The sequence below is a fragment of the Sciurus vulgaris genome (genome assembly GCF_902686455.1).
Source record: "Sciurus vulgaris genome assembly, chromosome: 7".
Classification (NCBI taxonomy): Eukaryota; Metazoa; Chordata; class Mammalia; order Rodentia; family Sciuridae; genus Sciurus; species Sciurus vulgaris.
In genome coordinates, this window is record NC_136467.1 from 28,203,552 (window position 1) to 28,275,640 (window position 72,089).

Below are 72,089 nucleotides of genomic sequence, written 5' to 3' on the forward strand. Positions count from 1 at the left end.
CTGTAAGTGAAAGTTTATAATAGCTTTATTATCAATCTTCAAAAACTGGAAAAAATCTGAATGACCATCCAATAGTAAAGAGATGTATATATTGGTGTACATCCATAAAATGGAATTCTATCCAGAATAAAAAAGAACAAATTCCTGATACATGAAACATAATGAATCTTGAAGACCCTACATTAAGGGAAAGAAGCCAGATACAAAAGGCTCCATACTACATGACTCCATTTATATGACATTCAGGACAAGGTTAAACTCTATGGGTAGGAAAATAGATCAGAGCTCTCCAGGGGCTGGTGAAGGGTGGACGGCATCACTACACAGGGAAGGGGGAGAGCTTTTGGCAATGGAAGAAAACATACCAAAACATACTGCATGTTGGTTGTGGCGGTGACTCCGTGACTGGATATATTGTCAAAGTCATAAAAACACACACCAAAAAGTCACAAATTTTGCTTCATGTAAACAATAATTTGGTAAACCTGAACTTAGAAAGTTCAATGAGGACAAGAACTTTGTTTTACTTGCTGTTTTATCTAGTAGCTAAATCAGCAAGTGGCACATAATATGTATTTTTTTTCTTTGATAGAAAGGATAATAGGGGGGGGGGAGAGAGGAAGAGAGAAGGAAGGAAGGAAAGGAGGGAGGGAGGCAAGTAGGGAGAGAAGCCAAGACAGAAGAAAATAGAGAAAGAAGAGAGGGAAGGAAAGAAAAGGAGAGAGGGGAGGAAGATCTAATTCTGGATTTTAGTATGAACATTGTTTAGAGTCTCAAATACATGAATTCTGAAATAAGCATATACCCTAGCCTTCACAGTAGTTTCAGAATTTATTTATTAAACATTTGACTTCAAATTTATGAAATGTTTTATTTCAGGTTTTTTAATAGTCCGGAATAGAGGGTAAAGGTTTATGATTTAGATTTTGTGGACCATAGAGCCTTCTTTCCAATTTATAAAATGCAAATAAGGATTATCAAGACCATATACATCTTTGGTTGAAATAATACATATAACAATTTTATAACAAAAGAGGAAAATACATCATATACAACATCTTTTTAATTGATTGGGAGTCCATATTAACACAGGACAGGTTTACCTTTTCATACATCAGTAGAACTATCTGAATTGCTTAAGCTAGGAGTTTCAAAACCAGTCATTCAAAGATCAATTTAATCAAATTAAACATTAGTGAGTTCTAGCAGAAAGAATTATAATCTTAAATTGAATCTCTTTTAAATAGCCAGCATGTTATATGTCAAATTTCTTCCATATTAAGTTGAAGTGCCAAAGCAGGCTCTGTATAATCCCAAGGCATAGCATTTGGAGGATCCTCAACTAGTAGCAAATGTAGAAAAACAGCCCAAATTACTTTGACAAATAATTTTATATCTAGAGGCCTACTTTGTAAATAATCAGGAGTATAGGTAAATATTTTTGTATTAAAATGTCAACCACTGCATTACTTGTTTGACAAAAATAATTTGTAAAATCACAAATATAATCTTTTAAAATATTTACGAAGAAACTCTAATGAAAAAGAAAATGTTAAAATATAACATTAAGGCAAAATAAGACAATTCAAAATTAAATACTCAGTGCATCTTAGCTATGTAAATTTTAAAGATGACTCATATAAAAAGGATTGGAAAGAAATAGCCCAAAACATTAATAGTTCTCTATAGATGATGAGATTATGCTTATTAGCTTTCTGGTTTTTTGTTTTGTTTCATTTTTCATGGTTTTTTTGTCTTGTTTTTACATTTCTCTGTGCCTCATAAGCTCTCTACATGAGAAAGAATTGAAAACATCAAAAAACAGGTTTAAAAATTATTGATAGTGGATCTAGACACAAAATAATATACACAGTATGACTCCATTTAATAAGTTACAAAAACAAGAAAAACCCATCTCTGTCAGAAGTAAAGACAAGGGGGTGCTGCTTGCAGTGGTAGACTGCTTGCCTAGCATGTGTGAGGCACTGGGTTTGATTCTCAGCACTGCATGTAAAAAATAAATAAAGGTCCATTGAAAACTAAAAAAATATATATAAATTTTTAAAAAAAAAGAAGTGAAGACAAGGTTTCCCCTTGTGCTGGAGGGTAGAGACTCACAGGAAGCATGAGGGAGATTTGGGGGTGCTGGTCACTTAGGTGTGTTTACTTTTCAAAACTGAATAATTATATTCACTTACTACATGTACACTTTTATGTATTTTGTGAAAGTTGTAATTAGATGAAAGTTATTTTAAGATTTTTTTGTACTGAGAATCAAACCTAAGGGCTTCTTGCACATGCTAGGCAAGTGTTCCACCACTGAGCTATATCCTTAGCCCTTAAAAGGTATTTTAAGGAAAAATATTATAATATTCTTTCCAGAAAAAAAATGAAAGCAAAACTGCACATTTAAAAGATCCTAGACATCTACATTAAACTATGCCCAAACATAACATCACCCAATTAATCTATTTTCTTGGTAGAAAACTTAATTTATTGCACTATTGCAAGCAGCCAGGTATTTTTTTTAAATTGAGAACAGTACTGACTAGTTCTCCAGAATCTCATAGATAAAACTATATACCATAAAAGTATGATAAGACTGGCAATAAAACATTTAAAGATCACAACTATTCCAGAAAAGAACATGCTATAATCATGACTCATACAGGTGCTTCTCCAGGGGAGAGGCATGGCCATGACCGATTGAGGTAGGCAAATTTCCTAACTGCCTCTTGCCAATGGGGGGGAGGGAAGGAATGGGGGGGGAGGGAAGGAATGGGGGGGGACGAGAACACTCACAGGAGAGGCAGAGTGATGAACCCCAGAAGGGTTTGAGTAATGCAGGGCCACTCCTGAATGTCAGTAGGAATGGATTCTTAAAAAAACACATTCGGAAACTTAAGGACCAGCTTCCCATGCAGAGGTCATGAAAAGAGCAAACTGCTATTTTGGCATATAAAATAATGATTAATATTATTTTTAATTTTTAAAAATTATTTAATTTATTTGATTGACAGTATTTGTACATATGTATGAGGTACAATGTGATGTTTTGATTCATCCATATATTGGGTAGTGACCAATTTTGGGTAGCTACCTTAGCCATCTTTAACAAAAAGTTGTTAAAATTCATAAGAAATGTAGGCTAGGGATGTGACTCCATAGGAAAGCACTTTGCTAGCAAGTGAGGCCCTAGTTCCATCCCCAAGACTGCAAGCAACAAGTAAACAACATACACATTCAGAGAGAAAAGAGAGAAAAGGAAAAAAGAAAAAATTGGCAAGAAATGTAGCAAATGGAAAATGTAACAGGAAGAATGTGCACCAAAAGGGAGAAGGGAAAATTAAAATGGGGTACATTTTCCTCTCTTCTTCCACTTATTTGTTTTTACCAACAAGAAACACCCATCCTTCTCTTGAAAAGTCCCCTAGATACAAATTTTGGCTTCCTCAATCTTGAAGTGACTCATCTATTTAGCACAGCTGTGCATTTTCCTCTTCCCACAATACAAAATGCCATTGGTAGAAAATAGACTGGCAACCTTAAAAGACAAGCTTTCTATTGGGAATTAGAGCCAAGGGGATTTTCCTGAGGAATGACATTAGCAGGAAGTGTGCAAGAGTCCTGAACACATCTGACAAAGAGTTGAGCCTTTGGAACAAGCTGGCCACATCCTCTAGACTCCATCCCATTTGGGACTTTGGGGCAGTCAGTGACCCTCTGTAACCACATTTACAAAATGATAACCTACAGTTCATCATTGTGAGAATTCATTAATATCATAGCTATTTACAAGGGCCACCTAAACTGTCAGGCATACCATGATAAGTTCCTGTGACTATTATTATATTAAAGTCAGTATTGAGAGATGGTCCATGTGCTCAGGCCAGTTGCAACATGAAAGAGTGTAAGAAGTATTAGATGCAGTTCCTACTCCAGAAACCTAAGCTTGATGCCTCCAGTTTTGAATCAGAATGTGACAGTTGTCATTCTCTACATGTGGCTGAAACTGACTCATGAGTAAAAATAAAAACCATACATGCTATTTTTTCTGTGTCCATGCATATGTATGGATACATGTATGTGTATGCATGTGCATGGACACAAAAATAAAAATAATGAAATGACTTTTTTCCCCAGTTGCCCATGATACTCTATAGACTCTGCTTACTTTATCAAGGCCCAGTTTTTGAGCCCTGAGATAACCACTGGCCTGCCAACATATTCTATATATTGGACTAAGACAATACATAATTTGAAAGTCCCATAGCAATGCAAAGGAAGGTCAGAGAACTCAGAAGCTAACACATGACCATGTAGAACCATTGTCAATGTTAAGTACAGTATACAGGCAGAACAAGTCCATATCCATCCTCTTAAGAGTCTAGGTCAGAGAATTAGATATGATACGATTAAATTGACAAAAGATACATTAGCAGAAGAAAAGCACACACATTTACTTAGAAGTTTTACATGGCACAGGAGACTTTCATGAGGAAATGAAGACCCAAAATAGTCAGTTACTGCTATACTGAATTGAACAAAGAATAGTCGTAAAGAAGCACACAAATAGTGTAGGGAACCTTGAAAGATAAGAGTTATTTTAATAAGGTCTGTACAGAATTCTCAAAGTTTGACTTCTTGTCCTTGAGAATAAGGGTGTCAAGTCTTTCCAGTATAGAGAGGAGATTCACAGGGGCATTTATCTTCTGCTTTTAAGAAACAGCATGAAAGGCAAAGTGATCTTTTTGTACGGGTTGATTTTCAAGTGTCTTTAACCTAAATAATCAAGATGCCAGAATAGCATATTTTAACCCCTTTGAGAGTAATGGCACACTGATGGAGGAAGATACGGCCTCTGGAAACAGATGACAGAGTCGAGACAGGAATGCACATAGTGTGCACTCTATGGCAGGCTGCTGCAGTGACCAAGCAGAAGAGACCAAGATCAACTGATATGTAGAGGAAAAGGGCAGAAAAAGGACATCGTTTTATGATACATCAGATTTTAGTGCAAGCTGCATATGTAATTTTATATTTTCAATTAACCATATTAAATAAGTATAAAGAAGGTATAAAAAAGCAGGTGAATGGTGCTAACAGAGGCTGGGGAGAGTCGTGGGGGCAGAGACAGGCCAGGGTTGACCAATGGGTTCTAAGTTCTGTTACATAGGAGGAATATATTGTACAGTATATTGCACAGTAGGGTGACTATAGATAATAAAAGTATACTGTATATTTCAAAAAACTAGAAGAAAGGATTTTTTTCTTTCTCATTTCCTGACCTATTGACTGACCTGAATTTACAGATTTTCAAATCCAAATATTTTTCTTTTAAAAATAAGTTATGATACACCAATAAAAATATGAAAAAAAAATTAAAAGTAAAAAGAAACAAAATGAATCGATTAATTAATGTGTCCATTTTTTTGGTTTCAAAATCTTCCACTTGAAGAGTCTGTTCCCATAAATTTGAACTAAAGCAATGTTTACACTAATTGTTCTGGCTAAAGACTACAACTATGGCTGACTAGAGTTCCTAATTCCTCTTCATTGCTGACACATTGACACACACATCTCAAAACACAGAGTTGAAAAAACAAGTCTTTGGAAGTTATAAAAGGAAACATGGCTATAACTGCTTAAACTTGTAGACTAATTCAAAACCTCCCCCAACTTTTCTGGACAGAGAAAATGGAAACAGTTTCTAACATTCAAAAGTTGTTATTTCTATAATTTTATTCTCTTTTCTTTGAATAAATATTTAAAAAATACATTTAATACAATTATTATTACAATGACCATTTTAAAATAAGTAACTGATAATTTTAAGACAATGTCAAGAACCAAACACAGAATCTGTTTCCCATGAGGTTGAGCACAGCCAACAATGGCTTTGGGACTGGGGTCTTGGTCTTCTTGCTCACCCAGTCAGGCTCAGTGCCCACGTTCTGTAAGACAAAATTCACTTCCCTTCCTCTCCTTCAACAACTCACCTGTTTCAGATGTTCAATATTTTTAAAGCACCATGTCTAGAATAAATGTGAAAACTGTAACACACACCAATTTTCTTCTTCCTAAAGCAGATTCTAACTAAACTGCCTTCCTCAGCACATTTTGCCTGACAAGTTGAGACAAGTTCAACAGCGTGTCCAGGTAGTCTGGCCTTCTCTTGGGCTACAGAGCAGGAGTCTGGGAACTTGGCTGTGTGCCAGCTCACACTTCCTTCCTCAACTCACTCAGAGATTAGCCCCCAAACTGCAATAGGAAGATTCAGCAGAAGGAATTTGGCTCCCAGGTGGGCCTATAGACTTGAACCACAACACCCATTCTTTCCTGGGTCTCCAGCCTACTGGTTAACCCTGAAGATTTTGGACTTCCCAGCTACCTTAGTCATGAGAGCCAGGTTCCTTAACATAAATAACTATATCTCTCCCTCTCCCCCAACACTACTATTGTATACATATCCCATTAGTTCTGTTTCATTGAATGAACCCTGAGTTGTACAGTCATGCTTACTCTGTCACAAGTTTAGTTAATGAACTACACTACTAGTTATTTCTGATCCCCTGTGAACACTTGGGTTGTCTCTTGTTACATCCCATCCCAGTCTTTCCACACTGGATAGCCCTCATGGGGTTCAGGTAAAGCAGATCTCATCCTTCACATTAAATGAACTGTCACAGGACAGTGGGGAGCTGAAGCACCACGCCCTGTTTCTTGTGTTCAGATGAAAGAAAATTTAAAGTCAGACACCAAAAACCATGCAAGAGAACTTTATTAGAAGTGAAAATGAAGTAAGGATCAGGCAAAGAGCACTCTCAAAGACAGAATGGGTGGTCTCCCAGCAAAGAACAACAAAGGGAACAGTGCTATCTCCATATTTATTCCTGCCTGGAGAAGTGGGTTCCACCTTCTGCATTCTTTGCCAATTAGATGTTCCACTCCTCCTTCACATCAGGCGGTGGAGTTTTGGACCCTTGAAAGAATGAGGCGACACCAACTGTCCATCCACCTGAGAAGTTCCACTTTATTCAGAGAATGTGCACACTTGTATAGAGTGGAGAGAAGTCTCATAGGCCAGGGTATGGGATGCGGCGGTAGGTAATTGGGCAAGCTTTGTCACTAGGGAATTGAGACAGGGCGGTGGAGAGTGATTGGGTGAGGGGCCGCGCAGGCGGGAAACAGACACTCCGGAAGAGAAGCAGGATATGTGCCATATTGCCGAGGTGTGGTTCCAAGAAGGGGGGGGGGGGGTTGCAGCTACTTGTGGAGGGTTAGGCCTCATAACCCTAATTAGTCCTTTCCAGAATTGTCATGGTGGCCATCCTATTCAGGGGGTTTCTTCTACAAGTCAATCCTATGTTAATGTAGATACAGGTGGGGAGACAGGTGGGTCAGAGGTCAGTCAGAAGTTTTCATAGTGTACCTGCATTACTAAAGAATCCTCCCTTCTACGATATGTGGAGGCACCAATGGCCATAATCCCTAATTCTACCCTGACCTCAGTGGACCCTATCAAGAGTTAGTCCCATTAATCCTTGTGTCTTGATACATTTCCCCATTAGCTCCCCCATTAGCTCCTTTTGTTCCTATTTGTTTATTCCCAAGGTCTGTGTACTGACATTTTTCCATAGGTTATCTGCTACAAGTTATTACTCATCTGCCTTGGCAGTAATTTGAAGAAAACTTTAAGAGTAACTTAAAGCAAATTCATAACCTTGCTACGCATCCTACTGCCTATTACAAACTAATACCTAACAGATGGTAATTCAGGTAGAAGTCATTATTTCCCCCTATTTCCTGTCCACAGAAACTGGTCAAAGAATCTTTTTTAAATTTGTAGAAAATGCTCTCTCTTTCCAACTCATTGGGAAGGAGGAGTCTCATGGTTCTATTGCTTCGGCAGTCAACCTTATGACCATGGGGGAAGTCAGACTTAAGAAGAGGAAGAAACAAAAAAAGCACAGAAAAGTGGAATTATATGACCCAGGTCTAAAGCTAACCCTATTTGTCACGTCTATTAATGTGAACCAGTGAATATCCTGACTCCTTAGACCAGATTGCGAGGGGAAGACTCATCTTATGTTTCTCTAAATCCCATTCCTGCTGGTCAGTGGGTCTGAATATAGACTCAATGCCCCCAAAGTGCTTGGCCTCTGTTTTACCTCACTCTAGCATTGCTGTTTACTGAGTCTCAGCTTTTAAAGAATTCTCTGTGGGGAGTGTGCCTAGACCTTCGAAATTTAGTCTTCTCAATTTCATTTGCATTTTCATTTCTCACTAGAAATGGAGCACTACCCAACATACCAGCCATGTTTCAGGGGGTCTGAATGCCTATGCGCACTCAGTCTCTCTGTCTCTCTCTCTAATCTGAATTCCTGAACAACCACATCAAGCAAGATAGCAGAATCCTTCCACTCACTGCCTCCAGCCCATGCCTTGTTTCAGTCCTCTACCTGGTAGTACATCAGACAGAGACCTCTAGAATAGAAATGCTGCTTGGTCAGAGACTGTTTTTCCACCTTCTGAAAAATTTCTTATCTGGCCAACTTTAGAACCCAATTCTCCTGAGCCCCATCCTCCTTAACGTTTTGACTTTTCCAGTGGATGAGCACTTTCCATTAGCTCATCTTTTCGGTTGGTAGGTTGCTGGAATGTAGGGAGCCATACGCAGCTATCTTTCTTGGGGAGAAAGTGAGGCTGACCTGTGTGGAAGGGGAAGGATGCAATGGGGATTTGGTGGTCTTGACCACTATCCTGTGCCAACAAAATGGCAGCTCCCTTTCAACTGAAGTCTTGCACTTTTGTAGTTGAACAAATGTAGTCACTTGTCAGTACCCAGGATAGAAGGGATTCTAGGGAATATAATTTTTGTTTTAATTCTACCTTAAGCAGGTAAAACTTAAGGAACCACCACATCATAAGGAATCATCAAAATGTGTGGGAAAGAGATTGCTAGACCATGAATGATACATGCCTGTTTTAGTCAGCTTTTTGCTGCTTTGACTAAATGATCTGACCAGCACAATTATAGAGGAGGAAAGGCTTATTGAGGATTTATGGTTTCAGAGTCTGAGTCCATAGAAGGCCAGCTCCATTCCTTGGGGCTCCAGGTGAGGCAGAACATCATGGCAAAGAGCATGGCAGAGAGAAGCGGCTTGCATCATCAGGAAGCAGAGAGAGAGAGGGAGACTCCACTCTCCAGATACAAAATATATACCCCAAAGCCACACCCCAATTCCAGTCTCCTCCAGCCACACCCCACCCCTTTAGTTAATCCCATCTGGGATTAATTCACTGATTGGGTTAAGACTCTTACAACCCAATCATTCCTCCCCTGAACCTTCCTTCCTGCGTTGTCTCACATGTGAGCTTCCTGGGAACACCTCACATCCAAACCATAACAATGGCACTTACATCTGTCCTCTAAGTGCACAGATACTTGGGATGGGAATGGAGGTGGGTCATTTTAAGTCAAGCTTACACTTTACCAGAACCAACCACAATCACAGTTTGGCCTTTCTTCCCAGCATGGGTCACCCTGCCAGATTTTGCAGTCAAGGTAACTTTCTGTCAGAAGACAACTGCTCCTCTGTGCCATTCCTCATGTCAGTTTCTGTGTCTCAAGTCCCAACTGCAAAAAGGGTTCAAATTCATTTTGGAAGGTGCCCAGTCCCATTTTAATCAGGAGTTATGGCTCAAAATCTGTTTAAGCCTCCTATTTCATGATAGATAGGAAGCCCCCTAATATTCATGACAATCCCCAAGCTTACTTGTTCTGTGCATCTGGAAGGGCCCCAGCAGATGGTTTTGCTGAATACCACTAGTCAGAGTCTCAGCTTCAAAGGTATCAAAGAACCAAAGTTAAAGTCAGGCATACCAAAATGGAGTGGGCTTGTATGTGAAACGTGCTGGGACTGAGGGCCAGAGGAAAGAGCATGGAACTATGACCAGATAATGCTGAGCAAAGAGAAACACTAGCCATGATTTATCTGGCACTTTCTCTGTCCCAGGCCCTACCTAAGTCTTACATGCATTCATTGAGTTCTCACATCTACTCTGTTGAGATGAGTAACTGTGATCTCCACTTTTCAGATGAGGTGCTTCAGGCACAGAGAGGTACAATTTTGTTATCCAAGGTTACAAAGCTACTAAATGAAGCTTGGATTTGAACCTAGGCTGTCTGCTTTCCTACACTCGAAATTAACCCCTGTATTCTCAGGCAAAGAGACTAGATATGTGCATCATCAGCAAAGGATGCCTTTTTTCTTGGACTCTGCTGGGGACACACTGACCAATGTTGTTCTCCATATTTTCACCATGTTTTCATTCTATTTCTCTTCTTTTGATGTAATTGTTTTAGGTTTTGTTTGTTCTTTTTTTTTTCAATGCTTATGTTCTCACTTAGGTCCCAGTTAAATTATTCCTCCCTTTTTGAGCAGGATTGTTGTCTATCTTTCTTTCTTTCTTTTTTTTTTTTTTTTTTTCTTGGGGGGGGCAATGTTTTACTATGTCGCCCAGTGCCCAGGCTAGCCCTGATCTTCTGGGCTCAAACCATCCTTCTGCCTCAGTCTTCCAATTAACTGGTACCACAGGTATGCACCTCCGCATCCAGCTCAATATATGTGAATTTAATAAGCAAGCACTTTTTAGAGTCTTCTACCAGACTGTGGAGGTACTTTATGTGTAAAATATGACTAAGGAATGGGGTGGAAAGTGCAGGAGCTGCAACCACAAAATCAGGGAAGCACAAGCTGACAATGCTTTCCATTTGCAACAATTAAAATGTAAAGCAGTAAGCATGCTTTCCAAAAATATGGTCATTCTCTTTAGTCTATAGGAAATGTATAGTGTTACTATCAATATTTTCTCTTTTATCTTCCCTACTATTATATGGTGGTTACTAGGAGCCCAGGGTGAGAGTAAAAACTTGTTTCAAGATTAAGGGCAAAGGTTCCTTCCTATTGCAAAGAATTTCCTGATCACTCCCCAACCCTTTGAGTAGAACTGGTATGTCCTTGCTGTGTTCTCACCAGAGCTTCTGTGAACTTCTACTGCAAGACAAATAAAGCTATAATGCTATTTTTAATTTACAACAGGTAGGAATTCTGCCACAGAATTAACATATTCTTCTAGATGATCAGTTTTCCTGTGGATAGTTATCTCAACATAATTTGGAGTAGCTAAGAAATTACCTTTTCATTTTTATCTGATTTTTAATCCACAAAGTCATATTCTAAATTTTTTTTCACACAGAGTTAGTGTGTTTTAATTCTTTTAAAGGTCTGGTTGTTAACACATATGCATCCTTTGATCAAAATATTGATAATAACTTGGAGGTACAAGAAGAGACAAAATATGTTATTTCTCATTCATTGGTAGGTTCATGGTTGAAGCACTATAACAAACACAGCTTAAAAAGAGGAAAACATACAGAATTACTTAATACAAGTGTTACATGACATGGGAGCCTTCATAAAGAAAAGAAGTAGAGAGAGAGAGAGACTCCATTCACTAGATACAAACATATACCCCAAAGCCAGGCCCCAATGCCCCACCTCCTCCAGCCACACCCCACCTGCTTTCAGTTATCACTCAATTAATCCCAGGAGGTGATTAATTCACATATTGGTTTAAGACTCCTGTAATCCAATCATTTCTTCTCTGCCTTTCTTGCATTGTCTCACTGTGAGCTTTTGGAGGACACCTCACATCCAAACCATAACAATGATCTGATAGTAAAAAACTGGGAGGAACTTAGCAAGTCCTTTGTTCAGGTTCTACTCTATGTCCCTGTGTCTTCAGAAAAAGGATATTCCTTTCCTCCAAGTAGAGAGAAGGTACTTCTCAAATAAGTCTTATTGTTACTGGCAGGGCCAGGGGGAGGGCGGGTCAAGGAGATCCTACGGAGGGGGACCTCAACTCAGGACAACAGGATCCTTGATAAATATTGCAGAAAGGAATTTCAAGTCATATCATGTAGAGGCACCAATAGAAAGTTATTCAGAAAAGCAGGGAGTACACATTCAAAGGAGTATGTAGGCTTTCTTGAAAGTGAGACGTGATTTTGGGATCTTAGGTTCTTAAAGGAAAACTTGTGAGTGGCGGGCATGGGAAGTTTTGTGGGGATGACACAGTCTGGCCATCACGAAGTTTTTTGCCATGGCTTGGCAGTTGTCAGAATTGTTAGGTTGTTGATTTCTCCATTATCTGACCAATAGATAACACTGGGAAAACACCCTATATAATAGGTTTCATATCTCTCTTTGCTCAACCTATTCTAAAAATGTATGCATTAGTGGGCATGTATCACGTGCACTAGGAAATTTTCATAAGTAAGTGAATTTCTAGAAACTCGAAGATATGAGTGAAGATTTGTAGAATTCTCAGAAATTTAAGAGTAAAGGGTCTGAGGAAAAAATGACATTAGACGTGAAGGTATGCAGAATTTTAGCACAAGACTTTTAGATTGAAATTGTAGTCTCCTTTTCCTGTCTTTTATCTCCTTTCTACTGTCTTTATCCCTTCTATTGTACCTTATGACTTGCTTCAGAAGAAGTTCATTCCTTCATGGTCTACTTCCGAAGAAAAGGAGAAGAGGTCAACTAGTCCTTTCTGTTTCTGCTGTTTCCTCAAATGCTAAAGTGCCATATTTTGGAGTGGAGTGTCCTGGACCCCTTCAGAGGCAATCAGAACCAAGAAGGCCACATAAGTCAAGCAGTGCATGAGATGACTGATATGGTGAGCCCATAGTTCAGCCAATATAGGGAAGGTATTCTATTTCTGCACAATTAACTGTTTTTGAACAAATTTCACTTAGACTTGGGATCCGAGTTGAAAAGCCAAGCCTGGAATTAATTGAAGAGTGATTAGCTAATGAGAATTCCAGAGAGATTTACCTCCCCCAAAGTATGTGTGTTTTCATCTCAGGGAGGAGTGCACCCCCAGGACTATGAGGACATCTCCAGGAGGTAAAGCTAGAGGTGTGGTCTTATCTTTCCTGTGGAGAAAGATAAGCAGGGTAAACATCCAGATCCTTTTTCATATTCCCAAGGAGAAACTGTTTACATTAGGGATCAAAATACTTCTCTTCATATCTCAGAGGGGGCAGGTCTACACACATACACACACACACACACCTTCAGATTTTTATTTTATTTTCCTTTTTTTTTTTTTTTTTTTCATTACTGGGGATTACCATGGTACTCTACTTGCAAACTACATCCTCACCCTTTTTTAATTTTTTCTTTACAGACAGGTCTAAGTTGCCCAGGCTAGCCTTGAACTTGTGATCCTCCTGCCTCAGCTTCCAGAGAAGCTAGGAGTATAGGCATGCATCACTGCTCTGGGTCCCAGATGGAGGGTTTCTCTGCCTGCAGTAGACACCAAAATGTGCAGGATGACATCTGGTTCTAATTGCATGGCCTCTGGGGTAAGAATTGGGACAAAAGGGAGCAGACATGAATATTTTCTGTAAATAAATAATATTCTCTGCTCTAGACACCTCATATTGACATTCAAGATAACAACAATAAATATACTAAAAATTTAACAAAAATGCATGACCTTGTCTAGCACAAAGGAAAATAAAATTTTCTCTGTTAACCAAACAAAACATATCTGCTGGTTGACTTCAGTCATCAAGCTGCTAGTTTTCACTCACTAATGTAAGATAGGCTTTGCCTTTTGAAAAGTGAGCTGTCAAGTCGTGATTTGTAAGGTGCCCAAAAGATCCTGTTGCCCAAGGCAAAATATGTTATCCTCTACTTTTCTGTCAAGACCTCCAACATCACTATTAGAGATTCATTGTTTTGCTAGTTAAGAACTGTTACGAGGCCAAAACATTTATTTGGTAGTGCTAACCCCCAAATGGTTATTCAATATTGATATTAATAAATTAATTTGTTCAACCATCATTATCCAGAGCCACCTAAGAACATCTGCCTACACAATATAGAATCATTTACCTACGTGTTGATAAAAGATCAAGGTGGAGAGAAGAACTAAGGTCTTACGAATGAGGGCAGCACTAGGTATTCTCACAGTAAGGGGGGCTCTGGGTGTCACCGAGCAGAGAGAGGGCATTGGACACTGAAGTGGCAAGTTCCCTTTCTAGCACTGAGAGGAAGACATACTGAAAGAGGAAGTAGCAAAGCACCAAGGACAAAATGCATGCTTCTTTAGGTTTCTTGGTTCTTTTTAGCATCAGTTTTTTTTTTTTTTTTTCCTTTCAGGCTAGTGTTTGTGTGATGTTGAGAAAGTGTTCTCATGAACATGGCAGCTATCCTTTCCTGAATCTAAGCACACGTGGCTAGAATAGTGTTTGTCAGGCTCTTTTCATTGCAAGGAATAGAGATACTCCAATTGCCTGTTGCCAGGAATTTTGTCACTCTGTGTGGGGAAAGTCAGAAGAGGAGTCACCAGTGAGTCCCCAGGGACCACAAAGGGGACACTCCTCAGAGTTCAGGCAGTTCCACCAAACATCTAGCACAGCTGCAGCTGTAAGCCAGACCTCGGTGAGATCTTGTTCTTGTTCCTCCCACCACAGGAATCTTTTTTGCTTACTATTCTAGTTCTTCACCTCTGTTTCCTGAGGTTGTGGACTCTTCTTTTCTCTTTTCCTCCTCTGCTGGAACTATCCTCGTCTCCATTGTGGTTTCCACTCCAATTCTCTGAAAGAGAATGAATTTAGTATGGCATGACACTAAGTGACAGCACCATTAACAGAAAATCAAACTGACAGTGGCTTAAATCAGCAGGGGTTTCTTTTTTCTCTCATTACAAGAATCCAGATGTAGGTGGTCACAGACATTGGTTCAGCTGCTCATTGATGAGTAGATAACTCAGGTTTTCAATCTTCATATTCTCCCATTTTTAGCCACTGACTTTTTCTTTTTTACATTTTTAATTGACAAGTAAGAATTGTACAGTTATGGTGTAAAACACTGTTTTGATATACATTACATTATGGAATGGCTAAATCAAGCTATTTAACATATGCATTACCTCATATACTTAGCATTTTGTGTGTGCAATGAGACCCTTAAAATCTACTTTCAGTAGTTTTTAAATATACATCATTATTAACTATACCCAAAATAAATCTCTTCAATGGATTCAGTTAGAATTGTCTAACTGAAATTTTATGTCTTTGACCAACAACTTCCTAATCCCCCTACCTCCTACTTCTGTTTCTATGAGTTCAATAGTTTTTAGATTCCACATATGAAATGATAAATTATTTGTCTTTCTGTACCTGGCTTATTTCATTTAACATAAGGCCCTCCAGGTTATCCAATTGTCATAAATGACAGAATTTCATTCTTTTTAAAAGCTGAAGAGTGTTCCTGTGCGTGTGTGTGTTTATGTGTGTAATATAATTTCTTTTTCCATTCATCCATTGATTAACCATTGATTTTCATCCTCAATCTTATTACCCTGTGGTTGCAAGATGACCACTGCAGAGCTAGTCATCATTGTGTCTACCAACATTCAAAGCAGGCAGACTGGGAACGGATCAATGTCAGTGAGCTCTCCTGTTGCATCTGTCCCTTCTTATTTATTTATTTATTTATTAATGTACTGGGGATTGAATGCAGAGCCTCATGCATGCCAGGCAAGCACTGTACCACTAAGCTGCATCCTTATCTTTTTTCATTTTATTTTGAAACAGTTTTGCTAAGTTGTCCAGTTGTCCTCCAACTTGTAATTCTCCTGCCTCAGTCTCCCATGTAACTGGGATTTACAAATGTGTATCTCCATGCCCATTGTCTCTTCTATGAAATGAAAAGTTTCTGTCAGAATGCTCTACGTAGACACACACTTTTGCTTGTCACACTGACCAAAACTATGTCATACAGCTACTCTTAGCTGCCACAAAGGTTGGGAAGATGAGTATATTGAGCTGTTATTGCCTCTACAGGGGGAAGGTAGCAAGGCAGAAAGAAATTGAGAAACGCTATTAACAGTCAGCTAATGAACTATGTCTGCCATTGTGCCATGCAACATGGGGAATGTATCCTAGGCAGTCCTCTAAGACAAGTCATCTACTAGATGACTTTGCCATCTATGGATAACTATCGAGCTAGGCATTGGTCCAACATGATCAGATGTCAGTATAAAAGCTGAGAAGGATGTGCAGAACAAGAATGGATAGTGCACTGTTTAGTACCAGCATAATATTCAAACATCTCAAAATTTTCATCTGTGACCCAATTATAGCTTAATCAACTATAAATTTATACCTGCTTCAATTGTACATCTATTTATAAGCTTATTTGTTCATTCATCTATTTATTCAGTATATATTAATGGAATGATAGGCACTTGTCTAGGTGAAAGGAATACAGTAGTGAAGAAAATAAGAAGTTTATTTGCTGGAAGAGAAATACAACTGAAAAAATTTTTGCACATATGCATGTATTTTATACATATACATGTATTTATGTGAGTACCTGGACACCTGAATTTCTTAAGTCTCAGATTAAATCCCTTTTTATGTTCCTATGATCCTGTTGTCCTCATTAATGATCATCCCAATTTCAGTAATTATTTGTGGAAAATATATACATATATGTGTGTTTGTGTATATATGTATGTATGTGTTTAATTTCCAGTAATATCTCCACATGCTAATAAATGCTACAACAAAAAAAAAAAAGAATTTAAGGGGCAGTGTGAATGCAGAGGCATGGCTACATGTGGAACAGCAAGAACATTGGCTATAATTTATAGAATATATAATTTATAGAATATATAATTTATAGAATTTGTAAAATAATTCTGAACTATGTGCTTCAGCCACAAACTTTCAAGCTTTCTCCTTTAAAGGGAAGCAGGCAAACACTTAAGCCCTGGAGAAAAGGGAAGGAAAACACAGTGCCAGAACTGTGTAGCACTCAATAATATTTAGTGAATTAATAAGCATCTTTAGCCTCCAAATAACTAGCACAGATCCTTGGAAGAATGTTCCCAGTGGGTGCTGCGATTGTGAAGCTTTGCTGAAATCTTCCTTGGGAAATAGAAGAATTAGTCCCATCTCCTCCCTGCCGCTGGAAGTGCTGGTAAGTAGACACCCTCAGCTATCAGCGGCCTTCAGGGTAAAGATCCAGTAAAGGGTACAATTTGCATTCAATGACTGATTAGTGTTGGGACTTATGGCCCAGCCCCTCCCACCAGTTCAGGACCCCTCTACAGGGCCACCCAAACTTCAGAGCTTCCTGCAAGGTTTGAAGCCTGTGTTGGGGTGGCATCACAGATCAACCTCTTCCTCTGCTTTGCTTTCTCCAGCTCTCATTCACATGGGTTTATCCCAAAGCACTTCCTAACTAATGCCTTGCACCTTAATCTCCACACTCAGTGTCTATTTCCTGGGTTACCCAGCCTGTGATGGGTACTACCAAAATACTGACAAACTGAATAGTATAATCTATCTTACTCCATAAACGCCCAAACAGCAAAGATCAGTTAATTATCCTTATGCCCTTACGACGACTAGGAGGTGCCTTTTATAGTGGACATCATAATAAACACAAAAAGGGTAACATTTCCCCTAATTTAGTCTAGATTAAGCTGAAGTCTTTCTATTCAAAACGTGGTCCTAGCACGGAGGGCATTGGCATTCCGCATGTACACAATCAGAAAACACAGAACTTCAAGCCCCAACCTGTGCGGACCCACTGAATCTGAACATGCATTTTCACAAGATCACATAAAGTTTCAGAAATACAGAGTTGAGGGGTTTATTAATATAAATAAAATGATCTAGCTGATTAATTCTTCTCTAGTTTGTACAGCGTCTTTGTAAGTTTTTTTCTCTCGAAATTTCTGCTTAAAGCTAAATACGTAGTGCGACACGTAGGGCATTCTTTCATTCAGCCAATACTAATTGAATGTCAAGCAAAGATTTCAACTGTACGGAACTTACATTCTAGAAGGGAGAGAAAATAAATGTGGAAAAGTATCATGAAAAAATAGAGCGGGGTAAAGAGGGTGAGAGAGTGGGCTGCAATATGTTTGCAAAAGATCATGGTAAGTGTAGAACTGAAGCAGTAGGTAATCATATACTTATGCGAGCTCAAGCCTTAAGTGGGGCTGCAACAAGGGCCAAGTGGCTGGAGTGGAATAAGGGATGTAAACTAATAAATGTGATCAGAGACAAGAAGGCAGATCTCTTGATGACAGACTGCTTATTAAATCACTACTTGACATTTCAAAGCTAAAAAGGTATGCAAGTTGTTTTTACTCCAAGAATAAAGTAGTTCTTGGTTAAGCCCACTCAAGTTGGCTTGTGGGAGCTTGCACAAACCACATCATTAGCGAAGCCACAGATACCTCAAACGAAACTGCCGGGATTGGAAAAAGTCTCTAAGGGATCTTTCTGTTCTAACTTCTCAGGCGCCAAGAGGCCTAGATGGCGAGGGCTAACGGGGTTAAATAATCATAGTCACGCTGTGGGCAAAGGCAAAGTTCTGCAACCCCAGGACGCTACGCAAACAGGAAGAAGGATTGCGGAAGATGGGAGTCAAGCTGAAAGAAGATAACCTTTGGCCCCAAGTTCCTCACGTATCCCTGGGCTTAGATCTGACTCCGCGCCCAGGACATGGGGCTTCGCGTGCGCCCGCCCCTCGGGGATCTAGTCCCGCCTCCAGCCCACACCCAGCCATCCGGTCCCCGTCCCGCCTGGAGTGCTGGCCCCGCCTCCCGCCGGCCCGCCCACGCGGGTTCTCCAGGTCGCGCCTGGCAATGGAGTCAAGGTCCAGGCCCCGCCCCGCCATGGCCCCACTTCCTCCCCCACGCCCCGCCTCTCTCGGCCTACCCGGCGGGTCTCCTAGTCCAAGCAAGGCCTCCGCGTCAGGGTTTGGATCCCGCTCCCTCCTCAGCCCCGCCCCCTCCCGCCCCATTCCGCATCCGCGCCCCGCCTCTTCTTCCTGGCCCCGCCTCCTGCGAGTACTTGACAGCGGAAGTGACGAGAGGCAGAGGCCGGAGGGGCAGCTCGGCGAGCCGCGGTCAGTTGGTGCTGGCTGGACCCCGAGGCCGGCATTGGCAGCATGACTTTCCTCGTCCTCCTGGTCCTTATGGTGCAGGCCGGGAGCAGGGCTGAGATGAGCACCGCGGATCCAGAGCAGTTCTCGGGTACTGTCGCTGCGGCTGAGCCGCTGCCGGGTGGAGCTGGCGGGGACGTGGGAGGGCAGGAGCCGCCCCGGCGGGGAAGCTCCGCCTGGTCGGGCCGCCACCAGTTCTTCGCTGCAGCGCTTGCCTGCTACCCCGAACCGGGGTCTCGGGGTCCCCGGACCACCTGGCCATCCGGCCCTGGGGTGGCAGCAGCAGGGTGGCAACGCGGGGGTCCCTGCGGTTTACACGTTTCATTTTAGCCTCTTCCATCCTTGCCAATACAACAAAACACGCCTCCCTTTTTCTCGGATTCTTTTAGCCTGTTTTTCAACAAGTGATTTTCCGGTCCGGCAGTTGACATTGTGCCCACCGCTCGTGGCTTATGTAACTTTGTTCTCAGTGTGTGCCACAACTCCTTATCACCGGCTTAGATTTATTATTGGTTGCAACTTGTCGATTTTCTAAGTGTGAAAGTAATGGAGCCGTGCACTTATTAGCGGGTTTGTCAGGCACCCGGTCTCTTCGCATAGCTCAGGTCCTCGGAGCATTTTCTTTCTGCCTGCTTATCGACATTTCCCAGGAAACAGGCAGAAAATAGATTTCCTGAAGCTCACAGTAATTGTAATTAAGAGCTCCCACTGAAATCAGTAAACTTTTTTTTTCAATCAGCACTCAGCCACCAGTCTTGAGCGTCTCTGCATCTTCCAGTTAGTATCTGCCTGGAAGGCAAAAGGAGGGCCAACCTCCTCACCCTTGTAACTCTGGGCCTGAGCCTTTGTATTATGACTTCTTCCTTGAGTTTCTGTTAGGTGTGTGCCATTCATATCTATCCCTTCTTTGGCTTGCTCTTCAGAAGTCAAACAAATAAATACTCAGATGTTCCTTAAGACAGACATGGTTCCAAGTTCTGGGAAGACAAGTCTTGGTTACACAGTTTGTCTTTTCAAGGATCATGTTCACCATAGCTAGCAGTTATTAAAGGGTGGGCACTCTTGTAAGCACCTAACACATCTCATTTTTGCAGCAACCTTATAAAGTAGGTGCTCTTTGTATCCCCTTTTATGGGTGAGTAATTAAAGCACAGAGATCTGCCCAGCTGGCATAGAGGTTGTCTTTATTTGCTTGGCTCCAGAGTCCACGTTCTTAACCAACCTGCCAAATATCATTACTAGGGCAAGTTAGTCATCCTTGTGGGCAGTTACAGTACATTGTAACAAGACCTTGAATTTACGTATGGTTATGAGAAAGCAAGATAGGGTTATCAGGTTCTGTTCAGTAAAGTCAATGACTTCACAGAGAAGGTGAACCCAACCTTAGAATTGGAGGTGCAGACAGACCTGTTTGTGCATAGGCATAGGTGTGAAACAGCATGTTGAATTAATGAAGCAATAAACATTTTATCATAGGCTCTGTGTGAAGATCCAAGGGGAGGTAGAATAGTTGGGGAGGTGAGAACCAATTAATGAAATACCTTGTCATGTGTAACAGCAAGGGATAGAAATGTAACTTTGGCTAACTACCAAAAAGAGAAATTTATCGGCTCATAGAATCCAAGCAAGGACAGAAAATTAGAGATGCCAGCAGAGCCTTTGGAAACTTGAACCAGGAACTCAAACTGCTTGAACTTGCCATTTCTTATTTCTTGGCAAGAATGTATGCTGATACTGATGGCTTGTAGCTTCTTCCATCCTAACAAAATCTTAGGGGAAGGCTCTGATTTTCCCAGCTTTCAGGTGCCAGCTCATGTGGGAAGGACAGTGCAAAAGTAGGTGGGGCTTGGGAGTTCTCAGAAGAAGAGACTTGGTATTCTTGAAAGAAGTACAGGTATTGAGCCAACAAAATAATATGCACACTATTCCTGGCTGAAGTCAGTGGGAAGCCACTGATTATTTTCAAAAGGGAATGATTTTATGCAGGATTAGATCTGTCAGTTAGAAAGGCCAGTCATCTTATAAAATAGTTTGGGGGTAGGTTCAAATGAAAGAGGCCCATTAGGAAGCTGATGCTTAAGTCTGGGGAAGAGTCAATGAGAAATGGTAATGTAAATGGAGAAGAGAAGTAGCATTAAGGCAGAATCAGTAAGACACTTGACTGACTGGATGTGGGCAGAGAGGTGGATGACTTAGATTCCTGACTGGGACAGAGCATTAAACCAAGTGCCAACCCCTTCTGAATTTAGGTTCCTTCTGAGAATGGGGTCCCTTGTGACTGCAAAATTTGCACGTCTTCAGAGTCTGCCCTGGAGTGCGCTGCCTTCCTGCTTCCTGTAGGAAGATCTTCAGCCTCTGTACTGTAGAATTTCATAAACACAAGAGTTGGTGAGCACCCCCACCACAGGCAACCCCTGCCATTTTGTAGTACATTTTCAGTACTTTTCTTTAGATTTTTCTGTACATTTCTCTAAATTTAATTGTGTTCCCTATGCTTTTAAAATGCAGAATCTCCAGAGTATAGGAGGAAGACCCACAATGACCTCTGCTTCTGGCTCTTAATTTCTAAGTCTTGCCAGTAGCTGTATTTGGTCTACAGTCCACGTGTAACTCTGTTTGGGTAGTGTTCAGATTTCTTATTTTCTTTAGATTCTATTTTTCCTTATTTCAGAGATTCAAAATACCGTAATACATTTTAGTTATTTATTATACAAGGTACTACATTTTCTTTTTCATTTTTTTCAGATTCACAATTCATAGACTTTGAGAGATAAACACATTTTGGTCCTCTCTAAAGGAAAACGTAAAGAATAAAAGAGAAAAATAATTTCAAAGAGCTGTCTTACAGAATTTGACAGCACACAGCAACAGTGCAGTTATTTTACAAAGTTGAATAATTAATGATTTCATTTAAAATGGACAAAGAATCAGAATGAGTTTAAACCAGAATGAAGTGTTTTCTTGACAGAAAGGAGTTGGTTTACTTCTAATGGTCTTATTAAAGGGTTGTCTTTTAGATTATCCCATTACTTAGTAATCTGAATCCTACCTACATGTTTCAATCTTGTCCATTCTGTAGAAATGATTTATTATAATACATTGTTCAAGTGTTGGAGTGACCATCATTTAATTGTGATAGTGAAATAAAACCAGGCAACATTACTTGAAATAAATGCTTTTAAAGTCATAAGAAAATAATCTTAATCCCTCTTTATATATGGAAACTGTTCTTTATCTTATTAAATAATCACAAGGATGTTTAATAAAAATGAACAAACTGCTTGGCACAGTGGCACACACCTGTAATCCCAGCGACTCGGGAGGCTGAGGCTGGAAGATCACTAGTTCAAAGCCAGCCTCAGCAAAAGCACGGCACTAAGCAGACCCTGTCTCTAAATAAAATACAAACAAAATAGGGCTGGGGATGTGGCTCAGTGGTCAAATACCCCTGAGTTCAATTCCCAGTATCAAAAAAAAAAAAAAAAATTGAACAAAACCTTGAACATTTTCAAGTCTTTATAAAACCTCTCTATGCCCTATTTTTTAATTGGTAAGATATGTGTCATAATATTACATCCCTCGTAGGTTGTGGGGTTTATATGAGCAAATGCAGAGAAAAGTTGAGCACATTATATGTCCTTTAGTCAATGTTTACTATATATAGGCAATTATCATTTGATATTGTACATCATTATTTCAAAAAGTATATTTTTAAATATTAAATTGTTTTAGTTATATATGAGAAACTATATTGGCTTTTAAAAACAGAATTTTCCAGATCAGTTTGAGACACTGAAAATACCCTCAGCATCTCATCTACTACCTTTTTCCTGTTTTTCATAGGCTGAAAGATCTGTTTGGTTTTTTCAGTTTCTCAACTTGGAATAAACTAGTCCAAAAGGGAATTCGTTTTCAGAAATGACCTTCTTCATGGACTAGATTATTCTGTCCAATCTGATTTCATGCTGGGCCAAACCCAGCTAGATGAAATTAGATCAATAGGAAGAACGGTAAGCTGGTTGCAGTGGCACCTGCCAGTGGTCTCAGCTGCTCTGGAGGCTAAAGCAGGAGGATCACTTGAACTTAAGATTTTGGGACCAGTCTGGGCAACACAGTGAAACCTTGTCTCTTAAAAAAAAAAAAGAAAAAAGAAAAAAGAAAAAGAAACCGACAAGAACAAGATCTTGAATTTCAGGTCAGAAAGTTAGCTGAACAGGTATTAACTGGGTAAGCCCTAACTTGGTGGTTTGAGTGAAAAACAGATGAGAGGATAGAAGGGCTAACTAATTACAAGTTCATTGTAAACCACTATTTGATGTGCACAGGTAGAGAGAGAGAGAAAAGTATTTTATTGACATCTGTTGCATCACTTCTGGGCTCCACATTTTAACAGAGTATGAGATAAACCAGAATAGAACTTGAAATCCAAGAGAAGAGAAGACTTCTGAGGTGATAGGGATCCTGACCCAGCTGAGGAGCTAGTATATAGAAGGTCACTGAGCCATTAGTTTTGCCACTTTCTCTGAAGGTACAAGATAATAATGGAAGTAGAAAGTGGTCTGTTTTTCCATTAGTTTCACAAAGTAATCAATATATGATTGCGTCCAAAACCCAAAACTGTGGAGATGTTTCAAATAAAAAATTTTTATGAACACCTGAAATATGTATGAGAATTCCCAAAATGTCCTTTTTCAACTTAAATCAAGGGGATGCTGCTCCTTGCTAAGATAAAAATTGGAAAACATGAAGAAAAATAGCCATCTTATGAGCACTATGAAGCCACTGAGGAAGTAGATTGTAGATGTAATATTTTTCCGACACAAATAACAAAAACCTTGACTTAATATATTGCATTTATCCAGTCTCAATTCCCATGCCAGTTCTGAGTTTGCAGTGCAAAAGAAACCTTTATGAAAAATACCCATGGCCCTTTATCTTTAACTAGGAAGTTGTGAGATTTTGTTCTAAGAAATGTTCATTCAGAGAAAGGCCCAGATGTAATTTGGAGGATTTGTTTTTGAAGTATACTATCAGATGACTTAGAATCCAAAAAATCCATGGAATTACTGGCCCCTTTATCCTTCTGCATGCTTCTCAATGTGTTCTTCCCATGGAGAGGTTAGTAAGGAGATTGTCAATGATGTCTTGAGAGTCTGTGACTCCATTTCAGGTGGGTATGCATCCTTTATAAAACTTTATACACTAGTGTGTCACAGTGGGTAATAAACTCCCCAGGTGGTCCCTCTTTCAAAAACAGCACAGTTGTTTTCAGCAGTTATCGGGTGGAGCACAGATGGCAGCAACACTTATTCCTATTACCTGTCCACACCAAGAAAGTTGCTATTGTCCTCAAACTAATGTGTAGGTGTCTGTACTCTGCCAACCCTTCCACCCTACATGGACCAGCAATTATTGCAGAGCTGTTCTGGCTGCTGTTTTGTGGTCTCTTGTGACATTCCTATTGCCCTATCATTGGCCCTGCTCCATCACTCCTGATCTTCACCAGTCTTATCTGTTCTCTCACTTGCTCGCCTTTCATATCCTGTCTCATCTTGCTTAGCAATTTTCCCAGAAAACAGTTGGCTCTAACCAGAGCTCCTTGGTTTCCCTACATTGTAATTAAAGTGAAATGAAAACCTGATGCTTCTCTCCTGTGATTGATTTTGTTCAATCCTCAACTTTGAGTTCTGGAGGAATTTGTGGAATTAGACCTTAAAATGACTAAAGTTTATCCTGAATAGCATTGTAGACAGCATGCAAAATAATTCTGACCCTGTTTCTGAAAACAGTGTGTATACAGAATTATCACAATTATCTATCTGGGCATTTTCAAGAAATTGGAAAATCTGTAAGATCATTTAATTTTATTTCATGAAATCATTTTATCAAAATCTTTCCTGAAACCCCATAGGTAATAATACTCTTTTTGTTTCTCTCTATATATTTTTATTTAATCAATGTAAGTATATTATGAATAAAAGTTTTTAATAAGTCTTCATTATTTTAATCTGAATATATAGCAACTTAAACATTGGTTACAAAATTTGGAAACTTGAGAAGAAAACTACTCCTGTCTGTTGTCACGTTATTTTACCAAACTAACAAAGGCAATGTCTAATAACCACATGATTTCTCTTCTGGTAGCATCAAAACCACAGGTTATATCTTTTGATCTAAATATTCAGAAACTTCACCTTTAGTAGTAATTTCTGTCTGTTGTAACCCACTGAAACTTCTTCCTCCTACCACCTGTTCATCTTGATTACTTTTGAAATCTATGTGAAATCCTTGTCCTGTAACCATGTTTAGATTTTACTTCAATTATGGGAAACATGGTGTGATTCACATTAAAAACTAATCTAATGCTGCCCTAGTCTACTGTTGTTTGTGCTTTTGTAATGTATTATTCAGTTACCTCCCCCCCTCCCCAAGTACAAATGTACTTTGATTTTTAAAGGATTTGGATGGACTTCTATGAGCCTTTCCTCAAAACAGAAATTTCAGATTGAATATTTATAGTTTTGAAGTCATTTCTATTGGGAATAAGTAATATGAGGGACTTAAAAGGAAACAAAAGACTTGTTGGAAACTGGAGGGAGAGTCTTGCTATGTAGTGGCAGAAAACTTAGCTACTTTGCCTTCAGTAACAAAAGTAGAAAATGTGCCTGATGAGGTGTGTGATCTAGCTCAGGAGGATTCCAGGCACAGTACTGACAGTGTCATCTGTTTGTTCTTGCTTCTTACCTAAAATGTGATCCTGGACAGATTAATTGTTGAAAGGACTAGTAAAAAGAAACCAGGACCTGATGGTTTGAAAATTGTCAGCTGCTCAAGAGGCAAAAGATGCTAAAATCTCTTACTGGCTTCTGACGAAAGCTCAGTTCATTATGTATTTGTTTAACATCTCTCTTATCTAGTTACAAACATAATTATTTGTATGATATTTGATGTTAATGTTGACTTGATCAGAGGAAGGGAGATTGACTTTTATTTGTACCAAAACCATGGATTATAAAAAGACTAGGAAATTAGATGCAGGGCTGGGGATGTAGCTCAGTTGGTAGAGTGCTTGCCTCCCAGGTATTAAGGCCCTGGGTTCAATCCCTAGCACCACTGAAGGAAAAAAAAAAAAAAAAAAGGGACAAGGAAATTAGATGCAAACATACCATAAGAAGGAAAAAATCCTCCTAAGGAAGCCTGGGAATTCCCTGCTATGTATAAGCCATGGGCGTTCTACCAAAACCAAAAGAGGAGCCAGGGCTAAATACGGCAAGAGCAGTGCTTTTGGGCTTGCCTACAAGGAAGTTGCTTAGAGAACCAAAGTTGATAGGTGCCAACAGCCATCAGCAATGTTTCAGGAAACATAGTAGAAAATTTGTGGGTATCTGCTTACTGACCTCAGAAAGGTCAAGTTAAGAGTTCAGTATATTTGCATCTGTACAATAACTCCCCATCCCATTATGACTTTACAGTCTCAACCTTTTGGCACAAATTGTTAGACTACATTGGTAGGTAATTTGGAAATTAGATATGAGTAATCATGTTTAATAGTTTCCCAGCTAGGTAGGATGGAATAATCTTCACTTCGGGTCACATCACTGACTTTGTCTGTTTTAGTAACTCTTTCACTACTGTGACTGAAAGATCTGACAAGAACAATTTTAGAGGAGGAAAAGTTTATTTGGGGGCTCATATTTGGTTTCAGAGGCTTCAGGCTCCATTCCTCAAGGCTTGAGGTAAAGCAGAACATCATGGCAGAAGAGTTGGTGAGGGAAAGCAGCTCAAGACATTATACCAGGAAGGAGAAACAGAGAGAGAGCTGCACTCACCAGATAGAAAATACATACCTCTAATGACCCATTTCCTCTAGCCACACTCTACCTCACTACAGTTACCATCCAGTTAATCCCTATCAGGAGATTAATTCACTGATTGGGTTAAGGTTCTCAAAACCAATCATTCTACCCCTAAACTTTATTTCACACATGAGCTTTTGGGGAATACCTAATATCTAAACCATAACTTTATGCCATCCACCTCTTCTCCCATGTGACTCAAATCTTGCCAACAAGTTTTTTCTAAAATGGCTTAAAAGAATAAAGGCAAAAAGAAATGTTGGGTATATTTTGTTAAAAACCTCCACACCAGAAAGCAAATGTTGATGGAACTGGTATGGTCAGTGGTCTTTCAACCTTTGGGCACCTGCTCCTGTGCTATTGAAATGGTGTTAAAAAGCATGAGTACTGGGTGTAGGGTTGAGAACCTGGTGTCATTTTAGAATGAAATTGGCCATCCCACATGTAGCCAGTTCTTCTCTAGACATTGATTACAATCCATGGTATCATATAACAAAAATTCTAGTGATTAAGTGCAATAAGAATTATCATTACAATAAGCAGTGCATTTATTTAATAAATGTCCTAACGTGTTATGGAAATATATTGCCTTATACCATGTGTGTGTTTCCCTTATATCACAATGGTGTTTCCACAGTTTCAAATGTAGTAGAACTCTTCTGTACATTTTTCAATAAAATAAATTTCCAGAAACTTACTCTTAAGTAAGATGTTTGTATCCTAGGTATTTTGATTTTTTTCTTCAAATGTGCATATTTGACTAACATGACTTCTCACAATAAGGATTTCCGACGATAATGTTAATTTCTTACTGTTGTCCATTTAACTTTTTGAATCTCTTACAGTGCCTATACCAACCAATATTACAATTACGGCCTATAATATGAACGCTGTTCTGCATTGGGAGTACCAAACCATGCCACAGACCCCTGTTTTTACTGTCCAGGTGAAGAACTACAGGTGAGTGTTGCTCTTACCCTTTTTATTCAAGTCCTTGCACATTCTGTCACTCTCTGCCTTCTCCTAACATCATCCATCCTTCCTGTCTGGGGAATTTCTTGAACTGCTTGATGATGTCTGGAATGCTAAGGATACAAATTAGTCCTTTGTTGAATATTTCCTGCTTCTTGCTTTTCCTTCCTGCCAATATTAAAGTACAGAAGCAAAGCTAACTAACTTCTGAGATTTTTTTTTCTCTCTGGTATCTTGATAAATCAAAGAGTATTGTTAACAAAGCACAGCTAAATTTATTGTGATTATTATAAGCAGGGGAGAATGCCACCTTGACAGTTATTTTAGCATTATTGTCTCAGAATAAATAGTCACGGCTCATGTGATCCCAAATTGGAAGAACCACTTCAATGTGGATTAGTCTTATTTTTTTCCTTCATGATTTAAGGTTAAACGTCTGATGCCCATCAAAAGCAAAATTTGTATCCACGGTACAAAACACTTCTTAGTGGTGACGTGTGGCTTCATCATTTTGACTAAGGTGTTAGCCCTCAGATTTATCCATTGCACAAGTTCTTTTAAGTAAATAGTCTGTGGGGAGAAACTTTATGAGGACATAAATATCCCGTTCCACATAAATCCACAAGTATTTTAGCACCAGTTGATTGTATCCGCTATTTCTGTGGTAGATGCAAAGTTCATAACTTTTACAAGATTTGCTAGTTCCATGTATACTAGATTGACAAAAAATCCAAACGTTTAAAAACACTCTGAAGATTGGGGAATACTCTTATACATTACTGACATGAATGCAGTCTGGCTATGTGAGAAGAATCTGTCGGTATTTATAAAACTTTATTTATTTAGTTATTTGTTTATATATTTATTCATTTATTCATCCATCCTGGCTCTGGGGATCAAACTCAAGGCCTCACTCAGGGCTAGGCAAGTACTACACCACCAAGCTTCACCCCCTTGGCCCACGTGCCTGCTTTTTGATTTGATGATCCCACATTAGGAACTTACCTTTAAAATACACTTTAAAGAATATAGTTTAAAGATGTCACTCATGTATAGGAGATTATGGTACAAATGATCATTCATCAAAACATGGAATGCTTTATAGATTTAAATAAGAATATGAAGAAAATTTCCATGAACTTACATACAGTGATTCCTAGGATACATTGTCAAAAGAAATTAAGTTTCATAAAGTATATATAGTTTACTCTTTTTTGGTTAAAAAAAAGAGACTAAATATTTTTTAGGTATTAATTTTGATTAAAAATAGAGGAACTGAAAATCTGAGGCCAGTGAAATTGGCTACCGGTTGGAGGGGACAGTAATAATGTCATGGAAGTAGACAGGAAAAAACTTCCATCTGTTTCTTCACTGGAGAAATGCTGATTCCAGTGCTAAGCCAGGGAAAGTATAAGGTAACTAGAAAGTCTTCCTGTGACAGAAGGATTTCTTTTTAAAATGTTGGAGATGTGTCCAAAAGATCCAGGAGCCACCTTGAATAGTTTCTCATGGCTCAAAGATGGGATTCTTTGAACTGCAATATGAATAAGAACATAACATATTGAAATCGGAAACCCCATGTTTATATTGTTGTTAATAATAGCATTAGTGAAGAAATGCAGAGCTCTTCTATGGATAATAACTTCCAAGATTTTAAGGCATAACAAATGAAGCTAATTGTTAAGATGTCATTTTACTTCCTATGGTATATGCATTTGTTACTAGAAAGGCATAAATTTTAAAAAAATGTTAAGAGGCTTTGTGATGTGCTCACTTTTGTAATTGAGTCACTTTTAAGCATCTAAATCATTGGAATCTAGAGTTGAGTAAAAAGCAGATTTTAAAAACCTAGATGTATCATGTTTGTACAGTTATTGAATTTTGAGTGGAGCCTCTTTATTGTAAAGGAATTTATAGTATGTACAGGTTGACTATCCCTATGTCAAGTGCTTGGAAGAAGAAGTATTTCATATTTCTGATTTTTTTCAGATTTTTGGAGTATTTGTATATACATAATGACTTATCTTGGGTAAGGGACCAAGTCTAAATATGAAATTTATCAGTATTTCATATACACCTTGTGCACATAGCCTGAAGCTAAAGAGAGGTTTGGATCAGATAACTTCTTGCCTGAGATTGATTAATATAATGTTTTAATAATAATATTCATGAAAAAAAGTTCCATGGTGTGGAATTTTCCTCTTGTGGCATCAAGTTGGCATTCAAAAAGTTTTGGATTTGGGAGCGTTTTAGAGGTTGGATTTTTTGGATTAAGGATGCTGGACATGTAGTTCTAACTAAAGAGTAGGGGCTTCCTACTTTGGCTTCTCTGTTCTGTTCTATAAACTCTTTCTACTCAATCTGTACTGTAAATGAAAAGCAGAACACAGAGATGGTTTAAGTCTATGTGACAAAAATAAAAGTTACTTTTGTGTTTCTTTATTCCTTTTCATTTTAGGAACAAAGGATGGATTGATGCCTGCACCAATATTTCTGATCATAATTGTGAAATTGCTAAACAAGTTTATGATATATCTGAATCTTTCTGGGCTAGAGTTAAAGCTAGGATTGGACAAAAAGAATCTGTCTATGCAGAGTCAAAAGAATTTAATTTGTGCCAACAAGGTGAGCAGAAAGTATACTTGTGTAAATGTGTAAATTTTACATTTGAAAATACTCACACATGTCTTCTGTGTATGTTTGCCTTTATTAGTAGTTGCTAAAAATGATCACAATGCCAGGGAAACATTTGGAGGAATTCAGAGAATCAGTAACATCCTTTTCTCCCATGCCCCACAAAATAGGGCTGATACACCTATCACTTTACAACTTCAAAACCATTAAGTTTCTCCTGCCTCCATTTCTGGATCAGTGCTGTCCAGCTGTACTCTACCAACTCCACGCCTGGCCCCCATCTTCTCTGTAATTCATTTCAGAGTTACATTCCCTGAGGACTTTGGCATGTGGCGCTCCTTCTTCCTAGCCACCTTAAGTCCTTAATGCCTTATGGGAATTTAAATCCTAACTTAATACTCTAAAAATTTTAAGACTTAATCTCGCCGATCCCCCATGATTTTCACTCTTCAGCATCCTACTCCTATAGGATATGTGGTCTTTGCTGTCAACCCAAATTGCCATTTCCTGTTTTCTGACTACGACATCTCACCTTGGCAATCATATCCTCACTCCCAGGTAAAAGAAGCCTGAGTCACTTGGCTCTTCCCTGGTGTTCTTATCCTTTGGTTCCTTTTCTTCTACCTTCACTTCTTTTCCTGTTCGGCTCCTGTGCTTGGTTATGGCCGTCAGTGCTCTCCACTGCTTTGATTCCGTTTCTGCTTTTTCAATTGTGCTGTCTGGGGTTCTTCCACAGGCACTTCCTTTGCTTGTTCTTTAACTATTTAAGTTCTCAGAGTTCTTGGCTTTTCCATCTGATACATACTATCTGTGTGTCAGACTTTTCAAGGATCTTACTATGTGTCAGTAAGTATGCCGTACCCTGAGATACACTGGCGTAAAACCAGACTTGCCTGGCACATAGTAGGTACACAGTCAGCATGGGAAGGGTATTCACCAACCAAGTCCCAAACATCAAAGATACAGGAAATATTTGATGAGTAGTTAAATGTCTAGTTATGATTTTCACAATGAATCATTATTAGCAAACTTTTATAGAGCCTTCCTAGCGCTTTCATGCTAGACACTTGTGGAGTTAAAGAGAGTTTTGTAAGAAAAAAATAACTCAAATTCCAGATTTGAAATTCCAGATTTAAAAACCAGATTTCTTAATTTACAGAAACAGGAAAAAATTTTTGTACTTAATAGAGCTTCTATTATGGCAAGGTTTTGTTTTGTTTGTTTTAAACCAACTTTCATAACTAATTGTATTTCTCTAGAGATAAAAGTAAAATTAAACTGATAAAGAGAAGTTTGGATAAAGAGAAGTTTGCCTGAGATTTATTAAATATTTTTTATGAAGGATATTTGGAATACCTTCTGGATCTTTGTGGAGTAGTTCGAATGTGGTCCTACTTTAGAAAAAGAAAACAAAGAAGAGTAGGTTTGTTGACTGATTTTGGTAATTTTGAAAGGCACCAGAAAGTTCCTAGTAGTAATTATACTTTCCCTCTCTCCTCCAGGAAAGATTGGGCCACCTAAATTAGATATCAGAAAGAAGGAAGAGCACATCATTATTGACATATTTCATCCTTTAATTTTTATAAGGGGGAGAAAGTGGGTGACTCTATATGATGATGAAATTGGTTGTTACCCATTGGAGTACATTGTACATGTGAAGATTAATGGAAGTGAGGTATGTGTTTCTATTTCATCTTTTCAAAATGAAAATTATTCTGTAGTTAGCACAAGTCATTTCTATGTATAGTATAATGAAAGTGGAATGCTTATGAATTTCAGCCAAGACTCATAAACCATGAATTTGGGTTAAACAAAATATATGTAGGGACTGGGGAGATAGCTCAGTCGGTAGAGTGCTTGCCTTGTAAGCACAAGGCCCTGGGTTCGATCCCCAGCACCCAAAAAAAAAACAAACAAATATATATATATATATATATATATATATATATATATATATATTCCTGGGTTCTTGGCTTTTTCATCTGATACATACTATCTGTGTGTCAGACTTTTCAAGGATCTACTGTGTGTCAGATGTATATATATATATATATATATATATATAAAAATGCTATTAAAAGGAAGTAGTATGGAGTTAATTACTAACACTGACCAGATGTGTACATTTAGGTTTTCTCTGCCCCATTTAGCAGCATGGCCCTAATCTAGAATTTTACTCTTAACCTTTATTTCTGTATTGGTAACATGAGGATTTTTTTCTTTATTTCTTTCCTTCTTTGTGTGTGTGTGTGTGTGTGTGTGTGTGTGTGTGTGCTGGGGATTGAACCCAAGGGTGCCTTACCACTGAGCTAATAATCTCCAGAACTGGTTCTTTTTATTTTGAGTCAGACTCTTACTAAGTCACTAAGACTGACTTGGAACTTGGAATCTTCCTGCCTCAGCCTCCTGAGTTACTGGAATTATAGATGCATGCCACTGAGCCTGGCAGGATCATTTACATTTTTTTGGAAGAAAAGTCAACAGTACAACTGTGAGGATATAATTACATTATTTTGACAGCCCATCCCTATGACCTTGCTGGTTGCAGTCCCTATACCTCCCTTAGGTTTGTTTTTTGCTTCTGCCTGCAGCTTTCCTCAGCAGACATTCCACATTCCTGGCATCACTAACTTTCTGGGGTCTCCATTGCTGCTTTGACTTTTCTTAATGAGTCACACTTCCAGGAGCTTCCTGCAGGGATTCCTAACCTGATACCCAGGCCTGGCTTCTCAGGCCTTCCTTTGAAACCTCAGTGAAAGCCTACATGACTCTCTAACTCTTGCATTTTACATTCCTGGTAAAACCAGCACCATGTGGTCAATGCTAAGGTCTGCCACATGTAGGAACAGTAACCAGGCACCCCTGGACCATGGATGGCTACATTAGCCTATGAGTCTCTGGGTATATGAGCATAGCGAAAAGAATTCTAGGGATACAACTTCCTGGGAGACCTGTAGGATATGATCTGGGTGTTCCAGCACTCTCTTCTTAAAGCAGACTTTCACACACCTCAAAAAGTTTTCACGTTTATACCCTGAGCCTGAGATATCTTCAGGGCTTCTTTTGTATTATCTCTATGCATAATACTTGGCTTCTCTTCAGTGGTGCTAATTTCTTCAACAGCCACATCTTCCTAGTTCCCAATAGCTTTTTTTGGCTAAACTGCAAATTTTTCTAATCTTTCTGCTATTTTTTTGCTTTCAATTCTCATTGTAAACCTAACTAAAGGCAGCAAGCAAAACCCATGCCACGCCTGAATGCTTTGTGCCTTGAAATTTCCTCCACCATATTAATCAGTCCATCACCTTTTAATTCAGCCTTACACAGTCGCAGGACATGGACAAAATGTAGACAAGTTCTTTGCCAGAATGTAACATGAATGACCTTTCCCATCAAGCCCTCATTCCAGTTTGAAACCTCATGAACAGTTTTTGTGTCAGCATTCTGTCAGCAATCTGGTCTTTTGAGCTCACTCCAGAATTGTCCATTAAGCTTCTTACAACATTCTAAGGCTTCTCTATCCTGCATCTTCTAACTTTCCCAAATTAGGTTATTGAACTACATGGTCAGGTGTAGTCACAGCAGTATTCCCACTCTTGGTACCAATTTTTTGTGGTAGTTAGCTTTGCACCAACTTAACAAATGCTTGCGAAAAACAGTTTAAAGGAGGAAAGATTTATTTTGGCTCATGGTTTCAAGGATTTCAGTTCATGGTTAGCTGGCTCAGTTGCTTTTTTTATACCTACAGCAATGGAGAACATCATGGTGGAAGGGCAGAAGGGTGGAGAAAAGCTGTTCACCTATGGCAACCAGGAAGTGGAAAGAGAGAGGAAGGGGCCACAGACAAGGAATGCCCTTCCAGGTCATGCCCCCAGTGACCTGTTTCCACCAATTAGGCACCACCTCCTAACGTTTCCACCACCTCCCAGTAATGTCATGAAATTATTAATGCATCAAGGGATTAATCCACTGATGAAGTCAGAAGCCTCATGATCCAGTCACCTCTTCCCAACGCCCCACCTCTGAGCATTGCTTCATTAGGGACCAACTCTTCAACACATGAGCTTTTGGGGGGCATCCAGATCCAAATTGTAATAGTCACCACTGTGCCTACTTAGAATAGTCAGCTTCATGTTAGTACAGCAAAATACCAGAGACAGCTAACTTGTAAAGAGAGAAGTTTTATTTAGTTCCCTGTTTTGAGGTTCAAAGGCATGCATCAGCTCATTCCGATGAAGGCAGTAGATGGCAGCACCTCACAGTGGGAGCACATGTAGGAGCAAGCAAGTGATTACGTGATTGCGTCTCTTCTTTTTGCTTCCCCTTTTTTTCTTTCTTGGTAGTACTGGAGATTGAACACAGGGTCTCCCACCTTCTAGGCAAGAACTCTATGACTCAACTACATTCACAGTCCAAGTGATTATATCTCATACCAGAGCAGAGAGAATGCACTGGAGTCTCTCCGTCCCTTTCAAGGATATGCCCCAATGACCTAGTGACCTCCCATAGGGAGGTCTTAAAAGTCCCATCTCTTAAAGGTCCACAGCACTTCCCAGTTCCCACCCTGGGAACCTATTCTTTAACACATGACCCCATGGGTGACGCTTAGCCCAAACCACAGCACTACCTTCATGTCTTCAGGCTCAAGCACAAGTGGTCCACACACAAGTTGAATGAAAGAGGAAGAAGGAGGGATTGCTTCAGTCATTTCTATGTATCACTGCTCAGAGATCCTGCAGCCTTCCTGTAACACCTTTATTATACTTCCTATAATCACCATTCTCTCTCAGCCAGCTAAGTTTCTAGCACTCCAGCAGTGGGACAAATGAACATTTGTTGGTTTAACAACTAATGATGAACATTCCTGCTCAAGTTTTTAAACTTATCATTCCTATGATTTATGATTTGATATGAAAACTATTTTCAGACATATTTGATATTCATCATGTAATGTTTTCTTTAGGTGTGTGATGAAGATAACTATGGTGATTTTTGTGTAGATGAAGAAGCCAGGCATTTTCATTGTATTTTTCCCCATACAGATGGTAGATACAAAACGTGTAGAGACAGAAGATGACTGTAACGAGACACTGTGCCAGTTGAGTATTCCTGTGTCTTCCCTGAATTCCGAGTACTGTGTTTCAGCAGGAGTCTCAAGCATGTGGGGATTTACAGTGGAAGAGTCCAAAGAAGTTTGTATAACCATTTTCAATAACAGCATAAAAGGTAAGTTCTTGCCATTTTTTTCTAAATAAAAAGGGTGATAACTAAAATATGGTAATGTGAAAAGAGACAAATTTATTTGCAGTTTCTACAAATCTCTTTTAAAGATATTTAATAATTCCTCAGAGACACTCAAAATTAAAAATAAGACAATTTCTCAGCCATTAAAATATAGAAAGTACTAATTTGGAAAGCCTTTTGACCCAAGAAAGAAAAAAATAAAAAAATAATATGTAAAATTATATGCATAAATGTCTATATTTCAAATGTTCATTATGGATAATTTATAAAATATAAAAAGCCAGAAGAAAACACAATTATCCATAGTCCTGCTATCCAAAGAGTTCAGAGTTGAGTGTTTTCTTTCCATTCTGTTTTTCTTTGTAGCCATGATTATAGCATAATAAATATATAATTTTTTGTACTGCCTTAACCATATTTTTTTAGGTATTTTTTTTTATTTTTAAAGACTGCATTTTGATTCATTGTACACAAATGGGTACAACTTTTTGTACACAATGTAGATTCACACCATTCATGTAATCATACGAGTACAAAGATAATCATGTTTGTCTCATTCCAACATCTTTTATACCCCCGTCCCCTCCTCTCAGTACCTTCTACATATTCTAAAGTTCCTCCATTCTTCTCTTAACTCCTATGTCCCCCACTCCCTTTATGTATCATCATCCACTTATTAGAAAAACATTTGGCCTTTGGTTTTTTGGGGGTTGGCCTATTTCACTTAGCGTGATATTCTCCAGTTCCATCCATTTACCTACAAATGCCATAATTTTATTCTTCTTTATGGCTCAATAATATTCCATTGTGTATATATACCACAGTTTCTTTATCCATTCATCTATTGAAAGGCATCTAGGTTGGTTCCACAATCTAGCTATTGTGAATTGAGCTGCTAAAAAAATTGATGTGTTGTGTCACTGTAGGATGCTGATTTTAAGTCCTTTGGGTATAAACTGAGGAATGGGATAACTGGGTCAAATGGTGGGTCATTCCAAGTTTTCTGAGGAATCTCCACACTGCTTTCCAGAGTGGCTGCACCAATTTGCAACTCCACCAGCAATGTATGAGTGTGCCTTTTTCCCCACATCCATGCCAACATTTATTATTGCTTGTATTCTTGATAATAGCCATTCAAATTGTAGTGAGTTGAAATCTTAGGGTGATTTTAATTTGCATTTCTTTAATTACTAGAGATGTTGGTGGCCTGTACATCTTGTTCTCTAAAATGTCCACCCAGTTTCTTAGCCCATTTACTGATTAGGTTCTTTGTATTTTTGGTATAAAGTTTTGTAAGTTCTTTATAAATTTTGGAGATTAATGCTCTATCTGAAATGCACGTGGAAAAGATTTTCTCCCGCTCTATAGTCTCTTTTCACATTATTGATTGTTTCCTTTGCTGAGAAAAAGCTTTTTAGTTTGAATCCATCCCATTTATTGATCCTTCCTTTCATTTCTTGCACTTTAGGAGTCTTGTTAAGGAAGTTTGGTCCTAAGCCAACATGGTGAAGATTCCGGTAGATTTTTTCTTCTATTTGGTGCAGGGTCTCTGGTCTAATTCCTAGATCCTTCATCCATTTTGAGTTGAGTTTTGTGCAGGGTGAGAGATCAGAGGTTTAATTTCATTTTACTGCATATGGATTTCCAGTTTTCCCAGCACCATTTGTTGAAGAGGCTGTCTTTTCCCCATTGTATGTTTTTGGCACCTTTGTCTAGTATGAGGTAACCATACTTATGTGGATTTGTCCCGGTGTCTTCTATTCTGTTCCATGGGTCTACCTGTCTATTTTGGTGCCAATACCATATTGGTTTTGTTACTATTGCTCTATAGTAGAGTTTAAGCTTTGGTATTGTGATACCTCCTGCCTCACTCTTCCTGCCCAGAATTGCTTTGGCTATTCTGGGTCTTTTGTTCTTCCAGATGAATTTCATGATTGCTTTCTCTATTTCTATGAGGAATGTCATTGGGATTTTAATTCAAATTGCATTAAATCTGTATAGTCCCTTTGGAAGTATGGCCATTTTGATAATATTAATTCTGCCTATCCAAGAACATGAGAGACCTTTCCATCTTCTAAGGTTTTCTTTAATTTCTTTCTTTAGTGTTCTCTAGTTTTCATTGTAGAGGTCTTTCAACTATTTTGTTAGATTGATTCCCAAGTATTTTATTTTTTTTTTTTTTGAGGCCATTGTGAATAGTTTTTCTAATTTCTCTTTCAGAGGATTTATCACTTATAAATAGAAATGCATTAGATTTATGTGTGTTAATTTTATATTCTGCTGTTTTGTTGAATTCATTTATTAGTTCTAGAAGTTTTCTAATGGAGTTTTTTGAATCCTTTAAATGTAGAATCTTGTCATCAGCAAACAGTGATAGTTTGAGTTCTTCTTTTCCTATTCATATCCCTTTAATTTCTTTGGTCTGTCTAATTGCTCTGGCTAGTGTTTCAAGGACAGTGTTGAATAGAAGTGGTGAAAGAGGGCATCTCTGTCTTGTTCCAGTTTTCAGAGGGAATACTTTCAGTTTTTCTCCATTTAGAATGATGTTGGCTGTGGGCTTAGCATGGATAGCCTTTACAATGTTGAGGTATATTCCTACCATCCCTGTTTTCTCTAGTGTTTTGAGCATAAAGGGGTGCTGTATTTTATCAAATGCTTTCTCAGCATCTATTGAAATAATCATATGATTCTTAACTTTTTAAGCCTATTGATGTGATGAATTATGTTTATTGACTTCCGGATGTTAAACCAATTTTGCATCCCTGGGATGAACCCCACTTGATCATGGTGTACTATCTTTTTAATATGTTTTTTATGTGATTTGCCAGAACTTTGTTAAGAATTTTTGCATCTATATTCATCAGGAATATTGGTCTAAAATTTTCTTTCCTTCATGTGTCTTTGTCTGGTTTGGTATCAGGGTGATACTAGCTACATAGAATGAGTTTGGAAGGGTTCCCTCCTTTTCTATTTCCTGGAATACCTTGAGGAGGATTGGTATTAGTTCTTTGAAGGTCTTGCAGAACTCAGCCGAGAATCCATCTGGTCCCAGGCTTTTCTTGGTTTGTAGGCTTTTGATGGCATCTTCTATTTCAGTGTTTGAAATTGATCTGTTTAAATTGTGTATGTCCTTCTCATTCAGATTGGAAGGATCATATGTCTCTAAAAATTTGTCAGTGTCTTCAATATTTTCTATTGAGTTGGAGTATAGATTTTAACCATATATTTTTAAACATATTTTATTTCACATACTTCCTGAATATTTTGTAATGTCTATAGAATATTTCATCATATAGTATATTCTTTTTATTTAATGTTCCTTAATTTTAGGTCTTTTAATTTTATTTACAGGTTTTTGCTATGATAAATCAAGCTTTGATGACTGTCTTTATGTATGTGTATATATATATTTTCTTCAGGGTATTTTTTAGGATGTATTTCATAGGCTAAGTGAGATAAGCCAATCTCAAAAAACCAAAGGATGAATGATCTCGCTGATAAGCGGATGATGACACATAATGGGGGGTGGGAGGAGGCAAGAATGGAGGAAGGAGGGATTGTATTGAGGGAAAAGAAGGGTGGGAGGAGTGGGGGGAATGAAAAAATAACAGAATGAATCAAAAACTATTACCCTAGATAAATGTATGATTACACAAATGGTATGCCTCTACTTCAAATATAAACAGAGAAACAAGATGTATCCCATTTGTTTACAATAAAAAAAGAATGTATTTCATAGGCTTAATAGTGTATTAAAATTTTATAATACAAATGTCTTTTTCTTTTTTAACAAAGACAATATAATTTTTCATAGGGAAAAATGAAAAACAATTGAAAAGAAAAAAAGTGTTCCAATATAGCAAAGTATTTATAATACTCTTTAATACGAATACAAAACACATTTCAATATCAAGTCAATAGACATAAAATGGCACCAACAAAATTTTTAAAAAGGGGTGCATATCCAATCTGCCACTGAGACACACCCCAGCCCTCTAAAAACTGAAAATTGTATTATCATGGCCCTCTAAAACCATACACACCTGTACACTAATTTATTAAATGTTTATATTTACACATATATTTATTTGAAATGAGGTCTCACTGTTGCCTACACTGGTCTCCAGCCAGAGCAGTCCTCAGCCTTCCAAGTAGCTAGGACAGGCATATTGCCATTGTGCTTGCCTAAATGTTTTTAAATGATGAGATTTAATTCTTCTACCTGTGGTTATATCAGTAACTCCATGAAGTAGAATATAATCAATATGTATCCTAATTATACTTATTAATCAGGAAAAAATAGATATTTTGCTTATGATAAATAAGTCCCTATGCTCCATTATACCCTAAAAATATCATCCTTAAGCTTGACTTATTTTGTGGTTGTTCAATTAATATGAGCAGTTATCTTAAAAAATATAGCCTACTGATTGACAGGAATCATGAACCAACTTTATGACTACAGAATAGGCATTGAAAATAGTCATTGTGTACACACTATCAAGACTTAAGTTTTATTTTCTTATTAATATGTATTAATTATTCATATTAATGTGGTTCATTGTGCAGTTGCCATACATGAATACAGCTGGCACTAATCAAATCCCTCTTTCCATCATCTGCCTTCCCCATCCACCCACACCCTCTCCGACCTCTATTAATCACTATTTTACATTCAGGTTGAAATTTTTTTAAGCTTCCAAATGTGAAAGAGATTATGCTATACTTGTCACTCTGTGTCTAGCTTGTTCCATTTAACATAATGTCCTCCAATTCCATCCATTTTGCTTCCAAGACATTATTTTATTCTTCTTTATGGCTGAATAATATTTTACTGTGTATATACACCACATTTTATTTATCCATTCATCTAGTGATGGGCACCTAGGTTAATTCCCCATCTTAATCATTGTGAATAGTGGTGTAATGAACAAAGACAATAGTGTAGGTATCTCTTTGGTATGTTGATTTCATTTCCTTTGGATATGTATTTAGAAATAGGATAGCTAAGTCATCTAGCAGATCTATTTTTAGTTTTTTTAAGGAACCACCATACTGTTCTCTGTAATGACTATGCTAATTTGCATTCCTACCAATAGTGTATATGTATTATATACACACACACACACACACGTATATACGATAGTATAAATGTTACTATTGTATATATAATGTATTGTTTATATGTGTGTGTGTGTATTCCTTTTTCTTCACATACTCACTAGTATTTGTTTGTTTGTTTTTATTTATCTTTTAATTTTTTACAGACTGCATTTTTATTCATCGTACACAAATGGGGTACATCATTTCGTTTCTATGGTTGTGCATGATGTAGATTCATACCACTCGTGTAATCATACATATACACAGGGTAATGATGTCTGTCTCATTCCACGATTTTTCATACCCACCTTCCTCTCATTTCCTTCTACATATTCTAAAGTTCCCCATTCTTCTCTCATTTCCCACCCCTCTACCCCCATTATATATCATTCTCCACTTACCAGGGAAAACATTCGGCCTTTGGTTTTTTGGGTTTGGCTTATTTCACTTAGCATGATATTCTCCACTGGTCATAACCATCCTCACTGGGGTAAGGTGGTATCTCATTGTAGCTTTAATTTGCATTTTCCTGATAGTTAATGATGTTAAACTTTTTTCATATTATTTGTTGGCCATAAGTATTTCTTTTGAGAAATGTCTGTTCAGATTATTTGCCCATTTAATTGGATTACATATTTTTTGTTAAGTTTTTTGAGTTCCTTATTTATTCTATATATTAATCCTTTGTCAGATGAATAGTTGACAATTATTTTCTCCCATTCTGTACATTGTCTCTTGCCATGCAGACATTTTTCACTTTGATGTAATCCCATTTGTTTATGTTTGTTTTTGTTTCCTGTGCTTTTGGGGTCCTACCCAGAAAATAATTGCCTGTACCAGTATATTTGAAGTATTTGTCATGTTCTATTTTAGTATTTTTAAGTTTCTGGTGTTAATTTCAGTTTTTGATCTATTTTGAGTTGATTTGTATATAGGGTGAGAGGTAGAGGTCAAGTTTTAACCTTCTGCATATGGAAATGGAGTTTTTCTAGCACCATTTATTGAAGAACTATCCTTTTCTAATGTATGGTTTTGGCATCTTTGTCAAAAATCAGTTGACTGTAGATGCATAAACTTATTTCTGGGAGCTGTATCTGTTCCTTTGGTCTGTGTATCTGTTTTTATGTCAATATCATACTGTTTGGGTTTCTCTGACTTTATAGTATTTCATGAAATCAGGTATTTTGATGCCTCAAGCTTTGTTTTTTTTTGCTCAAGATTGCTTTAGCTATTTGGTCTTTCATGCTTCCATATGAATTTTAGAATTGTTTTTCTGTGAAGAATGTTATTGCTATTTTGATAGAAATTGCACTGACTCTGTAGACTGTTTTGGGTAGTGTGGCCATTTTAACAATATTCTCCCAACCTATGACCCAGGTCTTTGTTTTTTGTGTGTCTTTAATTTCTTTCATTGGTGTTTCTTAATTTGCAATGTAGAGGTCTTGCACTTTCTTGGTTAAATTTATTCCCAGGTATTTGTGTGTAACTGTTGCAAATGGAATTGCATTCATAATTTCTTTCTCAGAAAATTCTTTATTTGTATATAAACAAACTATTTATTTTTGTACTTTGATTTTGTATCCTGCAATTTTACCATATTCATTTATCAGTTTATATAGTATTTGAAGGAGTCTCTTTTTTCTAAATATAGAATCATATCACCTGCAAACATGGATAATTTGACTTCCTCCTGTTTGTATGCCTTTTCTTTCTTTCCCTAACCTAATTTCTCAGGCTAGACCTTTCAGTACTCAATTGAATAAGAGTGGTGAGACACCCTTATCTTGTTCCTGATTGATCCTAGAGGAAATACTTTTAACTTTTCCCTATTTGGTATGGTGTTGGCTGCGCACTTGCCTTTATTATATTGAGGTACAGTCTTCTATACCGGTCATGTAGGGATCTTATCATGAAGAGATGTTGAATTTTATCATATGCTTTTTCTACATCTGTTGAGATGTTTAGGACTTTTATCCTTTATACTGTGGACAGGGTATATTATGTTAATGTTTTACATATAATGACCATCCTGGCAACCCTGTGATGAAACCAGTTTGATCATGCTAAAGGATCTTTTTGATGTGCTGATGAATTTGATCTGCTAGGATTTCAAGAATTTTTACATATATGTTCATCAGGGATATTGGTCTATAATTTTTTTGTTCTTATGTTATGGCCTGTCAGATTTTGGTAACAGGATACTATTGGCTTAATAGACTGTTTGTAAGGGTTCCTTCTCTTTCAGTTCTTTGGAATACTTTGAAAACAACTAGTATTAGTTCTTTTTAAAAAATGTGTTCAAATTTAATAGTGAAGCCATCTGGTCCTGATCCTGTAGTTCAATTTTGATAGATCATGTGTGTCCAGAAATATATCTGTTGATTCCAGATTTTTCCAGTTCGTTAGCACTTAGTTTTTCATAGTAATCTCTATTGAACCTTTGTGTTTCTGTGGTGTCAATTGGACTATCTCCTTTTTCATCTCTAATTTTATCAAATATCCTTTTAAAGAATGACAATCTACGCTGAAGTATTAGAACAGACACCTAAAATTTACTACTAGTAATTGAGGCCATTATAAGATTTCAAATTGGTGACTCAAAACCCTGTAGTTCATATGCTAATTTCTGTTATATTATTTGAAAGGTAAAATTCTACTTAGTGCCCAGAATTTGAAATAATGTACATGCCCAAGATCTGTCTTTTTTTAAAAAAGGCTGAACTCTGAAATGGACCTCCATGGGACTTCTCACACAGTACTGGTGTTTATTATGTTGTTATTTTGTATTTTACTATTGTAATGATTTAATTTTTCATATCCTATAACAGGGATGATGTAAGCATTCATTAAGTAGTAATTTTCACAATTACTATTCCAAAGAAGTAGGATGGAAATTAAAACTACTAAAATGCCATGGAGGAAACCAAACACCACCACAACATGTAGAGTACTGTTAATTTTTAGAGGGGAAGAGAGTGGAAAAAAAAGATTGCTCTGTGAAAATAAAAAACAGAATTACAGGGACACAATGGTGCTAATAGAGGTGTGTGCTCTGAACCAAATCTTTCCCATGTTTTATTACTCTTTATATCTGGTTTGCAATCAAGGAAATTTTATTCCTGTTCAGTACTCCTGTGTGTGTATATGTTTAACTGAGTCTTTGTAAGTATCCATAGCCTTGAAGTAAACACATATAACAGAAAATTATGAGGAATAGGTCTAAATTATGTTAAGTTATAAACATAGCCAGAATTTATTTCTCAAAAGGGATATTTTATAAATCTTTCCTTTGCATTTTTAACAGAAATAACCCATGGAGCACCCTATATTTGAGGCTGTAAGGAAGTCAGTATGGAAACTATTTTAACTACATTTTATCATGGCAGTATAGTCCCAGAAAGAATTGCAGTACTGGGAAGAATCAATTGCTGTGCTAGGATGCATATCTAATGTTTAACTCAGATTCTGACTGATCTGTTCCAGTGTCCTTTAAAACTCTGACCATATTAATTACCTCATGTGTAAGTCTGTTAAAGAAAAGGGCTGAGGCTTTTTGATATGTAATAGCAATATTCCATCTTAATTCTAATGTTTTACTTTTCCCTTTCTTTAGATTCTCTTTGGATTCCAGTTATTGTTGCGTTCATACTCTTTCTAGTATTTATCCCAGTGTGTGCATGTTGTCATATTAAGAAGAATCCATTTAAGAAAAACATAATGTTACCCAAGTCCTTGGTAATGTGTTTAAATATTTTTCTTTATAGATGCTAAAATGTTAACTTGAATCTTTTTGGAAGGTTTCTTCAGTTTTGTTTGTAAAGTAGAATGATGTTCAGCATCATTCAGCAGAATGTTACATGCCAAAGATTGTTATATTTATTTTAATATAGTACTTTTCATTAAAAAGTATTTAGTCTCCACACATCCAGAATCGCATGTTTTTTACTGTGCACCAGGTGCTGCTTTTATCCTTGGAATAAAAATACAAACAAGTTTGGTTAGGAGCTTAAAGTCTAGTGGGAAAAAGAGATGAGAACATGATTGGTGTGCTGTGTGATAGGTTCAAAGACAGGCTTCCAGAGGAACCAGTGAGGACGCTGGCCAGCTTTGGGGGTGCAGTTAGTTGTGGCTTTCTCAGAGGCAGTGATATCTGAGCAGTCTTGAAGGATAGTAAGAGTTATCCAGATATTAAGGGACAATATGTACCAAGGCCCAGAGTCCAGATAGCCTGGCTTTTGATTATTGTTGAAACGTAGAAGAAAGTCCAGAAATTAGACTATCAAAAAAGTTTGACATTTAAATGACAGGAATAATACCTGTAATGTTCAAAGGGCACATTGAAATTTGCAATTAAATACTACCTTGAAGTAAAGTGGATAAAACTTATCAATAGTTAGACAATTCATATATGAATTATAATAGTCATCCTTACTAGGAATAAAGCAAAAAGACACCTTGCAATATGCCATTTTAAGCTCCTAGAGAAAGAAAAATAAACCTGATGATCCATAATTCCAGTAGTAGTACAACTGGTGTGTGCAAGTGAAAAATAATGTAGCCTTAGTGGGAAGTTAAGCGTGCAAGGGGTATACAATATGATAGTGCCGTAACCTGCCATACCCTGTGACAGAGTCATTCCACTCTTTTATTCTAAGGGAATAATTTCATAAATGAAAATATGTGCAAAATATTCAACATGGTCTTTAACTATTAAAAATTGGTAATAATTTAACATCTACTGAAGAAATTAATTATCAGCATAAGTTATATAAGCCAGTGAAAATTATAATGAAGAAGAAAAATAATGAAACTTAATATAAAATAAGTAGTTGTGCTCCCAATACAAATTTAACAAGCATACATATAGAAGGTAATGTACAAAAAGCAATGATACTTTGGTGCGATAGTAGATGACTTCTTAAAAAATCCCCAAAATTTGCTTATCATTTTAATGTACTATTTTTCATGAAAAAGCAAGAAAAAAACAACCATCTGATTCAATTATATTATCCTAGATATGTCATGTAGTAGCCCATGACCTTTAGGCTTTTTTTTTTTTCTTTTAAGAATTGGCATTTAAGTTTAATAATTATTAATTTATTATCGTTCATCACTTTCTCTCCCCTTAGCTCTCGGTGGTAAGAAGTGCCACTTCAGAGACAAAACCTGAATCAAAGTATGTGTCACTCATCACATCATACCAGCCATTTGTCGTAGAAAATGAGACAGTGGTCTGTGAAGAGCCGTTGTCTCCAGTAACAATTCCAGGCATGCAGATAGAAGGTGATTCAGAAAAAGGAGAACACAGAAAAGAACCTTCTAGTGAAACACAAGTGGTGACTACTGAAGAAAATATTTCTGACCTGGAGCCAAACAGCCCTATGACTCCAATAGAGAGAGCAAATTCCCTCCATTCAAGTAGTAACCAGTCAGCACCCTGCAGCATCACCTTGAATTCCTATCACTCCAGGAATGGTTCTGATAGTGGCCTGGTGGGATCAGACGGCTTCATATCTGAATCAGAATTTCCCCCAAGTGATACTGCTGAAATAAAAACAGAAAGACAAGCATCCACAATGCTGAGAAATGCCCCTACCTCTTTTGGTTATGATAAACCACATGTGATTGTGGAACTGATTGCGGATGATGGCAGTAAAGAGTCTTTGATTGGCTATAGACTTACAACAGATTCCAAAGAATGTTCATAAGATCAAACATGCAACAAATTTTGAAGGATCTCATTTTCCTGGATGGTTTTCCTGCTTTCGTTTTGGGAAAAAACCATGAGCTCAGAAATTGTATCTTTGTTGATATTAACCAAATGCAGTATCTTGGTTGAGGTAAATATGCAAAGATCTGTTGGAACCCTCTCATTTGTTCTGAAAACCACAGATTCTTCTTTTAAAAAACAAAGGACAAAAGACCTATCATAGCACTTATGAACCTTTTCTCTAGGTGGGTTAGCAGTATCAGCGAATGCTCTTCATTTAGCCCTGTTTCCTGCCATAGCAGGGATACTCCATTGTCATCATTTCAAGGGATGTAACAGTATGATTAGACTCAATGATGCAGGCATGTAATTGCAGCGATTCGGGAGTCTGAGTCAAGAGGATTGCAAGTTCAAGGCCAGCCTCAGCAATGTAATGAGGTCCTAAGCAACTTAGCAAGACCCTATTTCAAACTAAAAATCAGAAAGGACTGGGAGCCAGGAGTGGTGGTGCATGCCTGTAATTCCAGCAACTAGGGAGACAGGCAGGAGGATTTCAAGTTCAAATCCAGCCTCAACAGATTAGCAAGGCACTTAGCAACTCAGCAAGAATGTCTCTAAAAATATATTTAAAAAAAGAGCTGGGATGTGGCTCAGTGGTAGAGCACTTGCCAAGCATGTGCAAGGCCCTGGGTTCAATCCCCATATAGCACAAACCAGAGCCATATAATGGTGGTTTTTTTTTTTTTTTCTTTTCTGTGCTTTATATGTTATTTTTTATTGTAAGCTTATAGTATTAGGTGGTTAAATTCAGGAGAAATTCTGAAAACTTTATAAAATTGGATTGAAAATCTAAGTCAAACTGATAGAATTACTACTGTATATAAATAGAAACGTATGGATTATTTTACGGAACATTGCATTTAGTGATTTTTTAATAAAATAGTTTTTAAAACATTTTTGGTATTCATTTATTTAAGCACTTAGTCTTTTATAGTTAATCAGAATTTTTTATCCATTGTTTCTGTGCATTGATGCTATAGGATTATTTTCTAATTGTTTATAGCTAACCTTTAAAACAACCCTAAAAATAATCTACTCTTCTAAAAAAACTTGGCCTTTTATATCTGTCTTTTAGTATTTAGCACCCAGAGTGCAAAACCCTGCTCCAAGTGCTTTGGGAAGAAAAGCAGATGTCACTGTAGAGCTCAGGGACTAAGGAACCTTTAGCAGAAGGGTGGTAGTCACAGACAGCAACAGGAAGAGGTGAACCAGAAGTTGATATCTGTATTACAGGAGTTCTTAGCATCATTAAGAGGGTAGGAATATTAAGACTCACCAAAATTAATGTCCAAAAAATTTTTAAACAATTTACATGAGCAGATTAGCAAATAAACCATGGGAAAATATTTCTCCTCGCTTAAAAGTACAAATTAAAATGAGATGTGATGGTAGTAAATACTGGTATAATTTGCAGTGAAACAAGTGTACTCATTTTGGGGGTAATTTCTTATGAATTGCTTTTCAAACTGCTATACAAGGACATGTCACATTCTCTAAAAGTATATATCCTTTAACAGACTTCTCTCTCTTATGGGAAGATTATTTTTAAAAATCTTTAAATGGAAAATATATATAATGGGGAAAAAAGCAAAATTGTGAAAACAGTTGAAAAAGCCCAGGGTAAGGTAATAGTCACTATTCTCAAAGGATTATACAAAGGTGCACTCCCACTAAATGTGAATAAAGTACCTGTTTTTATGGCCTACCTCATTCTAATTGATACCAGTCTTTGTAGGCAAAGCATTTTAATGATTTTGTTTGCTTTTCTTTATAATTAGTGAGGTTGAGTGTATTTTATGTATTAGGTTTTTATACTTCCATGATTTAGTTAATCTTGTCCTTTATTCATTATTATCTAGGGCGATGTCTTTCTTGCTGATTGTTACCTTTATCTGCCATGACTTACATAAAATTTATTTTATAATTCCTTGCCTTTTGACCTAGTCTTTTTCCACACAGATGTTTAAAATTTTATAAAGTCAAATTTATTGTTTCTTTTCATAAAAAGTTCAGTTTTCCCCAAGAAACAAATTTTCATCCATGATTTCTTCTGGTCTTTGGGGAATTCATTGTTTTCATTTTCACATTTAATTCTTTCACCCATCTAGATTTTGTTTTTAAATAAAAGTGAGATAGATTATTTGTTTTTGTTGTCTGCAGCTGCTTAAAACATTAGAAATCCAGCCAGGCACAGTGACATGTCTATAATCTGAGGAACTAGGGAGGCTGAGGCTGGAGGATTGGAAAGTTTAGGCCAGCCTTGGCAATTTAGCAAGGTCCTAAACAATTTAACAAGACCCTGTCTCAAAAAAATATAAACAGTTGGGGATGTAACTCAATGGTAAAAAGCCCCTGGGTTCAATCCCCAGTACCACAAACAAACAAAAAGCTAACAAATTATAGCTTAATAGGGGAAAAAAAGGAACATACTCTTACATTATGGTTTCTAAATGATTGCTTGTATGTACAAAACTACTATTGTTACATATTATTTTTGCATGGAGCCAGCATCTAAATTATTGTCTTCATGATTTCCAGTTGACTGTTTTTCCCAGTATACAACTGTAGCATCTATAATAAGAACAATTTGGCCTTCTCATTACCAATATTATACCTTGTCTTTTATTCTTTGTTTTCACACCTTGAGGAATTGGTGTTGTCTATTTCTCAAGAGCAATCAACCAAACCTGGTGACTGTGGGTAAATCATTTCACCTTCAGAGGTAGTTAGATTGAATTCCCTGTACCTTTTACTCTTAAGAGGCAGTATTTCCTTTGTGCTAACTAACTTCCTACACAATTGTGTTTCTTGGTAAGTAATTCATATGTGGTAAGAACATGAGGTTATGAGGTAATTCAATCAACTGGGTCTACCATGCCAATCCCCACATGCTTTCTTTTAAAAAGCAATTTACCTGCAGCCCTGCCTGGCTTAAGTCAATAGGATATGCTACATTCCTCATCAAACAACCTGTTACCCACAGGAGAAAAGTAGGCCCATGAAGCCCCTCACCGCCAATAAGAACACAAGTTACCTTGAAGTGGGGGGCTTTTGTATCTTTTATACAGACTAGATACTAGGACACAAGGACAGGATAATTAGAACAAATTCCAATTTGAATCAGTCCACTAGAGTGACCTAGAGTTGCCTTGGACCTTCAGTGCATCATTATAATAGTAAAATCTCCCTTTCATGTGGTGTGACTTGAAGTCAGTGGGGACTTGAAAGTCTGATACAATCCTGCTGTCATTCAGAAGTCAAGAGGTGGACCTGGGCAGTATTCTGAAAACTTTCCTGGGACCTCAATAAAACAGGAGGGGTGCAACATTTCTTCTATTTAAGGGACTCTCTCCCTTTAGAGTGTCCCTTGTTCCTTTCTCTATCACTTACAATAAACTCATGCCTACTACTCTGAGCAATACATATAAAGTCTTTCTGGCATGGTTACAAGAACTGGTGACTGAGGACATCTGTGGTCACTTCAGCTCCATGAGTGACCTTGCTCTGTCACATTTCTTTTTTGGGGGGAGTAGGGTACTGGGACTTGAACTCAGAGGCACTTGCCCTTGACCACTGAACCACATCCCCAGCCTTATTTTGTATTTTATATGGAGACAGGGTCTCACCGAGTTGCTTAGTACCTCACTTTTGCTGAGGCTGACTTTGAACTTGAAATCCTCCTGCCTCAGCTTCCTGAGCTGCTGGGATTACAGGCATGCACCATCATGACCAGCTGCTCTGTAACATTTCTTAAACTTATTTTTTCCCCTATGTTATTGCTGATTGCCAGAAACTCATGTGAATGCATCGTCATTTCATGCCAAGTTAAATTATCTAAGATCATTGTTTGTGTCAGATTTAAGGTACTGGTTCTTATGCCTACTAAGAATGCAAGTGGCATAAGAATGCTAAATACTGAATGCTAGCTTTGTTCCCATGGTCTTTGACTAGCTTCCTCTGTGTGGTGCACACTTCCTCTGCGTTTGACCCTTCCCTAGGCCTCTTTATTCTGGAACTTGAACCCTTTTCACCACTTTCTACCAGAAATACCAATCAGGAATGAATGAACGAATTTACAAACAAATGAAGACAGGAGGGACAATAAATGACTATAGACCTCTGCTGTAGTCAGATGATTGATGAAGTTTTTCTCATTGACCTTCCTAACTACCTGGTAAGGCTGATATTGCACAGCCTTAAAATTAAGTTGAAGTAGAATTGTGTCAGGAAGTGTATGGCCTTATTAATTAACACAGTGGAAATAACTCTCTCTTAGAACCAAAAGGTAGAAAGAATTTCATCTAACACACACAAGGTTAAGTGATTTACCATGGTCACCATGCTGTCAATAACTTTTTCCAAGTAAGGAAATGAGGTACAGGAAAGTTGAAGTTTTCTTTTAGGTAAACTAGAAACAAAAGGGAATGCAACATTGTTAGAAACTCAAAATGCAAATAAAACACTGAGGAGGCAGGGCTGGGCCTTGAGGAACTGGGGAAAAATGGGTCTCAGGACTGGGATAGGCACAGTCCAGAGACTGAACCTGCTGAGTTGGCACATGGGCACCTGAGACCCTGGGACAGGAGCTCTGCTGGGATCTGGGTTTGGTTGATGAAGGGACAGGATCGAGAAGAGAGGAGTCTTCTGCATTGTTAAGGTAAAACCCCTATTTGGGGAAATATTGGATATTTAAATAGGCTCAACTGAGTGCAGAGACCCAGAAACCAAATGAAATTATGAGACCTCTGGTTCTGTGTGGCATTTGAGGAGGGATGATAAATGGCATTATACAGGCCCTTGAGAATGCAAGGATGGGGACTAGTTTGCAAGTGGTAGATAAAGCTCAGAAAACTGTGAGTTGAGGGATTTCAGCTCGGGTTTCACCTTTCTCAAAAGCCCATGTTTTATCCACTGAGATACAAGATCTCTAACTTCTTATATTAAAAAGGACTACTAGACCTTTTACTTGTCTTTGAACAATATGATTATATGTTTTGCTTTGTTTATCTTTGACAACCTGGTAAACACACAGAAATAACTGTAGGTGACGTTGGAAATAAAATCTGAATAATTACCTATCATGATTACTCATTTATTCATAATGCAACAGCTTTTTTAAAGTTACTATTTAGGGGCTGGGAATATAGCTCAGTTAGTAGAGTGCTTGCCTCACATGCTCAAAACCCTGGGTTCAATCCCCGGCACCAAAAAAAAAAAAAAAAAAAAGCTACTATTTTAAAATACGGAAGGTATTTTCCTTACTCTGAGGTTCATGAGAACTTTCAAAGTTTGGAAACTCGTATTCATCTGGTTGGACTAATATACACCTAAGCAGTTGTCTGGCCACGTTTTATTTATTATTTTCATTATTATCTTTGCTCTTCAATAGTCAACTAGCAAGTTGAATAGTAAATGCTAACCCATCTCTCTGCCTTCTCTCCCAGAAAGCAAAACAATAATGAGATTTTGAAGGTGGCAAAATTGCACACCTGTAATCCCAGTACTTAAGAGGCTAAGGCAGGACAATTATTGCAAGGATGAGGCCAGCCTCTGCAACTTCGCAAGACCTCATCTCAAACAATGGTTTGGGAGAAGGGGTTGCTGGAAATGCAACTCAATGGTAGAGTGCTTGCCTTAAATATGATACAAGGCACTTGGTTCATTCTCCAGTGCTAAAAAAAAGAAAGAAAGAAAGAAAGAAGATAAAAGAAAGAAAAGGAAAATGGAAGAAATTTTAAATTTGAAAGGAGATAAAAATGAGACATGAAAAATATTTTAATTAGAATATATGACTAATTACAAACTCTAGTTCCTCAAAACAATGTAAAAATAAATACCTAGTTAAATTGCTAAAAATAATAAAACAAGGAAGAAAATATCACTACTCAAAATAGGAAATCATAAAAGAGAAACCACAGACACAGGAAAATTAATAAACCATAAAGGAATAACTTGCTCAATTCTATTCAAGTAAATGTAAAAGCATGAACAAAAAGGATTATTTTCTAAAGAAAACAAAATTTGCAGAAACTGAACCTAGAAGAAAGAAAAATCTGAACAAACTAATTACCATACGAAAATTAGACTGAGGAAATTGCTAAAAATAAATGTTCCCAGAAGCACCACTGTCCCTCTCCAGGAAAGCACCCAGATGACTCCTCTGAGAAATCTCTCTAACCCTTAAGAATCAGATAATCCCTTGGTCACACAAGTTAATTTGTCCAGCTGAAGCATTGGTTGCACAGTGTTGCATGATTTTGCAGAGGCCATTGTCACCCATTCAGTTGCTTTTTGGTGTCTGAAAGAACCATAATGCCCTCAGGGACCAGGAGCCCCACCCCAGATCATAAAAATCAAATAAGCATCATCCAGTTCTCTTAGCTTATAAATGCACATCAGCTGCTAATGCACAGTCCTTCCCACTGACTCACTAAATTTCCACCAAATACTCACTATGGGCCCAGCCTCTCCCTGCATGAGGAGAGAAAGCAGAAAACAAAATACACGATGACCCTGACCTCACGCAATTTATATTCCAGTGGGGGACATAGCAGAAATAAAACATAGCCTATCAAATGCTGCTAAGTGTTACAGAGACAAGCTAAGCAGAGAAAGACAGCTGGAGGGGGGAGCAGGGGACACCTACTTTTGGGATGGTCAGGAGGGATGCACTGGTGAGGTCATCTTTAAGCAAAGATGTGCAAAAGCTGAGGAATGAGCTTGAACATCTCAGGAAGATAATTCAAGACAGGACCATTCTGGGTGGGGATGTATCTGGCATGTTCAAGAAATGGAAAATAGGTAGATCCAAGATGGTAGACTACAGGGTGACTGCGTCTCCCGCCGCTCCAGAACTCAGGACTCAAGAAGGGGAGGTATTGAGAGACTCAGACCAACATAGAGCCACAGGGTGAGTCTCTCCCACCGGGTGAAGCTCAGAGAACAGGTAGTTAGTGTAAAAACAGGGGATCGGGTCAAATCAAGGAAATGAAGGCCATGAAACCCATCTGCCTCTGGAAGTTGGAGACTGCCCCTGGGAAAATAAAATGTTAAGGGTCTCCAAAGCTCATTGATTACCAAATTTACCTGCCTTTAAAGACTATAAGCAAGGAGGTCTATGCACAGCCCTAGGAGAAAAATGTTGTTTTTATATAGATCACTCTGGAATAATCAAGGATAATATAGCTAAAGTCAGAGAAGGACTAGCAAACAGAAAGAAAGAACAGGAAGCTAGTCAGAGCTGGTTTGAATCCTGGTTCAATTTTTCACTTGGTTAACTACTCTGGTGTCTGCTATAGTGGGACCCCTAATACTGTTGTTACTAGCTTTAACTATAGAGACCCAAAATTGGTTCTCTAAATGTTCTTGGAAAGGGGGTAATGTAAAGATAGAAAGAGCCTGCGACCTGTGTAAATACGAGGCTCTTCACTAATTGCCCTCAACCCCTCATAAAAGCTGCAAAGAATCTTCACCTCTTATCTGTAAAGGCCAGGTGGCTGACCTTGCCAGCACAAAAGCAAACTTAAAAGATAATCATAACCCTCCTCAGTGTGACCCAGAACTTAAAATAACATTGTATACAATTTATGTTAACCAATTAAAAAGAACACTGTAAAACTGTTTGCCTTTCATTATAAAAGCTTACTGAACCAGGGCTCGGGGCCTCTTAGCGTCACTGGTTACCGAGTGCACGGAGGACCAGGCTCGAGCTTGCTAATAAATGACTCTTTGTTGCTTGCATTGATTGTGGTCTCTGGTGGTCTTTGTGGGGTCTCGAGCTGCTGGGCACAACAGCAGGAGGCCTGGACAGTGGGCAGCTTCTCGGAGCAGGGCAGCTAGAGTCTTCCCCAAGCAGCCCTGCTCCCTTGGGTGGCAGGTGCAATCCACAGCCAGCTTCTAGAAGCAGGCCACCCAGTGAGAGCTTTTCTGCAGAAAGCCAACCCCAAGCCCTGATCCCAGTGGTGGGCCCCGGCCCGCAGGCTGCTTCTGAGACCAGGGCAGGACAGCAAGAGGCTTTCCCCGAGCAGCCCGGCTCCCTCCAGCGGTGGGAGGCCCTGTCTACAGCCAGCTTCTAGGAGCAGGCCCGCCCAGTGAGAGGATTTCCACGCAGAACCAGCCCCCCGCCCTGGACCCAGTAGCGGGCTAGGGGCAGCTTTCTTCGGAAGCACTGTGTTATCAAGTTCCTCCAAGACTTCAGGCTACTGAAGGCTGGGAGGTGATATACTGGAAATCGACAGGGACACTATAAGCCAATAGAGGAAATCTGCAATATCTCAGAGTCCCACTGATATCTGACCAATATGAGAAAACAATGGAAGAAAAATGTCCCAAACAAACCTAGATACTATATCAATAAAACCCAATGACAGCACAGCAGAAGAAATGTCAGAAAGGGAGTTCAGAATGTACATAATTAATCAGGGAAGCAAACGAGGAGATGAAAGAGCAAATGCAGGAATTGAAGGAGGAGATGAAAGAGCAAATGCAGGCATTAAATGATCACACGAATCAACAGTTAAAAGAGCAAATACGGGAAGCAAAAGATCATTTCAATAAAGAGTTAGAGATACTGAAAAGCAAACAAACAGAAATCCTTGAAATGAAGGAAACAATAAACCAAGTTAAAAACTCCATAGAAAGCATAACCAATAGGATAGAACACCTGGAAGACAGAACCTCAGACACTGAAGACAAAATATTTAATCTTGAAAACAAAATTGACCAAACAGAGAAGATGGTAAGAAATCATGACCAGAATCTACAAGAACTATGGGATATCATGAAAAGGCCAAATTTAGGAATTATTGGGATTGAGGAAGGCTTAGAGAAACAAACCAAAGGAATGAACAATCTATTCAATGAAATAATATCAGAAAATTTCCCAAATCTGAAGAATGAAAAGGAAAACCAAGTACAAGAGGCTTATGGGACTCCAAATATACAAAATTACAACAGACCCACACCAAGGCACATTATTATGAAAATACCTAACATTTAAAGACAGAATTTTAAAGGCTGCGAGAGAAAAGAATCAAATTATATTCGGGGGGAAACCAATAAGAATATCAGCAGATTTTTCAATCCAGACCCTAAAAGCTAGAAGGGCCTGGAACAACATTTACCAAGCCCTGAAAGAAAACAGATGCCAACCAAGAATCTTATACCCAGCACAACTTACTTTCAGATTTGACGACAATATAAAATCCTTCCATGATAAACAAAAGCTAAAGGAATTTACATAAAGAAAGCCGGCATTACAGAATATTCTCAGCAAAATATTCCATGAGGAAGAGATGAAAAACAATGATGCAAATCAGCAACGGGAGGAACTAGCCTAAAGGAATAGCCAAATAAAGGAGAAACCAAATCATGTCAAAAAACAAAAATGAGCCAAATGACTGGGAATACAAATCATATCACAATAATAACCCTGAATGTTAATGGCCTGAACTCATCAATCAAAAGACATAGACTGGCAGATTGGATTAAAAAGAAAAATCCAACAATATACTGCCTGCAAGAAACTCATCTCATAGAAAGAGATACACACAGACTAAAAGGATGGGAAAAAACATACCATGCACATGGACACAGCAAAAAAGCTGGAGTATCCATCCTCATTTCAGATAATGTGGACTTCAAGCCAAAACTAGTCAGAAGGGATAAAGAAGGACATTACATACTGCTTAAGAGAAGCATAAATCAGCAAGACATAACAATCATAAATATCTATGCACTGAACATTGGCTCATCCATGTACGTCAAACAAATCCTTCTCAATTCCAGAAATCAAATAGACCACAACACAATAATACTAGGTGATTTTAACACACCTCTCTCACCGCTGGATAGATCATCCAAACAAAAATTGAATAAAGAAACCATAGATCGCAATAACACAATCAACAATTTAGACTTAATGGACATATATAGAATATACCATCCAACAAAGAATGAATACACTTTCTTCTCAGCAGCACATGGATCCTTCTCTAAAATAGACCATATTTTATGCCACAAAGCTACTGTTAGCAAATACAAGAAGATAGAGACACTAGCATGTATTCTATCAGTTCAAAATGGATTGAAATTAGAAATAAATGACAGAATAAAAAACAGAAACTTCTCCAACACCTGGAGATTAAATAATACGCTATTATATGATGAATGGATAACAGAAGACATCAGGAGGGAAATAAAAAAATTCTTAGAAGTAAACGAGAACAAAGACACATCATATCAAAATCTCTGGGACACTATGAAAGCAGTACTTAGAGGAAGATTTATTTCATGGAGCGCATTCAACAAAAGAGGTAAAAATCAACAAATAAACGACTTAGCACTACAGCTCAAAGCCCTAGAAATAGAGGAGCAGACGAACACCAAAAGTGGAAGACAGAAAATAGTTAAAATCAGAGCTGAAATCAATGAAATTGAAACAAAACTAACAATCGGAAAAATTAACAAAATAAATAGTTGGTTCTTTGAAAAAATTAACAAAATTGATAAACCCTTAGCCACACTAACAAAGAGAAAGAGGGAGAAAACTCAAATTACTAAAATTTGGAATGAACAAGGAAATATCACTACAGACACAAGTGAAATACAAAGCATAATTAGAAGCTATTTTGAAAATCTATACTCCAACAAAACAGAAAACCTCGAAGACATCAACAAGTTTCTAGAGACATATGAATTACCTAAACTGAACAAGGAGGACATACACAACTTAAATAAATCAATTTCAAGCAATGAAATAGAAGAGGTCATCAAAAGCCTACCAACAAAGAAAAGTCCAGGACCAGATGGGTTCTCAGCCAAGTTCTACAAAACCTTTAAAGAAGAGCTCATTCCAATACTCCTCAAAGTATTCCATGAAATAGACGAGGAGGGAACCCTCCCAAACTCATTCTATGAAGCCAATATCACCCTGATACCTAAACCAGACAGAGACACATGGAGGAAAGAAAAATTCAGACTAATATCCTTAATGAATATCGACGCAAAAATTCTCAACAAAATTTTAGCAAATCACATACAAAAATATATTAAAAAGATAGTACACCACAATCAAGTGGGTTTTATCCCAGGGATGCAAGTTTGGTTCAAAATCTGGAAGTCAATAAATGTCATTCACCATATCAACAGACTTAAAGTTAACAATCACATGATTATTTCAATGCAGAAAAAGCATTTGATAAAATACAGCATCCCTTCATGCTCAAAACACTAGAAAAAATAGGGAGAGTGGGAACATTCCTTAACATTGTAAAGGCCATCTATGCTAAGCCCATGGCCAAAATCATTCTAAATGGTGAAAAACTGAAAGCATTCCCCCTAATAACTGGAACAAATCAGGGATGCCCTCTTTCACCACTTCTATTCAACATCATCCTTGAAACTCTAGCCAGAGCAATTAGACAAACCAAAGAAATTAAAGGGATACGAATTGGAAAATAGGAACTCAAACTATCCCTGTTTGCTGATGACATTATTATATATTTAGAGGAACCTGGAAATTCCACCAGAAAACTCTTAGAACTCATAAGTGAATTCAGTAAAGTAGCAGGTTACAAGATCAATGCTCATAAATCCAATGCATTTTTATACATAAGTGATGAATCTTCAGAAAGAGAAGTTAGGAAAACTACCTCACTCACAATAGCATCGAAAAAAATAAAATACTTGGGAATCAATCTCACAAAAGAGGTGAAAGACCTCTACAATGAGAACTACAGAACATTAAAGAAAGAAATGAAAGAAAACCTTAGAAGATGGAAAGATGTCCCATGTTCTTGGATAGGCAGAATTAATATTGTCAAAATGGCCATACTACCACAAGTGCTATAGATTCAGTGCAATTCCAATTAAAATCCCAATGACATACCTTATGGAAATAGAGCAAGCAATTATGAAATTCATCTGGAAGAATAAGAAACCCAGAATAGCTAAAGCAATCCTCAGTAGAAAGAGCGAAGCAGGGGGTATCGCAATACCAGATCTTCAATCTGCTACGAAGCAATAGTAACAAAAACGACATGATATTGGCACAAAAATAGACAGGTAGATCAATGGTACAGAATAGAGGACATGGACACAAACCCAAATAAATACAATTTTCTCATACTAGACAAAGGGGCCAAAAATATGCAATGGAGAAAAGATAGCCTCTTCAACAAATGGTGCTGGGAAAACTGGAAAACCATATGCAACAGAATGAAATTAAACCCCTCTCTCTCACCCTGCACAAAACTCAACTCAAAATGGATCGAGGACCTCAGAATCAGACCAGAGACCCTTCATCTTATAGAAGAAAAAGTAGGTCCAAATCTTCAACTTGTCGGCTTAGGATCAGACTTCCTTAACAGGACTCCCATAGCAAAAGAAATAAAAGCAAGAATCAACAACTGGGATAGATTCAAACTAAAAAGCTACCTACTGTGCACCAGGGTAATGACAAGTCCAAAAAAAAAAAAAAAAGAAATGGAAAATAAGTCATCCAAGTGGGAGTGAGTTCTGCAGGTGAGGAGAGTTTTAGATTAATTTATAAGAGATGGGGTCAGATTAGAAAAAGACTAAAACTTTGACTTTCAATCTGAGTGAGATGGGAAGAAATTGAAAGGTTCTGAGCAAAAGTTCTAATTTCACATTTAAAAGGAACACTCTGTCCATAATGCAAAGTACAGTGACAGAGGTTGGGAAACCAGACAGGAGGCTATGGCCACAATCCATGCAAGAGCTCATGGTAGCAAGGACCAAGTGGTTGCAAAGGAGGAAGTGAGAACTGGTGGGATTCTGGTTATGCCCTGAAGATCTTTCCAGAGTCACAACAATATACCTGAACATACTTGTATGGAGACCTAATGATAACCAGTAAAGAGTTCAAGGTCAGTAAAAGATCATGGACAGAACATTGATGCAAAATCAATAGATTTTTCTCTAGAAAACTATGAGCAAAGAGCAGAAAAGGGTAACTTAATGAAGCTATAAGTCTTGTGAGTGGAGATTTTTAAATAAGTAGTTGATTATCACAAAACACTTGGGACCAGAAGTGATTCATATTTTAGTTATTTGCAGATTTTGGAACATTTGCATATACATAATGTGATACCTTGGGGACTGAACCCAAGTCCAAACACAAAATTCATTTATGTTTTATATATACCTTATATACATACCTGAATATAAATGTATTACAACATTTTTAGTGTACCTGTGTTTTGACTAGGAGCCAACACTTGAGGTCAGGTGTGGAGTTTTCTATTTTAACTCACATCAGTGTTCAAAATGTTTTAGATTTTTGGAACATTTTAGATTTAAGTTTTCAGATTAGGAAGACTCCAACTGTGTTAGTGTTCATAGTTCAAAATCTTATCAAAATTAAGCTTGAATTAGTCATTATACTTATTGCCTATGATTGAATAATGAAGTTCCTTCTTTTCTGAATTCCACTCCACAAACTATTATGAATTGCAAATCCTTATTTCCAGAATGCAGAACTTGTTAAAGGTCATAGGTATTTCTCAGGGGAGTTAGGAGGGCCTAGCAAAGAAAGGAATGACGTTGTTGGTGGTGTTGGTTCTATAGATTTTCCATGAGTTTGGCATTCAAATTATAATTCAAGATGAAACTTTTAAAAGATGGTCAGACACTTCCAAATCATAGAATGAGGGAAAGGATCTGGAACAAAAACAAGAAATACAGTCAATCTGATCCCCCTTGGATGACAGCACCACAGTCTTCCTGGGTAGCCCTTTTTAAACACTTCCTGATGGAGACTAAGGAACATGTGGCCATTTGCCTTTCTGCCTCCTTGATGCCTAGCACAGTGCCTAGAGATTCAGAACCAGAAGATTCTCAATAAACTTTTTTTTTTGCATATATAAACAATTAAAGGAGTAAATGGCTAGATCTTCTTTGACATCATTCTATCCCTTTATGGAATGAATATTGCAAGGGAATAATAACACACAGGGATTTTATGCAATCCCTCTGGTCCTGAGGTCAGCTAGATGGAATTTCATCCCTTACTTAATGACCAAATGCCATAAATGCTTGGTCTAGTTCTCTTAGACTTCTCTCTATGTCTTGGCTTCTTCATTCAGAATATTAGGATAATAATACTAAACTCTCAGTCCTGTTGATGCATGGAAATAATTTAACACATAGATCCATAATTATGATATCTTATTATTGACATCAAAATGGCATTAAAACTATCAAAAGGAGTTTCACAAATATGGCATCTTATCCATAAACTTTTTTAATGTTTCCTTTGCTATGAAAAATTACATACAAAAGCAGACAATATAGTGGACCTCCAAGTACCTAATTCCCAGTTTCAACAATTATCAGCTTGAGACCAGCCAACCCTGTTCCCAATACCTTGTTATTTTAAAGAAAATCTCAGACATTATGCCATTTCACCTACAATACTCCAACATATGTATATATATATATTTTTTAAAATAATAAAATCCCATATCACAGCTAGAAATAATTAATAATGATTCCTTACTTTGATGAGTTGTTAGTGTTCTGAAAAGCACAAGGAAAATGGAAGAAGAAACTGGAATCTGTCCAAGGCAGGGGCTTGGGCAACACAATGGAGCCAGCCATTGTCAAGGTCAAGGTAGAATCTCTTCCCTACAGCGTGGGGGTGGAAAGCAGGGAGAAGGCCAAGAATGAAGTCTGAGGCCAGAATTCCTTACCAGAAGCAAGGCAAAACAGAGGTCCCCTGTTACGTATGATTTTCTTATTACCCATACCAAATAACATTTCATTTGAAACAATTCTGTACAAATTCTTCTGCTTCCAAATTAGAGGGGAAATAGAACTTGATCTTAACTTTTCATCTATGTTGAGGCCGTGTTGGCCTTGTTGGTTTTTATGCAGATTATTATACTATACAGTTCATGGAAGGGTGACAGGACTGGTTTGGCTTCTGAAATTGAACAGTTCAAAGGCTCGTCTCTTTGGAAAATTCAATTCTTAATACTCTACGCTCTTCCCCCTTCTTTTTCATTTCCTCATATTTCTTCTACAAAGTCAGTAACTCATTGAAAGCCCCAATTTCATTCTTTGCTTCTCTGCATGTAAAATCTTGAATTAATATATTTCCCTTTTGTTCTTAACTGGAACTTGAAGTGATTTGATGGTGTCAAAATAAGATCCACTGGTATTGAAGCTATTGAACACCAATAGTTCAAAACCAGACTATCAGTCGCAACTTAAAAAGCAAGGTCAATGAAAAGTCTAGAACTGAGTGGGGCAACATCAGCAAGTGAAGGAGGATGCCAAGCAGGCCAGAAGACGAGGCACACCAATGAGGAGGAACGTAACGTAAGATATGTTGCTCATTTCTTCCTTAAAAAGCATAAGTTACCTTATAAGCAATGACAGCTTCACCTGGAGGAGATCCGGATCTGGATTCAGAAGTTCAACACAGCAGGGAGGTATGTGTAACATACCTGGTATTATCTTCACAAACCTTCCCATGCAGCTCTGGTTACAGAAAGTATGGGTCACAGCTGTCCCCAAATAACTCTGGAATTTGTTATGTGACTCTGGTAGTGACTGTGTCCACTTCTTTGAAGAAAGTTCTAACAAGCTCTGTTCCCAGACTGTTGAGTTATGGTTGAGGCTTTCCCTGCATGGCCCCAGATCCCCACAAAGCCTCAGAGTCACAAGCACCCAGTGTCTACATTGCTCTCCTAGGGTGCCGGGTCATGGGATTGGGGGTAGCAGGAAGGTCCACCCATGGGAAAACTCCCCTTCTGCTTCTTTCCTTGCCCTCCCCTCTCTGCAGATGGTCCGCTGCCATCAGCAGAGCTCTTCCATGTTTCCCCTTCCCCTCCCACAGCTCTGGTCTTGGCTGATCTTTGTGATAGAGGACAGCGTTGAGGTGACTTTCAAGCCACTCTGAAATTTTGTCTCCCATTTAAGAAGAAGAAAGAGAAAGAGGAAAAATGAATAGTGTAACAGCTCTGCCATCACTCTGTATCATCTATGTCCCCAGCCTCCACTAGAAATAAGCTTCTAGAAGGCAGGGCAGTGTCTGTTGTAACTGAGACACTGAGAGCTGTAACTGCCAAGCACATTATTCAAAATCAGTCTGTCTGCCTAATCCTGGTCCCGGTCAGTCTCCCTTCCTTGTAACTTGTTGCTGGGAACAGTGCCTAGTTTATGGAAGGCAGCAAATATTTGTTAAAAAGAAATGAATGAATGAATGAATGAATAAGTTAGACCCTGCCCCATTCTATTCCACATTGTAGGGGCTATTCGATGGACAACTCGAAAGAGACTAACTGCCTACGAGGAAAAAGAAGTCGGGTGCATTTCCTCTTTTGACCTCAAGAGCCTCTTTTTATAACAACAACAAAAATCTTTATGACTTTCTTGAGCTTCAAAGTATAATTTTATTGCCTCTAAAAACCTGTGATTAAAAAATTTGGTAAGAAAAACGATATAATGAATCATAGGTAAAAACCAGATGACCCAATCCAATCAGATTCAAAGGAGATATGAAACAGATCTGATGCAATTCAAAATGATTGAGCTAAGTGATGATTCACATTCACTTTTGAAGGCATCATTTGGTTTGACAGGTTTTATCCAGGTTGCTGGAACCCAGAGGGTATGCAAGGAAAAGGAAGGGCGTTAGTTTAGTGGGATCCAAGGCCATCATGGAGAAGGGACCAATCATAGAGTACAGCAGGAAGCCCTCCAGAAAACCAGAGGGTGCAGGAAGGCCTGAGGCATGGAGGTACGTTGATAGGGGTGCTGCCCATAAAGGGAGGAAAAGACAGAAAGAATTACTAAGAGACTCCACCTTCCAGAACAACTGCCTGGGGCCCTGAGAGCTGTAACTGCCAAGCACATTATTCAAAATCAGTCTGTCTGCCTCATCCTGGTCCCGGTCAGTCTCCCTTCCTTGTAACCTGCATGGTCCCTGCCCCTGCTCTCAGGATCGGCTAGCAAAACGCCAACAAAAAGAAGCTTCTACCAAATGTGACTTACGGCAAATGTCTTTTTGTTAGTAATTTTTTTTTTCAATGCTGGGGATCAAACCCAATGCCTTGTGTACGGTGGGTTTTTGTGGTTGTTGTTGTTGTTTGTTCGTTTACACAGGGTCTCACTAAATTGCCCAGGCTGGCCTTGAACTTGTCATCCTCCTGCCTCAGACTCTCAGGTTGCTGGGATTACAGGGGTACAACACTGAACCAGCCTAAAGTGATTCTGATGCTTTTATTTGATTTAATTGGTACACAAATGCAATGTAAGGAAATAAAATTGCTTCATCCTGATTGGTTAAGCTTATGCTTCCTTTTTTGTTTTGAGTTGTCTTCTCATTGAAGGGAACACTGTTGCCAGACCAGTCGCACTTCAACCACGATGCCAAAACATTGCTTTCTAGGGTTCCTGGTCAGTTTCCTCCTCACTGGTGGAGAAGGTAAGTGCTTCAATTCTTCTTCATTGCCCAAACTCTCTGTCATCTAAGTCTGGTCAAAGGACTATTAGAGATGGCACTGATGTTTTTCTGAGCTCTGTAAAGATTTTGGCTTTCTTAAGCCACTAAATGGTCAGAGCAGACACGGGGTGATCTTCTATATGTGGAATGAATAACTCCATAGGTACCTAATGAGTGCCTACTAAGAGGAGACACTTGTGGGCACAGGAACTTCATATGGAACAAATGTACCGGCATCTCTCTATATATCTCTGTCTTTAGAATTTCTTTTACCTTGAAGGGACACTGTTGCTTAGTGATTATGAGACCAGGCCTCCTTAGTCAGGATGTCAGAGTCTGAATTTCAATTCTGCCCTTTACCACCTAGGAAAACTTAGGCAATTTACTTAACACCCTGTGCCTCAATTTCCCCATTTGTAGAATGAGGATTGAAGATCATTGTGAAGATCAATGAGTTAATGTATGTGCCAGTTTCCATATAGCAGTGCCTGGTACAGAATAGGGACCATAGGCAACTTAGGAGAATTCACTACTGATGTTCACAGAGAACTCTTCCAAGGGTTATCACCCCAACATGCCTCAGAGCAAGGCTGTTGGAATCCCAGGTCAACACATGGGTACCTCTCAATGTAAGGGATTAAGAAAATTCCTATGACTGTACAGTTGTTCAGTGCTGATACACAAAAGTCATTCAAACCTCCCTCTTCCAAAACTCTATGAATTAGTGTAGACTATTTTTCTGGTCCTTGGTATCATGAACTCATTTTCCAGGAATTCAAGTGCTACAAAAATGACCCTGGCTTTGCATCTTACTGGGCTTGTAAGCTTGGACTAGAGATATAACTTCTTTAAGCCTCAGTTTCCCCATCTGAAAATGTAGTAATAAAAAATTTATCTCATTTGGTGGCTGTGGGAATTAAATAAGTTAACAAGTTTTGAGCACGGGCCTGATTTTAATTGATGGTTCATAGCTATCCAACGTGCAATGAATGCCAGTCAGAAGGAGGGGGTGGGAGGAGGAAGAAAGAGGCTCCTTATCAAAGTGGACAGGTGGCCTTGTGTGGAGCATTCATCCCAGCCAATGTATCCCATCTCTATCTGGAAAGAACTAAGGGTCATATTATTTCAATGAGATTTATTTCCTTGGGAAGTGGGGTGAAGGATATCTCATACATTTTTAATAGTCTGGAGCACATCATTCTGAAACTTCACCTTGGGCTAGGGAGTACAGCACTTGCCAAAGTATGCATGAGGCCCTGAGTTCCATCCCCAGAACTGAAAATAAAAGAAAAGAAACTATACCATGGATCAAATCATCACATTAAAGAGTCAAAAGTGCTGATTTCTGGACCACTTACACTTAGCATGACTAGGGAACCCTGACACAGATATTATAGTGAAAACTACGCTAAAACAATAGTGTTCACAGTAATGTTCAATGTTTTTCCTTCTTTTATATTAGGAATTCCACCAGCCCTTGATTCTCTGAAGCCTCAGAGGGTACAATTTCGGTCCCGAAATTTTCACAACGTTTTGCACTGGCAGCCTGGGAGGACACTTACTGGCAACAGCAGTACATATTTTGTGCAATACAAAATGTAAGTAAATCAAGCTTCTTTCAGCTAGCAGAGAGGTCCACAGGGACAGCATGTTCTGGAATGCAACAGGGTGTTAGAATCTGAGTTTTCAACTGAGGGGCTTTAGGGAATTAAGAAGAAGCAGAGGTAGGGTGACTTGTCTTCCCTGAGGCTGTCTGGGAACTTGAAATGCATGATGACATGTGACTTTTAGGGCAGATGCTTCAGCCTAGCAAACAGCACAGAGACCCTTGACTCCACAACACTGCTTGGCCCAGGGTGGGCTCTCAATATATATTTGTCAAAGGAATGTTGAAAGCAACTTGTTTAGCACACACAGCAAGTACGTAAGGAAAACCACTGATAGTCAAAATGATCTTGTGATAAACATTAAGATGAATATGTAAAATATGTTTTTAATCTAAAAATCAATTTTAAGAGTAGATTTATTTAGAAAATTCTTTTCAAACATTAATGACTCCTGTACACATGAACACATTCTGGGACAGGCTGCTGCACGTTCCTCTTGCTGTAATCTTCAGGGTAATCTTACAAGATCCTTGCCAAAATTCAGAGATAATAAACTCCTTTCTTGGATCTAGATTTAGAAGCAGACCATCCTGATTTGGAAATGGCAGGCTTTTCCATTCCTATGTTCCCTGAGGTTTTGTGAGGTTGTTCCTCCCCTGACACAGTTTGAGATGTTAGCTGAGCATGACACAGAAGGTCATTACAATTTAGCTTTTGCGTTTTTCATCAGAAATTCATAAAATCAGATGTAGATATGAATCAAGATAGCAATTTTTATTCCATAAATGCACCTGCATTTTCCAGTATGGGATAGGTCCTAGTATAGATTTTCCTATTAATTAATTCCAGAGAGACTATATCCAGAAGTTTCTTGTTCTTTAATTACTTCTGCTTTTCCCCAAATATTTTGTGTAGTAATTGTAAGATGTAAAAAATCATTACAATAAAGGATTCTCCACTACAAAAATACATCTGTGCACAGCTGGAGATGCTTCCAGCCTACAGGAACTAGAAATTGGTACTTTCTATTTACTTATTTATTTTTACCATGAAGCTAATGAAGATTAAATTTCAAGTCCCCATGGAAGAATTTTAAGTCTGTAACTCTTTTTTCTTTAAGAGGGCTCCCAAGCTCATATAAATTTCAGAACCCAAAATACCTGGATCCCTTCCTGTCTCTATAGGAATTGTGCTATTGAATAGAATTAATCTCCATTAATTAATTGTGCTATTTTCAACAGTACAATGTGGATTTATAATTTGGAAAGCTTTCACTTTGGTTGCATCCAGTTTATGTGGTCTAGTTTTAACATCTGTGCCATTTTGGATGGGACAAAAAATGAGGTATCTTGTTAAAAGAGAGGCCAGTAAGGACTCATACCTAACTTCAGCTACCAAAGACAATGTCTCATCAATAAACAACAATTAAAAACATCAAATTGTGCTCCATTTATGTTGTTGGTTCTGTTTTAATCCTGGTATAATGAGACTGCAGTTATTATATAGATTAAGGAGATAGAGACTAGCAATATTCCTCATTAAGGAAAGTTAAGGATTCCAACAAATATTTTGGGGAATTTCTCCCTGGCCTTCACTTCCTGCTCTGTTCCCCACCATCACCTCTCGCTCTGACATTTGTGACTGGTAAGGATGTAAAGCCTACCCATCCCCTGACCTCAGGCTGAGCCAACCTATTTGCCTGTTTGCCTTACCACCCTTTTGCACAGGAGCCTCTGTCTCTCTCTCCAACACCTACTCACAGGGCTCAGCATGGAGCCCGCATTATCATTTCCATTCAATTGTCAATAAAGACATAAGCATCACCTGAGTGCAACAACTTCTCAGAATCATCTGTGTTACTCAATAGCAAGCTGATGAGAAGGGGAAGAAAAGCCAGAGTTCAGACCTCAGAAGCATTACAGATGTGGAAGGTCAGTACTTAAAGATGGAAGTTGATCCATACATCATGAGAAATACCATTCAGTATTCAAAATATATAATGTGTGTGTGTGTGTGTGTGTGTGTATACACACATTCACACTTATCTTAGTGATATAAAAGTTGTCAAGGTTGAATTCATCTTTCACCAAGCTAGCACTTTAGTTAGCAAGAGAGAATTCTAAAAACATTCTTAAAGATAGGTGGAAGTTTTCACAGTGGTACTGATATTAGAGGGCAGGTTTCAAGCTGTCTAAAAACTTAATTCGTTGACAACAAAAACTGAAGATTCCTTTGATAGGAAAAGAAACTCAGATCTTGGTCTTTTTCTCTATCCAGGTATGGCCAGAGACAATGGCAAAATAAAGAGGATTGCTGGGGGATTCAAGAGCTCTTTTGTGACCTCACCAATGAAACCTCGGATCTGCAGGAGCCTTACTACGGGAGGGTGAGGATGGCCTCTGCTGGGAGCTACTCTGACTGGAGTGTGACGAGGCGCTTCATTCCCTGGTGGGAAAGTGAGTTCTTCCCATGCACTCTCTTTGCCTTTGCCCTTTCTGCCCCTGAACAGCTTTAGGGGCTTGGCCAGTTACCAGGTGGAGTTCTAGCCCTGGTCTTAATAGAGTTCTCTGAACAACCAAGGGATAGCTTCTGTTACCCTCATCTGACAGACAGGCTCAGTCCTTGCTCAAGTTCCCCAGCGTGGGTTACTGGAGTCAGGATTCAGACCCTGCTGCCTCTGACTGCAGCGACTTCGCTCTCACACGTTGCCAAATTGATGCTTCTATTGAAAAAGTGTTTTTAGAGAGCAGAAAAGAAGTCATATTGTCCAGCCTTCCCTAAATAAGAGAGTTAAGTTCCTGAAAATGCCTAAAATAGAAGAATTTTCTTTTGAGGAAATTAAGACTTTTCGACACTGCTCCAAAAGAAGAGACCAAAAGTGCTCTCTAGGAATCCATTTCTGGGTGATGTTTATTCCTCTTTTAGTTTAATCATGATCACAGAATAATACATTATAATCTAAGATGTAAATATAAAAGTAGCCATTACCAACAGACCTTATATGAAATATTGGAGGAAAGGGAGGGAGAAAAACCAGAACTCTTAATGTACACATATTGTCTACACAACAAGACAAGAAAGAAAATATAGGCATTTAGCACAATTCTCATAGTTGCAAACTCATGAAACTGTAGTTAATATTTATAATTTCTTTTCACATTATTGACTCAATGTGCACTTTCTTTTCCACCATGAGGAGTCCTTTCGGTCTTTCTGGTATTAGCCTGACATAATCTTACATTAGTTTTATCCCTGAATCTTAAAGTCCTAAGAGGCACTCCAGGCATCCCCACCTGACCCCATTGTGCTCAAAACAACTCTATTTCCCCTAATCAACAGAATCAATCACCCTAGACAATACAAGGAACTCATTTTCCTTTCTTTGGCTGAGTATCACAGAAGCTTCAAATGGTCAGGAGGCAGCTTCAGCTTCCAAATCTTGAAATTATCCTTCTTGTAAACCACAAGAATTAAAGGTCAAGCCTACAGGAAACAAAAAAGGTCATGATTTGTTCACTGTATGCCCCTCTCACTTCCACTTTGGTATCCTACACCAGAAAGAAATAGCACCATATATTGATCACAGGCTTAGAGCTTACACCAATTCAAGACCACCATACAAGATGTCTCTCAAACTGAGTCTTCAGTTGTCTCTTTCACCTTCCTGTAAAGCCAGGGATTTCTAAGTGATGGAACACAGAGTAAGGCCAAACATTCTTGTGGATATGAGACTTTGGTTCACTTCTTTCATGTTAGCAATTTCTTTGTGTTAAGCAATGTATATGATCGTGAATAAGGCACTCACTACTTCCATGGGCATGTTGTGGGAGGGAGGAATATGTTGATAAAAAGCATTAAAGAAGTAAAGAAAAACCAAAAGAAAGACCAATAAACCAGAAGTGTCTGTTCCAATGTACTTTTGTATTTTTCACCTTAGATTATAAAGTATGATTCTGTGATCATGATCTCTTAATCAGTTCAGGTTGGAAGAGACCAAAATAAACAAGTAAATAAAGGTCTACCCGCAGCCAGGTGGCAGATGAGAGCCACTGGAGTGTGTCTCTGTTCCGCACTGGTCTTTACGAGGAAGCTGTAGGGTCAGCAAAACCTTTGTAAGAAGTTCATTTTGTGGAGTTTATATACCGATGCTCCTCACCTGGGTGATGGGGCTGTGTCCTAATAAACCCTTTGTAAATTGAAAATAACATAAAACCGCATTTATTGCTCCTAACCTAACAATGGCTTGGCAATACGTCACACCTGGAGTGCTGGTTTGTTTCCCTTCGTGGTCCCAGGGCCCACAGGGAAGCACAGCTCCTGGGCTGCTCAACATTTCACTATCAAGGAAAAAGAGCAAATTTCAAAATTTGGAGTACAAGTTCTGTTGAATTCGCATCACTTTCACGCCACTGGAAAGTCAAAAAATTATAAGTCAAACCACTATAAACCAAGGACTTCTGTACAGCCTCCATTTTCACACACCAATTTGTTCTTGAACCCATAGAGTAGTAATAATGGTTCATGGGGGAAATAGGCTGTCCCTCTGCCTTCCTAGGTTTAAAAAAAAAAAAGTCTTATTGAGATAAAATCCATTCACATACCTTATAATTTACCCATACAACACATAAAATTCAATGGTTTTAATATATTCACATATATGTATAAACATCAACCACAGTACATTTTGGAACATTTGCGTCACCTCAAAAAGAAACTCCATGTCCTCTGGCTATCACCTCTCTATCTCCCCAACCCCTGAGCTCTAAGCAATAACTGGTCTACATCCCAGCACTACACAGTTGCCTGTCCAGGTGGAATGGTATGTGATCTTCTGTGACTGGCTTCTTTCACTCAGCACAAAGCTTTCAAGGTTTATTTGTGTTGCAGCATGCATCGATGCTTCATTCCCTCGTTGGCCAGATGATACTCTCTCATGTGTGTGTACCACTTCTTATGCATCCCTTCCTCACTTGATGGACATTGGGTTGTTTCTATCTTTTGGCTATATGAATCCTATGCTATAAACATTCATGAATGCAAGTTTTCATGTGGAAATATATTTTTGTTTCTCTTGTTTATATATGAAGGAGTGGAATTGCTGGATCTTGTAATAGCAGTATTTAACCATGTGAGGATCTGGAAGACCGTACCAGTTTATGTCACATCAGCAGTGTATGAAGTTTCCAACTCCTTCATGGCCTTAGCAACACTTATCACATGTCATTTGATTTTAGTCATCCTAGTGGGTATGAAATAGTATCTCGTGGTTTTAACCTGATGATTAAAAATGCTGAGCATCTTTCATGTGCCTAGTGGCCATTTATATATCTCCCTCACAGAGTTGTCCATTCAGATCCTTCACCCAATTTTTAATTTGATTATTTGTCTTTTTATTTTTGTGCTATAAGTGTTTGTTATATATTCTGGTTATCAGTTCTTTATCAGATATGTAATTTTCAAATATTTTTTTTCATTCTGTAGGTTCTTTTCAATTTCCTAATGGTGTCATTTAAAGCACAAAAGTTTTTAACTTTGATGAAATACATTTTATCTATTCTTATCTTGATTGCTTATGCTTTTGGTGCCAAACCTAAGAATACTTTGCCAAATCCAGGATAGTTACTGTTTACCCTACATCTACTTCTAAGCATTTTATAGTTTCAGCTCTTACATCCAAGTTTTTGATTCATTTTGAGTTAGTTTTTTTAAATGATGTGAGGTAAGGGGAATTCAATGTCATTTTTTTAATGCAGCTATTCTGTTGTTCCAGCATCATTTGTTGAAAAAACTAGTGTACCCTCTCGAATGGTATTAGCACCTGTGTTGAAATATCTGTTGAAAAGTGTTTATTTCCAGACTCTGTAATCTATTCCATTGGTTTATAGATGTATCATTTTGCCAGAACCATGCTGTCCTGGTAACTGTTGCTTTTTATTTTGTTTTGAAATTGGGATGTGTGAGCCTTCCTCCCTTGTTCTCCACCCCCAAGATTATTTTAGTTATGACGGGCCCCTTTCAATTCTATAGTCACGTAGACTTTCTTAAGACTTCCTTTCAGTAGATGCTTTTTGCTTTGCTTTCATATAGACACCAAAATATTCACATTCTAGATCTTAATAAATTAAGAAAATTACTGAGATGCCCTAAATTTTAGTTACAAAGGTCCAGAGAATGGAATAAAGGAGAAAAAAGGAGAAGTTAATCAATATCAGACTATAGGCTGAAAAGAACAAAATCACATTCTTGAATGTAGGTTAAAACCAATCCCATCAAGGCCAGCAGGTCTCCTGGGCCACTGTGTCCCACTTACCTGTACTCTTTCTGGACTATTAACACCAATAAATCTAAAAGCAATAATTACTTTCTCATGTGGATTGTCCTCCC

General features: G+C 38.1%; 2 protein-coding genes across 4 annotated transcripts in view; both read left to right on the forward strand.

Annotated features, from left to right (window-relative positions):
- The first annotated feature begins 18,949 nt into the window (after window positions 1-18,949).
- IFNGR1 (interferon gamma receptor 1) lies at window positions 18,950-47,193 on the forward strand. 3 transcript variants are annotated; one of them, XM_079146235.1, is made up of 8 exons: window positions 19,005-19,140; window positions 24,073-24,219; window positions 27,751-27,865; window positions 30,336-30,502; window positions 32,014-32,186; window positions 35,554-35,737; window positions 44,472-44,593; window positions 45,988-47,193. In XM_079146235.1, exons 2-8 carry the CDS (start codon window positions 24,147-24,149, stop codon window positions 46,564-46,566), a joined length of 1,413 nt encoding a protein of 470 aa, XP_079002361.1. In that variant the 5' UTR covers window positions 19,005-19,140; window positions 24,073-24,146; the 3' UTR covers window positions 46,567-47,193. The 3 variants fall into 3 exon arrangements, with proteins under 3 accessions (XP_079002359.1, XP_079002361.1, XP_079002360.1); XM_079146234.1 differs by lacking the exon at window positions 19,005-19,140 and adding an exon at window positions 22,418-23,244; XM_079146233.1 differs by lacking the exon at window positions 24,073-24,219 and having other exon boundaries at window positions 18,950-19,140.
- A 16,034-nt stretch (window positions 47,194-63,227) lies between these two features.
- Window positions 63,228-72,089, forward strand: part of IL22RA2 (interleukin 22 receptor subunit alpha 2) — a 14,545-nt gene continuing 5,683 nt past the window's right edge. The window contains exons 1-4 of the mRNA XM_079147435.1: window positions 63,228-63,393; window positions 63,986-64,080; window positions 65,561-65,696; window positions 67,983-68,161. Of these exons, the coding sequence (XP_079003561.1) occupies window positions 63,314-63,393; window positions 63,986-64,080; window positions 65,561-65,696; window positions 67,983-68,161 (490 nt within the window). The 5' untranslated portion in view covers window positions 63,228-63,313. The remainder of the gene's footprint in view (window positions 63,394-63,985; window positions 64,081-65,560; window positions 65,697-67,982; window positions 68,162-72,089) is intronic.

Excerpts from the sequence above, each read along its gene's own strand:
- IFNGR1 (XM_079146233.1), top strand. The coding sequence starts at position 19,056 with ATGACTTTCCTCGTCCTCCTGGTCCTTATGGTGCAGGCCGGGAGCAGG. Across the intron at positions 30,503-32,013 it reads ATTTAATTTGTGCCAACAAG|GAAAGATTGGGCCACCTAAA; the intron begins GTGAGCAGAAAG and ends TCTCTCCTCCAG. Across the intron at positions 44,594-45,987 it reads TAATGTTACCCAAGTCCTTG|CTCTCGGTGGTAAGAAGTGC; the intron begins GTAATGTGTTTA and ends CTCTCCCCTTAG.